At 42.4% G+C, this 72089-nt stretch overlaps 1 long non-coding RNA gene across 1 annotated transcript; it reads left to right on the top strand.

Moving 5' to 3' along the window:
• The first annotated feature begins 54353 nt into the window (after positions 1-54353).
• LOC120884250 (uncharacterized) lies at positions 54354-62182 on the top strand. The gene is made up of 3 exons (XR_005726590.2): positions 54354-54494; positions 57017-57128; positions 62027-62182. It is a non-coding gene; the product is annotated as an uncharacterized LOC120884250 (long non-coding RNA).
• The last annotated feature ends 9907 nt before the right edge of the window (positions 62183-72089 follow it).

Genomic DNA, 72089 nt, shown 5'->3' with positions numbered 1-72089 from the left:
ACACACATATCATGCTGCAATGTGAAATCTCCTCTCCCTGCACTAGAAGGACAAATGCTGCTAACCAGGCAGGTTCATGATCCACCCCCAAAAAAAGAAAATCTCAGTGTTACAAAGATAATCATTTGGCTTATGTGGGAAATTGCATTTTCTAAACAAAACCTTATGTGAACTGACAAACTTCAATCTAAGAGTCCATTTGGAATTCTGCAGCATCCTTGTGGTTTTCAAAGGACATTCTATGGAGATGGGAGGGGAGAAGCAAAGGTCTTTTATTCTTGGCTGTGAGTGGAGTACCAGGTCAGCAGAGAACATCATCCAAAGAGCCAGAGGTCAACATATCAAAATTTAATGAGAAGAAGTGCAAGTCCACTTATTCCGAAGTTTTAACTCTCCATGTCCAGAGTCTCTCCTGAATTCAAGGGACGCGTCCCCTCACTGCATAAGTCCTCGGTGCTGCTGCCCCGACCTGTGCCTGCTGCAGGGCCCTAGCTGCTCCTGCTGACCATCTCGTCCTTCAAGGTGAAGAAGTGGATCCTGGTGGTCAAAACCACACTGACCACTTACAGAGCCTTGAGTCAGACAGGTGGATGCCCTGCGTTGGCATCAAGAGAGCCATGTGCCCTGGATGGTGATCATGTGTGGCAAACGCTGGGCCAGGGATGAGAGCAGAGGAGGGTGAGGGAGAGAGATGACTGGAGTGCTGTGCAGTTTGTTCTCAGAGTGATGAGAACATTCTAGAACCGACTCTGGTGCTGGCGCCACCCCTGCGTGAGCACACTGAGAACCCCTGGCTGGTGCACGTTAAATAGGGGGTGGCAGCAGGCGGGAGTCCCATCTCACAGGAAGCGGGTTCAGTGGGTGGCCTTACCTGGTGCCCCCTGGCTGAGCCTCTCCTGCCCCACCTGAAAGAGTTTGACTTCAATAAAATTCACTGAAATATGTTTTGATTTAATTTTTGAGTAAAAAAAATACTTTTTGAAAATTGTTGTTCAGAACTGGGTTCCTTTTTTAATTTCACTTTTCAAGAATGCAAGAAAACTGCTCTTCTCAAACCTAATCCCTAACTTGCCCAAAACCTGGAGATCACCACTCAAAGGGACTTTCTATTCAGTATGTTTTTGGAATATATCAAGAACAATTATTTCATTTTATTTGTTTTGAAATTATATGAATTAATGTGCTTTGTCTGGACTTCTGTAATACTTTCACTCAATGTTTTGTATCTCATATTAAATAATTTTAACTGATGCATGCTATCACTTTATGGATAGGACACAATTTATTAATACAGACTTCTACCAGAAGGATAGGGAAAAAGATAATTGTGGCACATTCCCCAGTGAACAGAACATGTCTAAAAAGTATTGCAAATACCTCTTCTATTCGTGGAATTATTTTTCGTCTCTTACAGTGTCTTTTAAAGAGCAGAGACTTAAGTTCAGTGGAATGGAATGACAAGTAATATTCTAGGACTTCCTCTCTCTCCAATATTTGTAAAATGTGTATATTGTTTGAATTTTGAAGAATTTTTTATGTTTGTCTTTAATAAACACACTCTAATTTCAGTTACAGCATGATGTAAGAATTCAATTTAATTCCTTTCCCATGATAATGGCCTACTTTTTCAGGACCACGCTTTATGTCCAGTTATCTTGTGCTGTGATTTTCATACATTTGTGGATCTCTTTCTAAAGTTCTGTCTTATCCCTCATTGTCATAGCATTCTTCAAATTCAGTGTATCATGAGTAAAAGGGATTTATTTTTGTCTTTCCTGTGTTTCCTGTATCTTTGGAGTCATGCCTTGGAAAAGTGGTATAAAATGTTCAACTGTTATGCCTTTAAATAGTCCTCTGTTTATATATCCACTCTACCGTTCCTCTCTGGCTTCCGTCTAGCTATGTGGCAGGCTTGTCCTACGTAGGTCAACCTCTTCTCCTCCCTTCTTACCTCCTGTCTTTCTTACTGTCATTTCTGGACAATTTTTCCACATCTATCTTGAGTTGACTATTTTCATGCCATTTTTCTCTCCATACTCACCTTTGTTGCTTACTCATTAATTGTAGTTTTTATTTTTAAATTTCTTTAGCTGTTGCTTTGTTTTTATTTTATACTTGTAGGTGGAATCTTACAACCTTGATTCCCTCAGAGACGGTCATTTGCTGTTCCTGACTCTCACTCATGTGGCTTCTCACTGCGTTTTAGTGATTTGGGGTTGTGAAGTCATAGTTGCTTGACTTTTACCTGCAGGAATCCTGTTATTTAGTGCCCTTCACAAATCATGTTGTAACTCCGACATTTCTAAACTGGCTTTTCAAACTCATGATGGATCCTAAACACTGTCTGGCCAATGGGCAGTCCTGGGGTCTGTCTCCAGGGTCTTCTAGATCTTCCCTGGGAATCTTGCTCTTTTTTACCTACTACCACAGCTCCTCATTCTTCAATTGTGTCTGCTTTTGGTCTTGGAGATGGTATTAGCTTCCCATGGCTGTCATAACAAATCCCCACAAAACAAATAGCTAAAAATAGCAGGAAATCATTTTCTCACTGAAGTAGGAAATCATGGTGTTGGCAAAGCTATGATCGGTCAGCAGACTCTAGAGAAAAATGCTTCCATGCCTTCTCTACTTTTCAGTGTCTGCATCATTTCTGTGCCTGCATTGATCCAGACTCTGCCTTTGTCTGCACATGGCCTCTTCTATCCCTTGTCTTATGTCTCTTATAAGAACTCTTGTCATTAGACTTAAGGCCCACCCACGTGATCCAAGCTGATCCCACTGCAAGATTGCAGCTTCTTCAGACTGCAGAGACTCTCCAAATTAGACCATTGGTAGTTTTCAGGAGTTAGCCTCCAGGAATATCTTCTTGGGACCAGCATTCAATCTAATCCAGAGACGGCCTGTATTTTCTGTGAGATATGTTCACTCCTGGATCTGGTTACATGGTATCAAATGGCTTAAAGACTCCATTGATCATCTAAAGCGCTTTTTGACACTGCTTTCAGGAGTATGGGTTTTAGGTCAATATTTTTTGTACACTCAAACTGTCTCTGCTTTGGGATAAGACTAGATTCAGAAATAGATATGTATAGATACATAGAGCACTTTATTCATTCACCTATTCAATGAACAACTTGTCTTTTAATGCCTGTCCTCATTCTGGATGCTATTTCACCAGATGGGAACAAAATAGAATATCGTGCATTAATCAAATTTCCTTTTGAAGATGTCCAGTGAGGTTTAAGAGGTTTGATTATATCACTGATATTGTAAATTAGCTTTGAAACCGGAGATCTTCCCAGCAGTTACTCCTTCAGTGATCCTGTTGGATAGGAGTGATTGACACACAATGCAGGTTACCATGCATGTCCTTATCATGATACCCTTCAGAGTGAAACACCTTCATTTTGAGTATATTTGGACAGACAGCCAAGTCTGTACATTGTGGTATTAAAGTGTCACAAGTAAATTGGTTGACTTTTGAGCTTGACTTTGACCTTACTGGGCTGAGATTTCACTTGTGTAGAAAGAGAAACATAAAATGAGGTGATGAGTCAGAGCCCTGCTAGGTTTGAAGTTTTAGGACAGTTTACAAAACCAACACTGGGGAGGAAATGACATTTGCAGATTAGATGAAATCCAGACCGTATTCAGAAACGGGAAGCAGGACCCCTTCTCCACTCCTGGCCATGTACATGTGCCCCCTCTTCATCTCTGAATTTAGAGCTACCACCTGCTAATCTTGAAAGGAGCCTGCTGCACCTCCATGCAAGGCTGGATGCACAGGTATCATGCAGTTCCTCTGGGCTCAGGCGACACCCAGAGACCCTCACAACCCTGGATGGGGCTTACGGAGAGCCCTGGCTCCGGCTGATCTCTGGTTTACTATTTAGGGACAACCAACAGGCCAGAGAGCCACGCATGACAAGGCAAGGTGCAAGTGAACCTCATGGCTTGGTTCCCCTTCCAACACCTGCCGTCCTTGCTCAGAGGCCTGGTGGACACTGTACGGTCTGTGAGGCCAGGGACGAAGCTCTGAGGCCTGGCAGCTCCTCCCCTAATCAACTAACCCTAACTGAGCACCACCCTCCTGCCTCACTCCATCCCCCAGAGTAGAGTCTATAAACAAGCCACAGTGTCATCACCTTGACATTCAGATGCAGCGACTTGGTGGCAGCCACCCAATACCTTGCAAGCTGGATGTGCAGTGCAGTCCACGGGATCCTTTGGCCCGTGAGACCATTCAGTGAAAGGGGCTCAGGGTGGAATCCTGAGCCAGTGCAGGACCATGTGGGCACCAGGGGAGCCAGTAACCATGGTAACAGTAACATATCAGGTTCTCTTTGAAACAGAGTCACAAACTGAAACTCTTACATCGGCCTGTAGATTGGTAATGATATAAATACTTGTGACTATGATTCGTACCCTAAGTCACTGAGCGTGACTTGAAAATGAAATGTTTGCTAAAAATACCTGCCTGCCGGGACAGTTGCTCCTGAGGCAGTGATTGGGGCTTTCCGCTGATGGCAAGTTCTCTCTGGGAATGAGGAAACTGAACTTCTTGGTCTCTGATGTTTTGAGGTCAGGGTAACTACTTCTGGCGTGTCTTCTCTTGAACATGATTGGTTTGTACGTAAAAATTCTTGAAAGCCAATTTTGTTGTTGTTGTTGACTTTCTGGGTCCAGACTCACATTATTCACTTATTCAGGCATTTTATTAAATTTCAAATATACGTTGCACAGACAAATAAACACACACGCGCGTGCACGCACACACACACACACACACACACACTCGCCTTCATTATTGCAGGGAATGTGCTAGGCACTGTGGAACTCTGATCTCACCCTGTAAGAACTTACATTCTACTACACCAACAAGCATAAGGCTCTGGACAGGGATCATGATGAATTGCACAGGGTGAAATAATATGGAAAGTCAGTGCCATCAGAAATAGACCCTGGATAAATAATGGTTGGGTGAATGAAAGACAATTTGAAGGACAACCTTTTAGATATCAAAAAGATAGAGCAAAGAGTGTATTGTAGCTAATGGGGAGTAGGGTGGAGTGGAACACAAGAATCATCCCCTATTGAAACTGAGTGAGCATGTTACTTAAAATCATTATAGTTAACACAGGCATACAATGCATAATATATACCATACAAAAATGACTGTATAAAATTAACACACACTCAGATACATTGTACAGAGCAATATCTTTTTGCATAATGATACAGTATATGTTTATATAAATTATACAGTTACAAATATTAACATAAATAGGTGTAATGGATTAATACATAGGTTAATATAATGTGTAATGAATTGTGTCAGTATTATAAGAAGTGGTTTAAAAAAAATTATTTGTCCTCGAATACTCCCCATGTTGAAGGGGAGTCGAATGAGTGTGTCCACGGTGCCCCCTCCGCTGGCCAGACACTGCTCCAGGGCCTCTGTCCAGGGAACCACTGTATGGAAGGCCGACAGTTCAACTGTGGGTGAGGGATGGATATCAAAGCAGAAAGTCATAAGCAGCAGCAATTCCCGAGCTCAGAGGTGCAGGCCCTTCCCGACTGCCCTCCACCCCTGAGTGCTGGGTGCTCCTGACAGGCTCTGGAAGTTGGCAAAGGCTCTGATTGCACTCCTTCCTGGGAAGACAGAGGGGAGATTGAAGGGGCAGCCCCTCTGTGCTGGTCTCCAGGGCTTCACAATCACATCACAGGACACTACCACTCCATGCCGCACTCTGGCTGCAGATGACCTTTCATTGGACCAGGATCGAGCCTGGAAAAGATGCTGACCCAGGATATTCCCACAAGCACGTGGCCATGTCAACCTCTCTTTTTGAAAACCTTTAATAATTTTCTTTTTTTTAATCCTTGGCAGTCACCACGAAATAGGCAGATTTTTTTAAGAAATAAGTATAGATAGGATGGCGACCCAACCTATTTATGTTTATTCAAATTTTTAAAGTCTCAAGATTACAATTACCAAGTATTTATTCCAGAGGTGACTTTAAAAAGATAAATCCTCTTTTTGTCTTTGCTTTAGGCACAAATAAGATGATTTCAACTTAGAAAATAAAATAGCATTTCAGACTACAAATAGAAAATTCAGATCACATATTTGAGGCTTGAAGATGATTGTTATTCACTTAACTATTTTCACATGTGAAGGTAATTTTATTAATAACACCAAAATGATACTTTAAAATTATACTGACTTTCATAGAATAGATATATAAGCTTCCCATATGAGATGTTGAATAAATGTTTATTTTTATGTAATTGTACTTTTTATATCATCTAATGTTTCGATAGTTATGTGTCAAGTAATAATTTAAACAGAAATGTAGTTTCTCTATCTGGGCAGGGTGGTGCACACCTGTAGTCCCAGCTACTCAGGAGGCTGAGGTGAGGAGATCATTGGAACATTGCTGTTTAGAGCAAGTGTAAACAACATAGAGAGATGGTCCAAAAATAAAGAATATATATATATATATATATATATATATATATGGTTTCTCAAGTTATCTTTGCATGTATTTAAAAAGGAATTCAGAGAAAATTTAGAATAAAAGTCTCAAAAAGATTTCATTGCTCTTTTCAATTAAAATATAGGTCATTCTAAGTATCTTGTAAAATGTTTTACACAGGAGTGTTTTCCATGCACAGACATTTCAAAGATAAACACTGACTATTTGAAAAAGAGACTGCATGTACCCAGCTAGAGTGGAGGAGGAAATCTCAGATGCACTCCCAGAATGGCAGAGGATCCTTCCCTCAAGTGTTGACTTGCAGTTGGTCCTGAGGACCCAGAGACCCAAGGTGCAAACAGAGCTCGCTGTGTTGGTGATGTGTTTATGTCTAAAATCTCCCACTCTGCATTTAGACTTTTCCAGAAAAACATCAGAAGGTCCACGCCTCCAAGGCACTGAGAACCAGATGGTGGTCTCAGGAGAAGGTCCCGCACCCTTCACAGCCAGCACCTGAGTCAGGAGATTTAAATTGGATTTGTTCTTTCTTGGCTGCAAAGTGAAACAATAATTATATTTGTCTAATGTTTCATCATGTAAATTAAGACTACTTAAGTATCTAGTAGAGAGCCTTAGATAGGACTTCAATCTCCTTCCCTGGACAGGAGAGACAATTGGAAATGAGACAATTGGAAATGAGATCTCAGGGATCTAGAACCACTGCATCCCTCCCGGCAGTTCTGACCTGAGCAAAAGTCCTCCTTTGTGGACAGGAAAGCACAGCTCACATGCACACCTGTCTGTTGCTGAAAAAGAACATGTCGCACATTGACCGAGGCGACTCGGGAGCTGCATATGATGGTACAGGGGCTGATGTCATGGACTGCTTCTTTAGTTTGTATATTTCCCTGATAATTGCTGAAATTTTATGTAGGGTAAAACTGATGATTTCTTGTTGTTGGTTGAAAGGCTTTAAAGATAGTGTTTGCCAAAGCTTTGAGAGTGAGGGGATAAAAATCAGCTAAACCAACTGCTGTGGCAAAGAACCCCAGTCCTTGATTCAGGAGTCTGCTGCACACTCCCCCGGGAGGTACCTGGGGAGAGGACCCTGCTCCCCACAGTCAGAATCTCAGTGACTTGGTCCCCTTCTCCTTATTCGTCACTGGGCTGTCCTACTTAGCTGCAGGATGGGAGGGTAAAGCAGGAAGGTTCGCAAAGGTTTTCAGGAACCAAAAGTGGAAGAGGTATCTGAAAAGCCCACATGCACCTGCTGGACTCCTCTCAGCCTCCTGTATTTATGGGGGAGGCTGACTCCGCCCAGGAGAGGGGGAGTGGAAGATATGGACACATGGGTGTCTCGTCCATTTCATGATATCCAAAGGAACTGACCAGCACTTACTCTACTATTTTCATGATATTGTTCAGTTCTCAAATACAGTTTAGAATAGTTTAATGGAATAGAATAAGGAACTCAGAAGTAAAAGCAAATAAATACGTTCAGCTGACTTCTGACAACCGGGCCAACACACGTCAAGGGCAGACCTCAGCTTTCCAGGGAAAGGTGCAGGACCAGCGCACATCGTAGATGAAGATGAACCTCCATCTGCACCTCGCACGGTACAAAACATGGACTCAAAATTGATCACAGACTTAAATGTGAAACTATAAGTATTTTACAAGGAAAATATGAATAAATTTTCAGGACCAGAGGGTGGACAAAGAGTTTGCAGACTTGACATCAAAAGCATAATATATAAAATTAAAAAAAAAAAAGACAACCTGGACTTCATACAATGAAACTTTTGTTCCACAAAAGGCCCTGGTGAGAGGATGAAATGGTAAGCCAGAGATGTGGAGAAAATATTTACAAAGCACATATTCAGAAACATACCAGAGTACAGAATATATAAGCAATTCCCCCAAATGCAGCAGTGCAAAAAAAAAAAAAAAAAAAAAAAAAAGCAGAAAGAACTCACTAATGAGAAAACAGTCAAAGATGCAGGGGAGAAAGAGAGACAAAGTGGTACAATTTTCTTACACAGGGCAAGGGTCATGGCTAAGGCCCTTGTAATAAAAGACAGAAGAGAAGAGCACATTATGTATTTAATATAAATTCTGTGTGATGTAGAGCCCTCAGAATGCCCTGAAGTGCAGGAAGTCTGTGTCTTATGTTCAGATTGCTGCATGGGGGCGTGATGGCACCCAGGGTGGGACCCAGTGGTGACAACCTGGGAGGAACGTATCCAGGTCTCTGTGAGTGCTCCCCGGCTTCCCACACGGTGGTGCAGATGTGACCACTGGGTCAAAGGAAGACAGACTCTCTTTGATTGCTGTCTGACTGTGGGCCAAACTACAGTCATCACAAAATAAGTGCTCATTATCAAAGCCTTTACCTTACTAGAGAAAAATTAACATTTAATAAGTTCTTTAAATATGCCCATATTTTAACATCACTCATGTTTAGTCAATATTTAAGATTAACTGTCAAACATTCTGACTTTCACACCGCATTTATTACATCTTTAGACAGATGTTAAATTTTTGTCTTTAAATGTATCCTTTCTGAAACAGTCCTATGATTTTCTTCTGAATATTATTTACATTTTTTATGTTTCTACTAAAACTTCAGATTGAATATATAAAAACTAAGAAATCTTTTATCCAATTTCACACGTAATATTTGAGTAGTGCTGAAACGAAATTGACACGTCCTTAATCTTTAAATCTCATTGTAAGCTTTCTTTAAAATATATATGAGGCCCATTTAAGAAAATTATAAAATTGAAGGAAATTTTGTCATGGTTGTCTCACCTCCAGATAGGTGGCTTCTTTGCAAGTACAAAATATTGGTGTGAAATGTTGGCCTCTTATTCTCCTAATTTACCAATGGAATGTTCTCTCCATTTATCTTATAATTTCATAAAGCAGAACTCTGAAGCATCGTACCTATGGAAGTGATTTGGGGGCACCCATATTTACTGCAGAGTGGATTTGTCGCTTCCTATCCTTTTACCAAAAAAATGACACATTTCATTCTGATCAATTCCAAAAATAATTACATTTTTGTCACATCAGAAATAGTTACATTTGCTTTTCACTATCAAATTCAAATGCTATCAGAGAGTATTACCTTTAAAAGTCATAGAAGTTCCAGCTCCTGAACATCTTTAGCAGTACTTTCTTTGAAATAAGTTTCTTTTGAATCTTAGGATTACACTTGGATTGATTTTTTTATATTATTTCTTAATTTTTTTTTTTAATTTCTATCTGCTTCTTCATGTCCTTACAATGAAATTACTCATGGTCTATCTCCTTTTCTCTGAAATAAGGTGAGAAAGTACATTCCTGCACATTGTATGGATCTGCAGTAAATGCACCCAGGCACAAGGCAGTTCGCGCTCCACCGGGGCTTCCAGCAGCATCCAGGGCTGAAACAGAGGCATGGAACCTCTGTTTAAAAAGTCTACAGTAAGAATCTTTGGCAAGCTGAGCTCCTTCCTTTCTCACTGTTTCCTTCTCTTCTCTCTCCCTTCCTTGCTTCTGCTAGCAGCAGCCCGCCAATCAGACGACTCCTGGAGGGAAGGGCAAGGTCTGCACAAAGCCCAGGGCTAGCCTTGGGGAAAGCTCAGTCGTGGAGAATCAAAACTGGAGAGGAATGATGAAGAGAAACCTGCTGCGTAACAGCTGAGAAGCTCTTCTGTTTCCCGAATTAATCCTGCAAATGCAAACCCAATTCTATTAATTTATACTATTCAGTACCTTCGGTGCTTATCCTAGGACTTCCTTTGTGGGACTGTAACACCAAGGGCAGTTCTCTGGAACACACAGGGACAGTCAGGAAGAGCACTGTGGGGTCAGGAGGCCTGCGCTCCAGCGGGCTGCTGCTGCTCAATGGGGCTGCAGACAGGGGAGACCCTCTTACACTCTCTGTCTCTCTCTAAAGCAGGTGCACACAAACTTTTACCTTCTAAATGTCGGGAGGCTCTGCTCTGAGTTTCCACATCATTCCTCATTTAATATCAATTTTAACCCTATTAGGTAACTACTGTCATTATCACTGCTATGTAGATTGGGAAAGGTGCAAGGACATTAGGAGTGGCACCGGGACGTGGAGCATGGACCTGTTCGCCTAACTTCTTTTATTAACCTCTGTGCATTCTGCAGCTGCCCACGAGGCTCCACAGATTAAGGGGTCTGGTCCCCATTTCCAGTGCTCTGAGGAAATTCTGCTGAGGAGCTAAAAGTCACCCTCACCTCTGCCCTGTCCCCATGCCAGCCCGTTCGTAGACTTAGCACCCGTATCTACATAACGTGGTCTCCTCTTCCTCCTTTTCCTCTGCACCCTGGCTACTCCCCGGTTGTGTCTCCTTCATCTCCTTTGATGTGGGAAGACATGGGCACTTCACAGAGATGCCACTTGGGAGCTGTCCCTGCCCTCCAAACCTTGATTCTTTACTTTCTTCCATGAACATTCCCCTCTGGTCTGTGATGCCGGCCTTGATGTGATGTGGATGTGAAGGAATTTTGAATGATGGGGAAAGCGGGATTACATGTCAGATTCTGCACCTTTGGCAATCATCAGTTGTCGGACAACCAGAGTAAAATCTGAGAACTGTGAAGATTTGTAAAGGAATGTTGTACCTGACAGACTTGACTGTCCCTGAAAATTTTGCAACAAAGCAATGGAAGTCATTACCTATGCGTGGTCACAGGTTTGTGGGATTTTGTGCACGCCAGAGTGAAAAAGAAAATGCACAAGTTAGCCAGTATTGTACAGCACGTTAAATGTCAGTTAATTAAAACATTTTACCCAAACGTATTTGAGGTGGTAAAAAAAAAAAAAAAAAAAAAAAGGTCATGGATGAATTTGAATTATCTTTCTCTAGAAACCAATAGTTACAGGGTTTCTTTATGATGATAGGGTCATTCAAAAGAGTTCAATATTGACACAAAATTCATAAGATTGGAGAAAAAACTAAATTTCTCTTAGTTATGGATATAGTGTTCAACAATATATTTGAGACAAATAGAAAATTCCAAAACTTCAGGGACTAGCAATACAGAACATCACGACAAATATCTCAAAAGTGAGCATCTCTTGGTTTCCGTATCACATTTATTTTATTTGTGTCATGTATCCTTGATGCTACCTTACCATTGTAAAAAAGACACTGGCAACAAGCAAACAATACCCAAGCATGGGAGTTCAATTCAATTTTACTCTGAACTCATGGGTGGTTTTAAACAGAATAAGGACTCCAGATCTGCAGAATCTAAACCATTCAGGGGCCTCCATGGGAGGAGTTTGGGGTTGGAACACATTACTAATGTCTGGCCTACATTTTTACACAACTCTGAAATTTTCATGTAATTACCGATTTTTTATTTATTTTGCATAGAGGAGGCAGAAAGATGCTTAGTTTCTCCTCTACAATTATTGGCCATTCTGGATGCTTCGGTGCAAGGATCATGCAACTTTACCTTTGTGCCCTTTACCTCTATCATCACAATGCTCATAAAGTACGTATCTTTTAGTGAGCATCAAAAAGGAAGTGGTGGTGTTTTAACTTAGCTATTGCCACTATAACATTTTATGACACAAACTATAACAAACCCTGGTTTAGTAAGAATTCCCATTCTCATGCATCTACAAGGTGCTGACATTTGGTGCCCATGTTGCCCCAGCAACTCTGCTTCTCAGGGAAGTTCTGTGCGAAGCTGGGTGGTGTGACTGCAGGTTGTTCTTATTTTCTGGTCATCTGAGCTAACCAGGGCCTGTTTTGCTCATGGCAGCAGCAAAGGAGACAGAAGTACAAATATGTGTGGCCTCAAGGACTTGGACCCGCCTCCATCTCATTACTATGGGCAAAGTAAATCCCATGGATGAGCAGAGGGAAGGAATGGAGAAGCTCAAGGTGCTTGTAATTAGAGCAAATCAAGAACGTTGGTGCAGAGAGAGGAACCAGAGGGCTACTTAGCCAATCAGCCCAATGGATGGACTGTCCAGGTTTTACCACTGCCTTTGGGGACAGGGCTTGTATCTCCTATGCCCTGCCTTGAGGAAGAGGAACACTGGGTTCCATGACTCACGCCAGGGGAGAAATGGAGCGAAGGACAGGAGGACCAAGGAATTCAGAGCATCCTCCCTTCTGTGACCTTCCAATCCTCTGACATTCAGAGCACAGGGCTTGCCAACGTGCCACACTTTGAGGTCTTGTATTCTGCGACTTGACGGTGGCATGTACCAAAACTATTTTGAAACAACAAACCTCTTTGTTGTCTCTCAGCAAAAGGCTTTTTCATTTCCATACATGCTGGTCCTTGGCCTCTAGAAATTTATACCACCACTTGGGGCACTCCTGAGAGGTAGTGAAGAACCCCAGTCCCTGCATCGGAGTTATCTGAGCATTTTGTGGAAACTATTTACTTTGTACATACTATGAACAGAGAATCTGAACAATAATCTAATTCTCACTCTCAGAATTGAAGCAGAAAGATTTTATATCACAAGTAAGAGAACTCATGTCCAAAACTAGTTCTTATTATCCCAAGTCAGGTGGGTGGTCTGCGCTGGAACCCCAGAATGAAGCTTCGTGGCTACCTCTGTCTGGCTCCGCTGTCCTGTTCCTTCCTGTGCAGGGGCCAGCAGGAACATGTTGGGTATGCACGGAGTTCCAGTGTCCCTAGGCTCACCATCCATTAAGATGCTTACCCTAAGAGAGATATATGATGTCGATTTTGTTTCCTTTGTTTTGTTTTGTTTTGATGTTATTTTTGTGTCTCCTCAAAGTTCATTTTCTGAATTAAATAGCTTAATTTCATAGCAGAACCAGGAATAGATTGTCCATACTTTAGTTTAAAAACAAATAACAAAAGAAAACACTTCTTTACTTCTTCAGTGGAGAGATGTAATAATTCTACAATAACATTTTCAGAGTGTACCACATCCTCTTAAACCTTCCTTTATAAATTAGTTGACAAAATGTAGTACCCTTCTTCTAGTTTGTTCTTGGAGAGCTCTGGTTGGAAAATCCACCACATGAAAATGACCAACCCAGGTTGCTCAGGTGACCACCAACATCACAGCCCAGGGAACTCAGGAATTTTGTCAAATAGGGGAATTGTGCCCCAGCTGATTCCAGAGACAAACCAGAACCCTGGCATCGCCAAGAAGGGGGGCATTCCCCTGCCTGCTCGGGAATTCAGGCTCTACAGTTGAAGTTTTGTGTCAGTGTGTCTGAAATGGAGTGGAAGCGGCTGCCTAGACTTCTGGGCTTCCGTTTGGCATTTAATAAGTTGGATTTCAGTCACCGTTCTTATATAAACTAAAAAGCCACGTCGGCCACATGACCCCTAGAAAGTGTTCCCAGGTGCTAGTGTGTTTATGAAAGATGGGTCTCTGGGGAACTAAATGCTACCTTTCTCAGCCATGAACCTTAAACATTTGCAAAACTTCTTACCATTTACAGACATGGAGGAAAAATATTTGGAGATCTGAAGGTTAGCTTGTCCCTAAGTTGACACTAATTATAGGACATGATTCCCTCTCTACACTGTTAAATCAAACTTTTATAGTTTAGTGATAAGAAAAAGAAAATGCAAACACAACTACCCACGGAAAGGAGGATCTGCGTTCCTGTGCTGGGGAGAGTAATTTGGAAAAGTAAGATTCTTGGCATTACGCTTTCCACTTTTATCTTCTTCTTTTTAAATCTCTGGGCAGATTGTCAAGATACATTACTGGCCATACAGGGCTCTTTTCAGATGCTGTGTGCTTTGTACTATTGAGGACACTAACATAAAGTAGCAAAGCTTCCCGCCTTGGAAATAAGACAGATGAGAGAGGAGGCGCCGCCATTATCAAGCTTCCTTCCCCCCCCCTCGCCCTGGGTAGGTAACACCACAGGGCAGGGGTGGGTAAATGTGAGAGCAGGAAGCACCCAATGGAAAACCGCGACTGGAATTAGCTGGGATGAAGGGTCCCAAAAGTGATGACCAACACTGAGCCCCAGGCCCAGGGGACAGGACCCAGTGTGCTCCCGATGGCCAGGGCCTGCGCCTCCACGGGTACTCTCTAGTGAGGCCTGGGCCTGCTCAGCCTCACCACCACCGTCCCCCAGAGCAGCAGCAAGGTTCCAGTCCGCCAGCCGGCCCAGGGTCGGGAGGCCCTGTCACATCGGCAGACAAGGCGCAGAGGGAGGTGTGTTGGCCACATCCTGCTCTGCCTTCTCCACACCAACTAGTACATTCCTAGTCTTGTTATTTCAGGGGCTCGTGACAATTCGCCCCAAGATAGCACCGCAGGAAGCAGAATCTGCCAGGGTGACTTATCCACTATTTTAAAGAACAAACTTTTCATTTCCCTTAAACTGTCTAAAATAAAGACACCTTTTCACTTTTAAAAAGGAAATTTCCATCTGCAATGGAATTGTCATTAGCGAGGGGTCACACACCAGCAGGACTGCTGCAAGTCAAAAAGAGAGGGTCCCATCTGCACAGTAAGGTGACACCTGTCCCCCCTCCCCGCCAAGCCCAGCCTGCCCCACCACCCCCTCCTTACTCCAGATGCCCTGGCCAGGACAGCCCCCGCCCTAGCTAGGACTCTGTGAGCTTCATGCAGTGTACCCTGCTTGCGTACATTACCGGAATCATTTTTCTTCCCTTCGTCTGACTTAATGTCAAGCCACTCAGAGCCCAGCTGGAGAACCTCAGAGGGTGGAGGGAGCAAGTTTCCCTCCCCAGGTCCTCCCCTTTCTCAGCACAGAGATCACCTGTTGCTTTTGTTAATTCACTCATGTTGACACCAAGCTAGCCACAGCAGGGACCAGCACAGCAAGCGGCACGGGGATCTTGGAAACGAGGCTCTGAAGAGTCTCCCGTCAGGAGCAGGTTGTTCTAAAGGAGCCCCATGCTTCCCCCTCTTTCCCAGGTGTGCCCTGCAAAGCAGAGGGCTCCTGAGCATCCCTCTCCTGAAGCCCCGGATCAGGATGGGACAAGTGTCTGAGAGCTGTCGCTGAAAGCCCCACTGCACCCTCAGGGGGCAGAGCCTGGGCCTCCCTGCGCCTCCCTGCCAGCCTGCCCACAGGAAGTGTGAACAGTGCTCCAACAGCTTTCGTTCTGAAAGTGAGAGAACAGATAATTTGTTATATTTTGCCCTGTTTAGGCTGCCCAATTCCCCACTAATTTTAAACTACAGAATGAATTCTGTTAAAATCCAGAGTGGCAGCATACGAAGGCTGTCCTGGTGGCTCACATGGAATGGTCTCACAGCCACTGGTGGACAGGAGTGGTCCTTGTTGCTCGTCACATATTAACTTGGAGACTCAGACTCGGAGCTGTGCCTCCCTCCCTTGCCATCTTCCAAACCACCTGGAGACTCATGTGCCTCCTAATATGCAGGAACACAGTTAAGTTTACTGTGGGCTTTCTTAAAATTTAAATCCGGAATTCTGGGACTACAGTAAATACAGATTCCTTAATAGGGCATGATCAAAAAAAATGTTGTCTCACAAAATATGCATTTAAAAATACGCACCCAGAGCCCAGTGCAGTGGCACACGCCTGTAATCCCAGCAACTTGGGAGATAAGATAGAGGGACAGCAAGTTCAAAACCAGCCTCAGCAATCTGGTGAGTTCTTGCTTCAATCATGATCACCGGCACGTAGGCCAGCCCCACCACGCACAGCCAAGCAGTCAAAGTGTCTCGGTTATGTGGAAGATAGGAACTGGATTCTTCAAAATGCTGCTTTGATAGCAAAGATCCTCAAGTTAGGCATCTAGGGTCTAAGTAAACACATGCACATTTCCAAAAACCAGCAGTGTGTTTCCTTTCTTCTCCCATGACAGTCAGACCAAGAATAAAGACCATGGTAAGCACATAGTGTAGTCAGATATTCACCCCTTCCTTTCAGCAGACCAGAGTGATGTCCAAGCACCAGCATGGTGCTGAGGACACTGCATGAGGAGGGGCAGGTCCAGACCTGTACTTGGAAAGCTCTGAGGGACGGGAAAAACAGAAACAGAGATCAGCAGTTAAATATAAGACGCTAAGCATCACCTGGAGGGTCAGGAAGCCTGAGTCACCCTGTAGCAGAAGGATTATAAATCCCAGGCAGTGCTTTCTGAGCTGACTCCATGGAAGAGCTTTGGAGGATGCAGAGCCTCTCCTAGAGGTCTGCGGGGCAGGCGAGGGAGGAAGAGGGTCTCAGCTGAAGGTCCAGTATGTGCCACAGTCTGACAACACCTGGCAGGCCTGCTGCTGTGCGTGCCCCAGGAGCAGCACGAGGCACCTGTGGAAATGAGGAGCAGGCAAAGGGGTGGGAAGGTGAGCAGAGCAGGACCGGAGAGGCTCAGGCACTGTGCTCCCTGGATGGCCACTTCATGGTGCTCACATCATGGAAGATGACTCTAGGCGGGAAAAGTGGGCCAGAGCCTACGTGAGATGATCACAGAGGGGCTGAGTGGGGAAGAGGCGACAGGGGCTCCTTGGAGCAAGAGCGACTCAGAATGGATGGGAAGTCAGACACGAGGCACAGGTAGAGCAAGAAAGATTTCTCCATGGGTTTCTCCTTTGAATGAACGAGTGACCAGTGACCACCCAGTCACCCAAACTCCAAGATCGTGTTGGGGAGGAAAAGCTCTGGAAAGGGAGACAGACAGAGCTCCAGTGTACGTCTGCTGTCGGCCTACGTCCTCAGCACAGCTCAGAGTTTAAAAGACAAGGGGAGGCAGAGGGCAGAGAGAGGCGGTCCTTGTGCATGTGTCACGTGGTCATGTGATCACTCGCTCACGTGGGGAAAGAAGTCCCAGCTGTGCCTGTGTCTCTCGGAGCCTTTGCAACCCTTCCGGAGCCTCTGCTCAGGGAAACCCAGGCAGTTCATCAGATAGAGGCTCTGGCACAGACACCAGAATAAAAGTTCTGTCTGTGCTACCTTTTCCAGTTTGAAAATCTCTTTTGACTTTAGCACATCCAGTGTTTCTCAGCTGGAAAACCAGCCTGCCCGGCTGCTTTGTGAAGGACCCCCTGATTCCTCCTGCCCTCTCCTCCCTGCCCACTGTCCCCCACACGATGGCCTTCCAGAGCTCCCTTCTGCAAGTTCATGTCAGGGGTCATGCTGGGCACGCTCTCACAGACGTGCATGTTTTATTTGGTCCTCTAGATCGTCATTCTGTGATATTTTGGGGTTAAATGTCCTCGGTTACCAGGCTGTGAAGTTTGTGCACATAGATCCATAATTAATGTTATACAATAAGTATTCTATGATAACACGAATACTCCATAAACCATCCACTTTTCCTTCATTTTCGGTGTATCCTTCTCCGAGTCCATCAATAGGTCAAAGCTTCTTGGGTGGTTGCGGGGTGCAGTTCCAGGAACAGACTCAAAGGCCAGAGTGAAAGAAAACCAAGGAGGAGGGAGAGTCAATGTGAGACGGGAGGGTCTGGGTGGCTGCCACCAGGTGTGACAGATGGCTGATGCTGTAGTTTTGTTTACCAGGAAGCCATTTGAGTTTAAGTTTGGAGCTGTGAGTCCAGAGGAAGGAGGGGAAAGAATTAAGCGTTGACTGGTCTCTGTAGGGAGGTAAAAGTGGCCCCCTGTCCTCTCCCGGCTTCTTTGACTGGACTACTAATCCAGGAGAGAGCCCTGCGCAGCCACTTACATACTCATAGGAGTCCTGCCACCACCCCAGGCTGGGAGGAGGGCTGCACCAAGGGCTGAGGCTCAGATAGCAGCCCCCGCTACGGGAGGAGGAGGTCTGAGCTCCTGGGGGAGACAGGCTGCAGAAGGGGAGCAAAGGCTCAGACAGGAGTCTCAGGTGTGGAGTGTGGCCCTGAGAAGCTCCTTCCTGGGCAGACACCTTCCCTGGGGAGAATGTCCTTCATGGGCACCGGGCACTTCCTTTACAGAGCTACTGCTGTATCTGTGGTTCTCTGAATAATAGTGATAGTCATTTGCCAAAAAGAAACATTTGGGGTGGTACACCCCGAGCCCTGAGTTTTAGTGTGGACACCACAGGTTCACACTAAAAACCAGTAACTCCCCACCCTCTACATGTGTCCTCTGGAGCTGCTGAGGCTCCAGAACCTGCCACAGTGTGGCCCGTTGGCCTGATGAGACTTGGGGTTGTGGAAACTCACAGGTCAGAGAAACTGCACCCCTGTCCCGAGAACTTCTGTTGGAATGGAAACGAGAATGCCCAGCTAGGAAGGGACCAGAGAAGAGCAGGCCACAGGAGAAGGGGAACCCCCGATGCACCACGGAGGGCTCAGCAGGGGCTTTTGCAGAGTCCAGGAAACTCCCTAAGATGTTTGACAATGTGGACCCCAACTCCATCAGGTTTCCACAGAGCGGAACGTTCTAGGTGCCTTATCTGCTGCACAAAAATCCAAGATGAAAAAGAAACCGACACATGTCGGGAAAGCCCGCTCTTGGGAGGGGCCTGGACAGGACCTCTGGAAGGGATCCCAGACCGAAGCCTCGTTGAAACAGAGCTGGTGGCTCCAGGTGGGTACTGTCCCAAGGACATCCCTGTGGGACAGGAAGTGGAGGGAGGACAGTTATGTTGATAGCCCTGACCTGGGAAGGCTTAGAATAACATGTGAGTTTGTGTTTTTGTTAACAAAAATGTTTAAAAAGTAGAAAAAAAGTAAAAATTTAAAAAAATAAAGTTTACAGAAAAAAAATATAAAGATGATATTTTTGTATTGCGTATAATGTGTTTGTGTGTTAACCTAAGTATTATTATGAAAGAGTCAAAAACACAGAAAGACAGGGACCACGCATCCAGTCTGGAACATGAAACAAGAACTTACTGCGTGTCGACCTGCTGTAGACGGTGATCTATGCAGACTCAGGGGGCGGGGTGCCGGGGCAAAGGGGGTGGACTTGCTCAGTGCATGTTGTATGTGAGCATTAATATCACACTTAACCCCACTTAGCATGTGTTACTAATATATGTTGATAACATTTTTAAAAGTATCAAAATTAAAGACAAGAAGTTTATGAAGTTAAACAGTCCCAGTAGCTTAGGTTGCTTTACTATATAAGAAAGAACAGTTTTTGGAATTCGGTGCAGCCCAAAGGTAGAATCCCTGGTTCGCAGCATCTGAAGCAGGCCCAGCCTCCCTCGCTGACCCCAGAGGCACCTCCTCTATACCAGCTGCGCTCGGGGCAGTGGGAGGGACGCTTGGACACTCAGACATTCGCCACCCTTTACCATTGCCCCTACATCAGTTCAGTGCCCTGCTGCACATGTTGGCCCTCAGGAGTGACAGGCCAAACCAGGGAGGCCTGCGTGAAGACCCCCCAGACTGAACTCGGCAGCACTTGTGAGGATGCTGATGTGAGCACAAAGCAGCTTGTTTCTGTATCCTCAGGCTTGTGGCAAGACTACCATCCGGGTCTGTGTGGGGATGCTCTGGGAAGTCCACCTGCTGGCGGGTTTCTATGAACACACCTCCAGCATTAAGCACTGCATCACTGACTATTTTTAAGTTTGTTCCAAAAGCAAAAATTTAGCATGTTAAGCATCAGAAAGGATCTATCAGGCCACTCTGGGGACCGTCAGTTTTCATCTAAATCAAATGACTCTTCTTGTCAATTATTTCATCTCATTTCCAATTCAAAGTGTGTATTGGAGGCAGCGACGCATACAGGAAAAGTCACAGAATTGTCCCCAATGTGCTGGCTCAATTAGCAACGGTGCAACCTCACAGGCACAGAGAAAGTCACCACTTCATAGCAGTGTGCATCCAACTAAATGTCAGGAAAGTTCCACAGCCATTTTTTTATGGAAGAAAAGAAAAAACTCTTGAAAATTCATTCCGTTAAAGGTAAAAGAGCAGAGATCATGCGAATACCACAGCAGATTCTAAAGTTTAACTTCAAAGAAGAAAATCAGCTGTTTTTGAAGCAAGTAAAATGTACAAATATTTTCTTTTAGAGGGAAAAAATATACTAAAACAGTAGTCTTACTAAATTAAGAAGATGATGTGTCACAAATGTATTTGAAATGAATTGTGGTTGAAATGGTTCATAATGTCATCCCAAAACATTTGAAAATAAAATAAAATTAAAAATTTTAAAAAACCCCATAGATTTCAAATTCCACCACCATATGTAATCTAAGAAAGTATTTGGGACAATGCTGACATCAAATTCAACCTCGGCTTATTTCCTGTTTCCTGTGATTGGTCTTATTTTACAAACATCTGTACTTTTTAAACACCTACTTTATAAATCAGCTTTTGTATCCTAGAGCAATGTTGGAAACATTTTAGTTTTTATTTTAACTTTTTAAAATTAAAATAAAAATAAGTAAATAAGTTTTATTTCATAACTTTTTATGGATAAGTTCTCTATATTTTGGTTATTGTTTATGGACAATCAAAAACAGTTCAGAGATAAAGCTCCAACCTCATCTTCATATGCTTTTTCAAGATTTTAAGTTATTAAAATCAGTCTAGCAAACAGCATCAAGGCCCAAACCACCTAGAATATTAGATTTTGATATTCTGTAATTGCTCTGTGGTATATCTTAATTTGTTTGATGAAGCTTCTAATTTTAGTTGTATATATTTATATCCTGCACTGCAGTTGAATGAAAATGAAAATGCAAAATCTATGGTACTTATAGTGTTTAAACTTGATGGAACATTAGAAAGAATTATAGGTAGACCTAACTTTTTAGATGTCTTCTATGTTATAAAAGTATTTCTTCAGCAGCTCAGGAGGCTGAGGCAGGAGGATTGTAAGTTCAAAGCCAACCTCAGCAAAAGTGAGGTGTAAAGGGACTCAGTAAGACCCTGTGTCTGAATAAAATACAAAACAGAGCTGGGGATGTGGCTCAGTGGTCCAGTGCCCCTGAGTTCAATCCCCAGTGCCAAAAGGAAAAAAAAAATTCTTTGTGGAAGTTATCATGAATATACACAAAAGAGGACATATAGCCCAAAATATTATTTCTTAAATAATTTCAGATTTTCCTATTGAGACATGGGAAAAGACTGAGATGTGCTTAGGGTGGGGCACTTGCTAGAGTGAGGGAGGCCCTGCTCAATCCCCAGCATCCCTCCCCAACACAACGAGAAGGAAGCCCAGAGTAACCTGCTCAGAGCTTGAAAGGCCCCCGCATGCACTGTAGATGGTCCTCTCTTGTTGACTAATGCAACACTGTCAACTCAAAGCATCCATTTTCATATTAATTCAACATAAAATGTAACTTGAAGATTAAAGACAATTTCATAAATTAAAAAAACTCCTGAAAATGACAGTGTCAGATAACAGTAAGAACCTCAAAGTATTTAAATATGTAACAAGATAAATTATTCTGATTATGCTCCTATAATGGTGAAATAACCAATATAAACAAATCATTCTATTATTTTATTTGAAATGTATGTACATGTGTCATTTGGGTGCTAATAAAGAATTTGTTTCTTGGAGTTATTCTGTATGTCTACCAATACAATAAAATGACCATAATTTTGATTCTTGCTTAGTATATCATTTCACTTTCAAAACCTTTAATAAGTTGTTTTAAATTTTCTAGAAAAACTGAAAAAGTAGTATAGAGAGTTCCACATTCTGTATAGCTAACTCCCTCTGTTCTGACCCCCTACATTCCTGGTGTATTTCTCTTGCACACCACACTGTGAGAACGTCCAAAGCTCTGCCCACCATGGAGTAGAGATCATGCTCCCACAGTGAAAGAACAAGTTTAAATCATTTGGTGTTGAGGGCCATAGCCGAGTCGGGATGACACATGGCATTTTTGCCAGAACAGAGTGGTTGAGAGGTGACACCAGCAAGCCATTGAGATGATAATGGTTATGTTAAGCTGTATATATTAGACCCCTGCTGTCCGCCTCGGCCTGCTACTTTGGAGTTCTCGCGGGGATTCCTGGAGAGTTCCCATTGGTTGGGGAAGTGCCGGAGGAGGGATTTCTGGTTGCTGGTTCCTGGAGGAGCCGGGAGGCATTCCGGAGAGTTCCCGGGGAGCGTGTGTGGAGTGTGCTGGTGGAGTTCAGAAATAAAGTTTGTTCCTGTGCCCAGCCAGACTGCGGCAATTTGGAATTCTTTTATGAGGGGAAGTTGTCAATTTTTCACCATTTGTTTATTGCACTGTGGACTCATTAGGTGTTTATTTTATTATTTGGATTAAAATCCAATAATTTTTCATTTATTTTCTTGGTCCCAGATTCTGACTTTGAAGGTGATATCTGTTATCAGCTTTCTGTCGCTGTGACCTAAACCCCTGACGAGAATCACTTAAAGGAGCAAAGATTTATTTTGGTTCATGGTTTCAGAGGTTCGGTCCTTGCTCTAGTCTGTTTTGTCTTTTGGGGCTGGAGGTGAGCAGAGCTTTGTGGCCAAAAGACATGGAGGAGAAGCCCTGCTCCCTTGCTCATGGTGGATGGGGAAGGACCACAAGGCAGATGTACCCTTCCAAGGCAGCCTCAGTGAGCCCCTCCTCCAGCCATGCCCACCTGCCCACATTACGCACAGTCCATTCATGGTGGGATGAAGTGATGAGAGTCCAGCTCTCACAATCCAACTGTCCTGCACTGACTGTAGCTGGGGCAGGGGGCGGGGACCTGATACCTAAACCATAAGGAGTCACTGTGTAAGTCCCTGTGTCCTTGATATAGTCACCAATCATCATGAAGCTTTTATCTTTCTGATTGAAGGAATTATGCAATTATAATGGCATGTGATTTATATCAGTGCATTTTTAGGGAGTACTGAACATCCACTATAACTTCACCAAAAATGAGAAAAAAGATAATCAAGTTGCTTATTATTAATTACATTTTTCTTTATGTTGGTTTTACTAAACGGCGTTCTTTATTTTACATTTCTTATGGTCCCTATTCCTTCCAGAACACAGGTTTTCCTTCCTCTTCCGCCAGAAGTCTTCTTTCACCAGGCTGCACAACTCCACGTCTGCTGACTCCTGAAGTGATTCTCTTCTCCCGTCATTGCTTGGCCATGTCTCTTTCTTGTTGCTGTTGTTGTTGTTGTTTTCATTCTCAGTCTCCTCAAGGATGTTAAGACCCAGAACACCCTCACCCTACAGGAACGTCCTTACGCTCTTTGAAGACCATCCCCATAGCATTAAGCTGCCCTTGTCCCATCTCTGTTGCCAGAAGGTCAACTTTGGTGGTTCTTGAGTGCCTATGAATTTTCTTCATTTGAATCTGACCTTACATGTTCAAAATAGCAGTATTTGATAATTTCCAGTGAATTATCATGCATTAGCAGATTATGGCTGAGCTACATTTCCTTACATCACCAAACCAGAGTGGGTGTCACAGGATCTTAGTCTGATGGTGTCAGAGTTGTTTCTGGTTTCCAACTACTGGTTTCTTGACATATTCCTGATGAACAAACCACCAAAAATCAAATTGCTAAAACAGCACAGGTGTGCCATCTCACAGTTTTGAAGGTGAGATGGCCAACGTAGCCTCTTTGTGGTACGACTACAATGTTGGTGTCCTGCATTTGTTTCTGAAGAGGATGCGGGGCCTGGCTTCCTGGCTTGGCCAGCGTCTGGTTCCTTGGGGAGTCTTTCCCCGTCTTCAGACGCAGCCCCCAGGCAAGGTTTGCTCATCCTCCTGCAGTCACATGCCCCTCCCATCCTGAGCTCAGGAAAAGTCCTTTGAAGAGCTCACAGGACAGACAGACAAGCCCCCCTCCTCACCTCAGTCCTTCTCAGTTTCATCTCCAAAGTCACCTTTCCCATGGGAACTGGCTGTTCCCGCCGCCAGGTTCAGGTCTTTCTTTCCTGAGAAGGGCAGGCCTGGTAGAAGCACGCAGGCCAATGGGCCTCAGGTCCACCTGGGATTCACTCTAGAGCACGGCCAGACTGCTCTTGCACCCCCTTCAGAAACCACAGGAGAGGCCCACGCACTCCATGGCTTCACAAATCGTTAGTGGAGTCCATCTTCATATTAAACCTTAGCCTTTCCAGAGGGTGTTGAAGTCATCTTATTGCAGCTTTCATTGTTTCTGTTTAGCCATCATAAGGTTGAGCATTTTGTTCTTTTATTGATTAACTTGATTGCTTTTGTATTTGTATTGATTGGTTGGAGTTCTACATGTATTTTGAATGGAAACTCTACATAACACAAGTGCATTATGATTATTTTCTTCCTGTTCAAGGTTTACCTTTTCATTTCTTAATAGTGTTTGCCCATTAGCATAATTCTCAATTTTGTCCAGATCCTATACTTCAGTTTTTCTCCCCCATGGCTAATATTTTTCACTATGACAAGAAATCTTTGCTCTGATTGCTGAAAACACTTTTCTAGGTTTTGATCCAGTTGTGGCTTTTTAGTGTAGGTCAGTGATCCACCTTACATTATAGTGGTTACTTTTGCTCTGGAGCTGGGCAGAGGTGGGAGACCTTCTTTCCCCTGGGATTATAGAAGAGCTGTTCTGGCCTGAGTTGATCCCTAGACTCTCTGGTCACCTCTCCTGACACATGTTGGTCCTCATGCCGATGCTACACTCTTGATTATTAGAGCTTTAGACTATGTTTTCCAATAATGCATAATCTTAAGTCTAAGTACTTCATACAATCTTAAGTATTAAGTCTTAAAATATATTCACTTTTTAAAATTTGCTTTGGCAATTTTATATTCTCTAAATTTGAAAGCTGATTAGTCAGTTTCCAAAAAATAACCCTATTTAGATTTTGTTCAAAATAACATTGAATGAACAGATAAATCTGGAGAAAATTAATATTCACTGATGTTGAGATTTCTGATTGATGAGAAGAGTTTATGTCACCAAATGGTAAGGTTTATAAAATTTCTCTTAGCCAAGTTCAGAGTTTACAGTTTAGGTCTCCCTTGTTTTTATTAGTTTCCTTTTTGTGATGATATTTTAAATTAATTTCTTCATGTTTTAATGTGAACTTTTGAATTTTTTACCTTTAACTTCTAATAAATAAAAATACAATCAATTTTATTTATGGACCTTTAGTAATCTTAGTAAGCTTGCTTAAAGGTCTAGGGTTTGTGTTATAAATGTGATAAGATTGTCACAAAGAACCATGCTTTGGTGACGATAGGTAACTTGATTCCTTCGCTCCAAGAACCTCATTTTAGTGCAGGATTCCCTGGCTCTGAACTCCAGGACAGCGTCAAATGGACGTAGCTAGCCAAGCCCTCTGTGTCCTTCCCGAGGCCTCAACATCTCACCATCACTTGCTGAACAATTTTTAGAAATGCTTTGTTGTATTTGGGCCTTCCTCTTGAACATAGTTTGATGAGGTTACATTTTTGTCATTGGCTAGAGACTGTTTCCAAACGTCTGTTAAAGTCTCACATTGGCCAGCTGTGGTGTCCCAAGCCTGTGATCCCTGTGACCCTGGAGGCGGAAGCAGGAAGATTGAAATTTCAAGGCCAGCCGCAACAAGTTAGTGAGACACCGTGTCAAAATAAAAAATAACAAAACAGGGGGATGAGGATGTGGCTCAGTAGTTAAGTGACCCTGGTTCAATTTCTAGTTCAAAATATATATATTGTTTTCATACAATGTCTATTCTCATAGTAAATTACATTTATTTCTTTTTAAGTTTTGAGCTGTCTTCCTTCCGATGAGACCCACTTGATCATGAACCACTAGCAGCTTCATAAACTGCAGATTCCAATTTTCTGCCGTTTTCTGAGTGCTTCTGTGATGATGTTCACAAGTGTTAGTCAGCGGTTTTCTTTCTTGAGAGTCCCCGTCTTGTTTCTGGTTAGTTTGTTTTGCCAGTAGAGTGGCATTCTGTCTGGTCAGATGACGGGAGAAGCCTTCCCTCTTCACAGTCTTGGAACAAGTTGGTGGCAGCGACGATGGCTCTTCTCTGAGTGATTGAGGGAAGTTGCCAGAGCAGCCATCTGTGCTTCTTGTTTTCTCCGTCAGGAGTTTTCAAAACAGGAATTCTGTTTATTTAACAGACTGAGACGACTGGAGGCAACGGCTTCTTCCAGACTGAGCTTTGGTATCCTGTGCCTTTCGGGGACAGCCTTGGTGTCTTACGCTCCTCGTGTGGCCCCCTGGGTCCCACGCCTCAGTGCCATGCCCCTGCGAAATGACTATCAAACACATACTGCTGCTAGCTAGAGAAAGACCAAATTTCAAAATTCAAAGAACACTTTCTTTTGAATGTATATCATTTTCGCATCATTATAAAGTCAGACATAATCATTCAGAGAAGTGGTCTGCATAACCCAGGTACAAGTCACTTCAGATGCCTGGTGGAAGGACCGTAACCTTGAAACTCTGTTCCAGCCTATAACCTCTAGCTCACTTTCAACCTGCAGGGTGTGGTGGGAAGTCAGCTCCCAGGGAGGACACAGAAGTAAACTCCCACCTGGCCGCTGGGCTCTCCTGGTGCATAGACCTATTAACATAAATGGCTTAACTCTACTGTCTTGCTAATTCTTTTTTCCAGAATGTTCTTTTCTAAGTCTTCTTTTTCTCTTGACCTGACTTTTGTTATAATAAATTCTCTTTCCTCCTTCCTTCAGAGTTAAGTAATTAATATAGTTAACTAATTAATATAGTTAACTAATTAATATAATTAACTAATTAGATATATTTGGGTTTCTGTTCCATTTTGCTACACTTTTTATAGTGGCAGCTCTATAATTTGTAATATATCTATTTAATCAATCAGAGTTTATCTTTAAACACATTATATCTTTTCTAATATATTGTAAGGACCTTTAAAAAGCATATTTACATTTTTCCAGTCTCATCCTTTGTATTTTTATTGCCAAACATTCACTCATTTTTACATGTGCCTTAAACTCCCAAATACGCATTCATACTCACTTGTACTTAAGGACTTCAGATTCGGGAAGGATGTCTCTGGTCTAGCCCTGTCTGGAATGTTCAGGATGCTCTTTTTAGTTACAACTTCCTGTCTGTTCAACTTCCTTTCTGGCTGAAGAATATTCTTTTGTCACCTTGTGGTACTGCTGATGGTAATTAACTGTTTCCGTTTACTTTGGCTGAAGTATGTTCATTTTTATTTCCTTTCTGAAATACAGTTTTGCTAAGCACTGGGTTTGAAGTTCACAGCTCTGGGCTTCTGGAACTATCAACCCACTGACCTGCTGTTTGCCTGGTTTCTGATGAGCCATGGATGTGAGTTCGTTAGTTCTGGAAACCTAATGTCTCCTCCCTCTTCTCGTTGTTTTAGATTTTCATCTTTATTGCTATTCTTCAGAAACTTTACTGCAATGGTTCTTTGTACAATTATCTTAGGTTTCTTGGGCTTGGAGACTATTGAAGACTTGGATCTTCAGAGAATACTATTTATCACCTAAGGAAAAATTTCACCCATCATTTCTAAAATATTATTTTTCTAGATTTTAATTCTTCCTTCTTTCCTTTGAGGACCCAAATTGCACATACTAGTTGATATTTTCCCATGGGCCAATTATACTGTCTTCATTTTTAATTTTTTTTTCCTGTTGAGTGTTTTATTCTTGAGAGGTTCTGTTGCCATTTCTTCAAATTCACTCATATTTTAGTTTGAGTTTCTGAACTGCTGCTAATTGCATCCAATATTTTTTAATTTTAAATATTAAATTTTCATCTCTATAATTTCTATTTGAATTTTTTGACTTTATCATTGTTTTTCCTCTCCAGACAGTTTTCTTCTACGTTCCTGACTATCTGAAACTTATTTATAATAAGTGTCCTGATTGTCATATCTACTGATGTCATCATCTCTGACTCTTTTTATTTCTGGCTTATCTCCTGGAAGGCAAGCTTACATTTCCATTTTTTCTTATCTTGCGATAGTGACATGGTGATCTTACATTGCTGAAGTCTGAGCTGTGTTCCACTCTTTCCCAGGGCTGAACTTTGTTCTGAGGTTACGCTGAGTTGCTCACAAATAGTTTGACCCAATCAATGCCTGTTTTGAAGCTTCATTTGTGCAAAATCAGAGCATCTTTTGTTGTAGAGATAGTGGCCCAGTACTGTCTTGGGAGGCATCCATTCAACTCTTTGTGTGATGTCCTTACATTCTGTCTCTAGGAATGCAACTGTACCCACTTCTCTGTGGGATCTGAAGTTCTTGTGTCTCCTTCTTTCTGTGATCTGATATCACTGAATTTCCCCTTCATTCATGCAGAATTCAGAATTCAGCCAGGGACATTTCTTACGGTCTGTCCAAATGTCTCATCTCTGGGGTCCCACCTCACACAGTCTAACCATCTCAGCCTCTGTGAGCTGAGATCTCTGCCTAATTGCTCTTGAGATTAAGGGCCAAATGTTTTTTGATTTCCTTCTATGTTCTCTCTTTGGGTACAGTCTCGTGGTCTTACACTGAGTCTGTTACAAGAATTTCTTCCTTGTGCCCTTTCTCTTAAGACTCGAAATTATTTTTTGCCTATTGTCCAATTTATGAAAATAGCTACTATCATCTGTCTCATTTTCTAGTGTAGGAGAATAATTTCCATAGCACTTGATTGCTCATAAAAGTAGAAATCCATGGTTCTGTATTTTGACTTAGCATATAACATAAACCCCAATTACATACTACTATTTTTTTAAATTCAATGCACACTTAAGAGTTTATAAAACATTTTTATGGACATTTTTTTAAAAAATTAATTGACAAAGTTATAAAACTTACTTTTTGTGACTAAAATGTATCGTTGGGAATTTTACTAGCTGTTTATGATAATAAATGGTCTAAAAATTCATCAGTGAGCAATAGTTTGTTGTCCTGTTTATGTAGTTTTGCACTTTGGTACCAACTGAATGAAAAGCAAACCTGAGAATGCACACACACTTTCACTGTTTCTCACTTCTGCTGAGGGCCATTGCCAAGTAGGAATGACGCATTGAAATTTCCTTGCCAGCGTACCCCATGTTAAATGGACTTGCCTTGGAATTTCGCTGTTGACATTGCATGTAAGGTGACCTTGCTCAAGGACCAGGGTGGATCCGGGTTTAGAGCTGATCAGGTTTTAGGGAGTACCCTGTCCTTGGGTTTAGGGCATTCCGGGTTTAAGACAATATGGGTTTTAGGGAAGTTGGAGGTTGAAGATTATTGCTGCTGGGAATAGGGTGTTCCTGCTGCTTGAGTTCCCGTTGAGTTCTCGTGAGATTCAAAAAGTATTTGGAAAGAAGCTTCGTGGAGTAGGTGAATTGGGCGGCGGGAGAACGGAGATTTCCCCTGAACGTGTGTGGAGGCCGGTGTGAGTTCGGGAATAAAGAATTGCTGTTTGAATCTACAAAGTTGTGAGTGGCTTGTGATCTTGTGCCCAGCCAGACTGCGGCACACTTTCGTTTCATTAGTCCTCTTAAGATTACTTAGGTCTGTGCATCTAACTTCAAGTGGTAATTTTATTTGGGAGCACTCTTGACCCTCAGAAGGTCTCCACCCCAGGCGAACACCCCCATGGACCTTGCTTTACCTTTCCAGAACTAAGTGCCTAGAGCTGCACTAGCCTTGGCCAGTGCCCCTAACCCTTCTGGACATTTTACTATATATTCATTCAAAATTTAACTTGATATTATCTTAAGTCTATCTGACATTCTGGCAGCTCATTTTTTCTTCCTCTGTTTCATGCATTTGAAGCTTCCGGCACAGTAATTTATAGCTTACACCTTACATGTGTTCACAATTACCTTGTATAAAATACCAATTTATTTATGCATTCTCCATGGAAAGACACTGGATTATTTCTTATTTTTATATTGAAATCCACATTGCAATGAACTTCCTTATGCATTTCTCCTCACATAGCTCACTGAGAGTTACTCTTAATAACATAATTTACACTAGAATATCCTGGCTATAGGATGTAATCATCTTCAAATTTACTCAGAATTGCCAAATTTCTCTTCAAAATGCCAGTCATTATTCAAGTTTGCACTGACAGAGCACAAATTTCCTGTGGCTCTGAATTCCTGCCAGCATGTTCCAGGGGCTGTTATTCTAAAGTTATGTGCGAGTGTACCCAGGGCTTGGAGAATGGAGCCGTCACCTCCTAGGTCTGCGTGTTTTCAAGGAGACTGAATAAGCCAAAGTAATGAGCACCTGGAACAAGACAGGAGAAACCGGAGTGAAGAGGAGGATTTCAAGGACTAACAACCTTCAATCCACAGTTCTGCAGCCACAGTGAGAGACGGGAGTTGCTTTAAAGAGTGGAAATATAAGCTGACACCAAATTCTGTGACTAAGGAGTTCAGGTGGGTGGGGGCCACCAATCCCCGAGGTATGGGGCAGTTCTGTCCAGTGCTCATAATGGAAGTGTTTTGTTGAATAAGTTCACACAGGTTAAGTGTCCCTTCGCCTAAATGCATGGGACCAGAAGTCTTGCAAATTTCAGATTTCTCAGGTTTTGGAATATTTGCATAGACAAAATGAATTGTCTTGGGAAGGAGACCCAAATGTAAACATGAAATCTATTTATGCTTCACCTCCAGTCTATACATATTTCAAAGGCAATTTTATGAAGAATTTTTAATGCACCAGAATTTGGGGTTTTTTTTTTAAGAGAGAGAGAGAGAGAGGATTTTTTAATATTTATTTTTTAGTTTTCGGTGGACACAACATCTTTATTTTATTTCTATGTGGTGCTGAGGATGGAACCCAGTGCCCCGTGCATGCCAGTTGAGCATGCTACCGCTTGCGCCACATCCCCAGCCCGACATTAGCATTTTGAGTGAGGTCAAGTGTGGGTTTTGTTCTTGTGACATCCCTGTCAGTGCTCACAAAGTTCTGGATTTTGGAGCATTTCGTCTTGACATTTTCAGATTAGGGGTGCCTCACCTGGATTATGCATGAACACCTGAGACTGTGCATGTTCAAGTGCTACAGGGGTCAGCTTCCTTCCAGATAGCACGAGTGTTCTAGGCACACTGAAATTTCTAGAACTGATCTACCTGTTCCAAAGACCCTTCCTCATTTTGGCTAGGAAGGAATACTTTAGAAAGGAAACAAAAAGAAATATCTATCAGGCTGTGATAATTGAGATGTGGGCCAACCCACAGATAGTACTTGAAACTTGAGACCTTGGTGTCAGGAGTTTCCCCTTCCAGGGATGTGATTCATTGGGGAAAATAAATAGAACAGCGAAATCGCTACACTAATTATGTGAGTTCTCACTATAATTACCATGAAATTATAAGTTATAGTAATTTTCAGTACTCCACCAGGGAAAATGAAGTTACTTTGAATTATAATGGCAAATTAGATGGTATCTTACAAAAACATGAAACAGCATAAGCAATTTGGGTCACTGTAATATGTGGTGTCCTGAAATGCATCCACTTCATTATCCGATTAAATAAAACCATACCGTCATGCTTGTAGTGAAGCTTCCTGCCTCCCGAAATATAATAGATGGCAGGACTCTGAGAATGACAGAAGTCATGTTAAGTTAAGAGAACACCTTGTCACTCAGGAGAATTCCACACCGGGGAAGGGGCAAAGGAGATGAGTCTGCTCACTTTCCTGCTGGCACAGAGGTACTAATTCGTATGTGTCTTGCTTCTTTGAGATGACTCTCGGTGGGCGTAAGCACTCCCCTCCTCTCTTCTGCTGCCAGAAGCAGCACCAGGTGGCGGTGGAGACCTAGTGGTTGGCAGAGCCCCAACATGGAAAGAACTCGGGATACCAATCACCATGTGAATGAGCACCACCTGCAGCAAGGATCCCAAACCTCGTGCTGCACTCGTACTTGGACAAAAAGTCAGTTTCTGTTATCATGGAAACCTAATTTTGAGTTTTGTTATCTAGCATTTCCTTAGCGAATACACGGAGTTCCATTTGGACAAGGAAATCATGCTGATTAGTAGACATAATGTACATAATAGAGGGCTCATTGCTTACGAGTTGGCACTAGATGACTTGTGATTTGAAAAGAGTGTACTTTGCACAGGACCAACTTAGTTCTATAGAAATCAGAAGCTCAGTGACACCACAAGTATATAAATACCTGTGTGTATGTATATGTATAAATTTATATATATATTTATAATATATATTATATATTAAATATATAATATCTATCTATATTTACATATACATATATGTAATTTTTGGTTTTTCAGTGAAAGGTATGGAACCCAGCACCTCACACAAGCTGGGCAAGCACTCTACCATTGAACTATAATCCCAGACCTTCAGCAAATATATGTATGTATGTGTGTGTGTGTGTACATATATGTCAGCAACCATATTTTAATGTATCTTAGTTTGCCTCTAAGCCAACAACAAGACATTTAGTTGCTATTGGTGCATGAAAGAAGTCAAACTGTGTTATACTTTGCTCCTGAAAGGAAATGTTACATAGTACAAAGACTCTTGTAAGTGGGAGAAAAAACTCAGGTTCAGCCTCTGGCTTTGACACCTTCAATCATGCACATCCTAAATGGCTATTCAATTTCATCCTCACTTCTTCCATTTGTGGAATACTAGGTAAAGATAGATGTCCTTATCATCTAAAATATAAGATATATGTAGGGATTAGTACCTGTGCTCTATTTCACATGGTGTTAATGTATATGCTCCATTTTTCAATATTATTACAAGTAATGTAATCTAATTTAGAGCCACATGACCATTATATAAATGAACTTAAATATTTACACATACTGGTAGATATTATAAAACCTACAGAACATAAGGGTTCATATTATAGAAACCTTGCATTGCATTCCACTTTGCCATGTCAAGCTAATGTGCTAGATCCATATTAGACACTCAATCCAAGAATATATTATAAGTACAAATTTATATTCCACTCATTCCTCTCCTTATTCTTCTTGAGTTTTCTTTAAAACAATGGGTACGTTTCATTATGTTTGTGTGTTTGTTTCTGGAGCACCACCATTACATACCACATGCTCATAGTCACAAGGTAACCTGCTGAAGACCCGGAGAGTCCCATGCTCCTGACCACAGGCCCAGGTTCCTCTACTAGTCAAAGGCTTGTTCTAGGTCTCCTGTACTCCTGGGTCAGCTGGCCATGTGTGTGTCTCCCTTTGTGTGACCTGAGCAGTTCTGCGGTTTAGTTAACAGCCGCCAAGAGCTCATTTCTGGGGGTTCATGCATAAAGGATCTGAGGATCATGATTATACCTAATAAAAGAAGTTAGCTTGAAACCCTGTGAATCTATAGCAACAAAGTCCTGGAAACCTTCACCTACATCTCCACCAACACTCTCCACCCAGATGAGTATGACGGCATTTGCATACATGCACACTCACACACCATATGCATGCTTAAATGTGCGCATAATCTAGTTACATACATAGGATTGTGTGCGTGTCATCTATATACACGTATACATATATGTATACAATTGCAGGGCTTTATATAGACAGCAACCTTTTTACATTGTGCTTTTTATTTCACACAAATATAAAATCTGGTGACCATGAAACCTATACAGATCTTCACAGACCTTTCATCCTGAAGATGATGCAGAGCAAATCCTGAATTCATCTAGAATCTCTGAGGGTGAAGCTGGGTCTTTCTTGGGGTCATAGAGTAATTCTGGATTTATGAATTCAGTTTCTCTTTCTGTCTAGTTTTCTACCTATTACAACAATTTTTCAGAGTCAGCCTGAGGGCTGGAGAGTAAAACAGACATGAAACAAAATTTGGAGTTAGTTTTCCCTAATATACTATCACCATTAAAGGTGCACCACTTCTGCAGCTTCATGACTACTGCCACCCAGATGCATCTGTGTTTCTACTCCAGCATCATGACTCCATAGACATTTTGAAATTTTTTAAATTAAAATTTTAAAATTAAATTTTTCTCTTGTATTCCAAACAGAGCAGAGGTAAACTATAGGCCAAATCTTCTAAGGCAAACAAGGTCTGATATGCTGTCCCCTTTAAAATTAAGATCACAGTAATTGCTGTGCAAAGTATAGAACAAGTTAGATTGCAAAAATAAGAAGATTTTAAGACAAAGTAAGTGATTGCCTATATTATTATTGTTGGTATATATGTACTTATTCTGATAGTTATAAAATGAAATATAAATAAATATAAATAAAACTATGTGTAGGAAAGCATTTGTGATTTTAAGAGCAAAAGTGGTTTTATTTGTAACAGCAGGAAGAAACTCTCCAACAAAAGGAACCACATTTCTACATTTAGCATGGTGCATCTGAACGTTGGAAGCTGCACATTAAAGTCTTGCATTTTGAAACCAACCGTAGATCTTCCTGTGTGACAAAGCCCTCTCTGTGATGCCTGATTTCCCCTCAGGGCACCATGCCCCTCCCCTCCACATGCTTGCACTTTCTTTGATGGAGAATATCCCCTCCGTAGCACTGCCTTGGAGATTTAGAAGTTTGCATCCTGAGCAATTGTTTGTCAAAAGTATTCAAAGTGCATTTTAAGATGCTGAAGTGTGTACTGGATGGCCAAGGAGTCCCAGGTCAGTCGCACTGGTCCTCATTGGATGCAGTGGGTAGTAAGTGTGCCCTGCAGGGACACTGAGCCCTGTGGGTCGGCCAGGTTAGAGCAAGATGTGCTTAATGGCCACATAATCCCTTTAAAGCTCCTTCCTTTGGATGATCAGGCCTGTTTGCATTCTAATCGCCCTGCTGGGTGGCTAGGCCCCCCCACCCCTTTCTCTAGGGGATTTCAGATGCAAACCTGGGCACCAAGCTAGGGAAACCTTTTCATTTCTTGGAAAAAGTCGTCTGGTGGGTACAGAGAACTCTGAGGAGGCTATGACACTGTTCTCCCTGGACCCGGCCAGCGGAGAGGCCCAACTGGTCGCTGTCAATTCCTGTCTGGACCTCTCCCTCCCCATCAGGAAAATCAGGATTTGAATGAGATGACCCTAAGGCCCTTCTTCAGCCTTAAAATCAAAGTAACTTCTCTTGTCCTCAAAGCTATTGGAGAATTAGAATCTTGATATTCTCCACTCCACCTAGAAAACATTCTGTACGTTATAGTGAGAATATAAATAAATGACATTCTATTAAACTGTTGTATTATTAAATAACTATAAGACAAAATTTGTATTGTATATATAACTTCAGTGAGTTAAAAAAAACTAGAATCAATTTATTATATTGTATAATCTTTCTCTAGCAACAGCTTTAGGAAAAAAACTGACATCTTCTAAAAAGTGGTAAGTAGAAGTTACACTAAATATACATACATGAAAGAATGTCACTAACAAAGTATAGTATTGTTTTGAAAGAAGTTAAAGATGGTACATGTATTGCTAAATTTTCAAGAAAGTGCCACAGTTGAAAACTAAAGTTACACAAAAAAGACCATGAATAAAATAGAACCGACAAGAACAACAGAGTATGTGAGAATTCTGTAATGATAAAAACCTCTCTCTCTCTCTCTTTCTCTCTCTCTCTCTCTCTCTCTCTCTCTCTCTCTCTCTCTCTCTCTCACACACACACACACACACACACACACATACACACACACACACACACACACACACACACACACACACACACACGGTAAAAGTCACTCCATGAGAATGCTAAAATTAGTTATTGGGAAAAACATGAAACTAGGCTCTAGCCAGAGATCATCCACAGCATTTAATTGCACGAATGTTTTAAAAGACAAAAACCTGAAGCCACAGGAAGCAGGAGCAATTAAGGAATATTCAGAATTCCCAAGGACAGGATTGGGAGGTTTGTAAATTTTCAACCCACTGTCACTCATCACCTTGAGAAGTCACCCAAGTGGTGAGTGGCGGAAATCCAGCCGTGCTGCGAGGGGTGGCAGTGCCTCCTTTGCTACCCCTCAGTGCTGTGTGGGACCAGCCCCAGCACTCATTCCCCTGCGGGTGAGGATTGTGTCCTTTCCAGATTTTGCTCTTATGGATGGAGTTGTTATAACACTTCTCAACAAGTTGTGTGTGTGTGTGTGATTTCTTTCTCTTCTGTAAATATCTAAGACTTAAGTTTCTAGAGAGCAGGTGAGTTATGCATTTAATTTATGAGAAGCTGCCAGGCCTTTCCTCAAAGGGGTGTAGCCATATGCACCACCTACAACAGACAAATGCCCCACTTGCTCCGCATCCTGGTGGACTTCCTGTGCTGTAAAGCATCATTCCTTTAGGCATTTCGATAGTGTACATTTCCTTGTGGTTGGACATTCATTTTACTGATTAGTAATGACCTGGGACATTTGCTGTTTGTTTTGGTACTGGGAGTTCTTTACCTCTGAGCTGCAGCCCTACTCTTTATTTTTAATTATTACAAACAGATACGATAAATGGTGGTATAAGGGTGTATTAAGAATCGTATGCAAAAAAAATAAGAGAGCTCATGTATTATGGCATAATTTGGCATGAACATATTTTATACACAGAATTACAAAAAATTGTGCTGTGAATGGATAATCATGAATGTAATGCACTCCTCTATTGTTATGTATATAAGAAATAAATTTAAAAAGAAATAAAAAAAATTTTAAATATTGTTATTTTGAGACACTGTTTTGCTAAGTCGCTGAGAATGACCTAAACTTGCAATCATCCTGCCTTAGCCTCTAAATTGCTGGAATTATAGGCATGCCACCCCACCCCCAGGTGTTTGGGGCACTTTTCGGGTGTTTAGTGGGCATGTATACAGTTTCTTTTTGGAAAGTTTCACTTTTGTATGGAGTTATGCATATTTTCAAATACTGTGTTATACACACACACACACACACACACACACACACATATACAGTTGTTGTTGTTGTTGTTAAATTGCTAAATTGTCATTTTAGGAGATGTAACCACAAAGTAACAAGAACTACTTGCATTCTGTGCTCCTCCTTGTGAAAAATATTTCAGTATGCAACACACAAAGCATGCTTATTCACGTTCCTTCTGCTTCTTAGACCTTATTTAATCCCATATCTTTCCCATGGTCAAATTCCAGGAGTTAGCTACAAATACTAGTGTTTGACCAATGCCGTCTCCTCAAGGAACTGCATTTAAATATTTTTTGGAGTGTATGTTAGTTGAATGAGAAAAACATAAAACACAATTCCAGAGATCCCTTGCCTGGACATACTTCAAGAACTTTAAGAGAAAGGCCCTGCTCACGCAGGAGTGTCAATCACCTCTGCAGTCAGGAAGCCCAGTGCCATGGGTGGTTTCAATAGATGCTGCAGTGCAGCCAGAAAAATCCCCAGTTCAGATGCCTGTGCTCTTACTGAGCTGGTGAAGTGAGGGAAGATGGATTCTTCCATCAGCTCACCAAGGGATTGCTTATTTTATCCAGATTTACAGTGTCTGCAGAGCAAGAGTGCTGTCACTCACAGTGACTCTGGCCATTATTTATTCATCAGTCTGGTAGAAGGTATGATTCTCAATACACTGGACAGCTGCCGCTCTGCCTGCCCATCAGTCATTCTCTCTTTTTCTGTGAACCTTGCTGATTTTCCTCTGAAAGCTACCTTCTCCCACTTTCAGCCTGTGTGGTTTCAAGCGTTTGATCCCTTCCCTGCAGTTTGAGAAGGAAACTTCTGACCCTTACATTTGATTCAGAGTCTGACCCTACATAGGTGAGGGTCACCTGGAGCCGTGGGACAGGTATTGCGAAGACCCCTTTTCTGCTGGGTGGCTAGCTGGAACAAGGCAAGCCTGCTGCTGCTGAGGGCAACGTGGAGGGATCTGCCAAAGCCATCCAGACCAGGGAGAGCACAGAGACGAGAAAGATGGCCTTGATCTTCAGGCCATCTCTTTCCTGCTCATTACTTCTAAACCAGTGTGACTAAGGTTTCTGTATCTTATGACCCAAAGTGTTCTGAGCCGTAAAGAATCAGTCCTTCCATTGATGGAGACAGGAAGGGATAACAGAGACAAGTAAGAGGGTTCAGAGAGCAGAGACTGCCTGGCCCTGCTGCCTGATGTCACTGTCACACTGATTCTGGGCATATGCAGGCAGGGGAATAGGTTCAGAGTGCCAGGTTCTTGAGGCTACAAGCAACCTTTCCCTGAGCACTTCTGTGTGACAGTTGAGATGTGAAGTGTCCCACAAAAGGTCAAGTAGAAGACGAGGCAGGAATTCTCAAAGGTGAAATGATTCGATTGTGAGCCTTGAAATCTCCACAGAGCCTTCTGCCATGAGGTCCTTCCTCACCTCAGGCTCAGAGCTGTGAGTTGAGGACCACGGACTGAATCTCAGAACTGTGAGACCCGAGAGAACTTTTCCTCCTCTACACTGTTCTCATCGGGCTTTTTGGTCACAGTGGTGAAAAGTCTGGCTCAGAGATTCACAGTGACTTCCCTTGAGAGGTGGGTGAGCATGTGGGGGACTCTACTGGTCAGGTTTTGACATCCACTTCACAGCACTAGTAAATGAGATGTCCTAGCTTTAAACAGACCAAAGATTACGTAGAGGAAATTTACTTTGAACTCCTCAAGTCACACCTAGTAATAGGAAGCAGAGTCAGATTTTAAAACCTAGCCTGCCTGACCTGTCCATATGCTGTCCACTGACTCGCGATGTTAGTGAGACTCGTTATTTTACCAACTCAGTTACGTCCTGAGGCTAGAGATCTTTAATCAAATGACCTCATCCACCAACAGCCACTGTGCCCAACATCCTCACTACTGCACTTTCCTTTGAATTCAGATTTCCTTAATTGCTGTTTTTAGGAATAGTACTTTAAATATGTCTAAATATATTGTACTGCATGTATTTTTCAAGTTGAAGGGCAGTTTTGCTGGTGTTAAATTATTTAGCTTTTTACATAGCTCTACATTTTTTGCAGAGTTCTTTAGTTCACAAAGACCAATCGGGATACTTGAATGTGACCCTCACCAGGATGCTGTGTGAGGACCCCACATACATAAGATGACAGAGCTGGAAAACCAACACAAGCCGAGAGTGGCAGCGCTGTGCCCACGAGAGGCAGACGTGTGAGGGGGTCATACAGCTCTGCGGTATTAGTGTGATTTGCTCTTATCTGCAGTCCATGATGAAAAAAAAATGGATCTTCTAGAATAACAGCAGTGACTAGGTAACATGACTAAGCAGGTTCTGCTATTGAACAGATTCCTCTGGAAAAACCAAGAGTGAAAGGAAGGTTCATATATTCACGAGGATTGCAAAAGTAACTTTACACCCTGGAGTCCACATGCTGTAAGACTAAAGTACTAGATGAACTGTTAAGAGAAGGCCAAGGTGGTTGAAGAAGTCCTAGACGAACACTCGGTTTAGTTAATTCGTGTTAGGAGTTGAATATGGCACTTAGGCTGCTGGACTGTGGTCAGTGGCTTCTGAGGAAATGTGCATCGGGCTTGTGAGAGCCAGGTGCTCCCTCCAGAATGCGTCCATCAGGACCAGGCATGGCACACCCACTGCAGCTTAGTCTGCCATTAAGGGAGCTGGTAGAAAGGTCTCCATAAAGTGGATTTTAAAAAATATGCTTGCATCAGAATCACCTGGTATGTTGTTAAAAAGCACATTGCCAAGCTTCAGGGGGAAGGTCAGAGAACCTAGACGAGGACCTAAGAATGCACATTTTCCACAAATTCTTGAACAATACTGAAGCTTCTGATGTAGGAAGGAAGTATAGAGGGAAGTCAGTCTTAATGCGAGGAGCTGGCCGACCAGCCATTCGACACAGTGCACATGAGGAGTGTCCAGAGAATCCAGGTGCTGTATCCCCACTATGAAGCTCAGCTTTGGTAACCTGCTGGTCACCAGTACATAACAACCTGTCACCAGGATTGAATTGTGCTTTGTTGATCTAAGAAGTCTTGATGTACATGAACTCTTTTCAAGATTCCAAAATGAGCTGAGCATACACCATACCTGCTATTTAAATTCACTTTTTTAACTTCAGAAATATGAAATTTACTCAAAAATTTTAAGGATAAAATACAATTTTTAAAGCTATTAACTAATAGAATTGTTTAGTGGGCCAAAGGTACTCATCTGAGGATAAACTCACAGGGACAATGTTCACATCCATAACATCAGGCTGGCCTTCTGCTACATCCTGCTAATGAGACTCAGCTTGCACATCATTGTCATTTGGAAACCACATTTCTTCATTAGTCTGCTCTCAAAACATCAAGCATGTTCACAGCTGCCCACCCTAAGTAGCAGAGCTGATTCCCCTAACATACTCTTTTGCTCCACCGTGGGACAAAATCTAAATGTACACATGAACCTAGTCTACAAGCATGAAGCTATTTCTCAACCATGAGAGAACTGAGAAACATGTGCTTTTAGACTCTGCATTGAAAAGAGAATACAGAGAATGTGGGAACTGCTCTACCTTTAGGGAAATGTTCCAAGCATGTGAAATATAGTCTTTTCAGCAGGCATTCTGGCTTATTCCTGTGTAACAAATGATCCAAAAGCTCAACGTCTTAAGACAACACCTTATCATCAGTCATCATTCTGCAGATGGGTGGACTGCAGTGAGCGATCAGGTTCTTGATTTGCAGTAAGCTGTAGTTGGAGCAGTGCAGCCTAAAGGCTAGATCAGGGTGGAGGTCCAGGCAGGCTCACTCAGGAATGCCAGTTGGGTCACGTAGGGCCTGTGACCCAGGTACTCACACATTCCCTCACCTTAAGACATCCATTGCTCATAGCACAATGACTGAATCTAACATTACAAAAAGAAAAGAGTGGGTGTGAGGAGGAATACAAGGAAGTCTTTAACTCTGAAAAGGGCTTTACCTGGATTTGAACAGTGTCACAGACACTATATTCTGTTGATCACAGATGGGCCTATGTTGAAGACAGAGTGGCAATATCACATTACAAACAGCATACAAAATGGGAGTTGATTTTGCAGCCATCTTTGGAATATACAATCTTCCAAAATAGGGAACAGTTAACTCAAAAAACAGAAACCTATAACACATATACACATGCACACACACACACATATAGTCACACATTTTGCCCTTTAATTAAAAGTGTTTCTGTCTCAACCTTAAATACTATGGTGATTTTCATTCCTACCAACTTACCTGAACCAGATGCCAGAAGTCAGCTCATTCACTGTGATAGAATTAGGAAAGGTGTTTGACAAAATTCAGCTCCCTTTCAGGATAAAAACTCTCAATGAGCTTAAAGGGAATTCACTTTGACACAGGAAAAACCATACATGACACATCAAGAGCTAACATTGTCCTCTGTGGGGAGACTGTGAAAGCCTTTTCCCTAAGACCAGGGACAAGACAAGGAGACTTACTCTCACCAGTTATTTTAGTCAGAGTAATTACACAGTAGAAAGAAATAAAAGGTAGCTAAATGGAACAGGAAGAAATGAATTATCCCTTCTAAAAATAGAAAACCTTAAAGACTCCACTAAAAAGCTATAAGAACTGATATATGAATCCAGCAAAGTTGTAAGATACAAAATCAATATATAAAATCAGTTAGTGTTTCTCAACCCTAACAATAAACTATCCAAAAAGTAACTTAAGAAAATAATGCCATTTACAATAGAAACACCAAACACAAACATATGCATTATTGTAAATTTAACTAAGGAATTAAAATAATTGTAAACTGAAAACTATGAAATATATATGAAAGAAATTGATAAAAGCACAAACAAATTCAAGGATATACTATGTTCATAGAAAAAAAATAATTTTGCTGAAATGTCCATACTACAAAACATTTTTTTCAGAAATGCAACAAACCATTTTTAAATTCATATGGAATCACAAATGATCCCAATATCAAAAACAATCTTGAGCAGAAAGAACAAAACAGGCGACTTTGATATCATTGTACCTGACTTCAAATTATACTACAAAATCATAATGACCGAAACAGCATCTAACAGGCCTGAAAACAGACCCATTGGTCAGTGGAATAAGTTAGCACATACATACAACCATGCAACTTTAGTCAATTGGTGCAACGAACACCTAATTGAGAAGGGACAGTCTATTTAATAAATAGAGTTAGGAAAAGTAGCTACCCACATACAGAGGAATGAAATTAGACCTTCATTTTACACCATAAACAAAAGTCAACTCAAAATTGATTACAGACTTACACAAAAAACTTGAAACTACAAAACTACTAAAATAAAACATAAAGGGAAATTTTTCATGATATTTGTGTGGACAAGAATCATTTTGGAAGTGTTACCCAAATCTTAGGAACAAAAGTAAACTATAACAAATGACGTTCCATCCAAGCAAAAAGTTCTTTTATAGCAAAAGAAACAACAAAGTGAAGAGACAGTCTATATAATGGAAAAAAAAAATTTGCTAATAATATATCTAATAAGGAGTTAATTTCAAAAATTATTACAAACCCCAAACATCAACAGCAAGACAGGATATAAAACCTTTCACTGGGCTTGATGGCACATGCCTATAATCCCAGCGACTCAGGAGGCTGAGGCAGGAAAATTGCAAGCAATTTAGAGAGGCCTGCCTCAAAATAAAAAATAAAAAGGGAGAGGGACGTGGCTCAGTGGTCAATCACTCCTGAGTTCAATCTCTGGTACCAAAAGAAAAAGAAAAGAAAGAAGAGAAAAGAAATAAAACCTTTCAAACTTTTCACAATGGGCTCCTGTTCCACACAAACCCTACAAGTGAGCACATACAGGTGACCAAAAGGCACGTGAGAGGTTTCTCAGGATCACAGATCCTTGGGGAAATGCAAATTAAAACCACAATGGGATGCCGCACCACTGTTAGGATGGCTTTTATGAAAAGTTGAAAGATAGCAAGTGTTGACAAACACGCAGAGAACAGATGTCCTGCTGGTGGAAAGGTGAATCCGCATTACTGCTGTGGAAGACGGCGTAGAACTTCCTCAGAAAGCTGAAATCTGAAGTGAAACTATATGATCTAGTAATCCCATTTCTGTTAAAACACCCAAAGAAACCTGAATCAGTCAGTCCAGGGGATATCTGTACTCTCATGTTCACATACTGCAGCATTATGCACAATAGACAAGAGGTATAATTGACCATAGTCTATAGCCACCATAGAACAGTAAAAAAATTGTGGTGTATATACTTCAGGGAATATTATTAGACCTCTATAAAGAATGAGATCCTGTTGTTTGTGACCGCAAGATGGACCTTAAAGGACATTGGTAAATCAAATAAGGAAGGTGCAGAAAGACAAACGCCCAATGAAATCACTTATATGTGGATTGTAAAAAAAAAAAAAAAAAAGGTTGAATTCACAGAAGTGGAGGGTAGGATAGTGAGCAGAGCCTGGGCCTGAGGGAGGGAGGCATGAAGCCTGGCTCATCAAGGAGGCCAAAGTTGCTCCTGAAGGGGAGAGGGAGTTTTGACCTCTGTGGCCCAGCAAGGTGACTAAGGTGGCTGATAATGTATCGTACATTGCAGAATATGTAGGAGAGTGAATTTCACGTGTCTTCCACAGAAAGCACTAAGTGGGTGATGGATATGCTGGTCGCTGGGTTTCTCCATCCACACTATCTACCCACGTGGAAGCATGGCATCTGCTCCATAAATGTAATGCGGTTCCACTTTTTCAATTAAAAGTGCTTCTGTTTCCTTCAGGAGACTGCGAAGAGTTTGGGGTGGGGCCTCAGATGCGGAACTTCCCTCTTCACAGGGAAGGCAGGAGCCCTGGCCGTGGTTTCCATGGTGACGCTGGCTCACTGCAGGGCTGGCTTTCGCTCGGTCTTAAGGCAATTCTCTGGAAATGGTTGTTACTAGCATGATGCCGACTGGACTGTCCCCCACCGTCTCTGCCATGGGGAACTCAGGCCTTCCAGATGGACATCCTCGAGACGGGACAGGCTGTCCTCCTGGATGCATTCTACATTCGAGTTTGTCTTTGAAAGCTAAAGGTTCCGTTCACTCTGCATCTGTGATCTCAAAAGTCAGGCTATTTTTAACTTAGAAAGAAAATGGTGTACAATGTCACCAACATGGCATCCCTGGAGACCTTCCACAACCAGAGACCGGGGACCCTCGTGACTCCCCCTGCATCCCACACACCAGCGGCACGTGGGTGCCCTCAGCGGTGGGCCTGCTGAGCGGCTCCGGGAGCACAGCTCTCCTGCGGCAGGGCTGGGAGAAGTCCAGTCGCCAGCTTCCCCGGTGACCACACAGGGCTTCCGTGGACACCCAGAAGGTCCTCTCCAGGACTCACCCTCACCCAAGAGCTCCGGTGGTCTGGGGAACTGCTTCCCAATCCCAGCAGTGCCAAGTCCTTTCCCTGGAGGTTTATCCAATCCTTCCGTCCAATCAGGGAAACGAGCCCTGTGAGTGCTGCCACAGGAAGGCACCGTGGGGCTTGAAGTACTTAGGGAGCAGAGGGCGAGGCCTTTAGCCTCCCACCTCTTACAATTTGCTTCCACATTGTGTGAATACAAGACGCCACGAGTTTTAATTTTACAATTTGAAAACACGAGTGTGAACTAATGAGAAAGCAGGGTGGCGTCAGGACCTGGGTGTCCACTCCCACGCTGCTGTGCTCTCCTAGTGGAAGGACAGCGTGGACACAGCCTGGCTCTTGAATTCCAGGGAGCTGAGACGGCTCTGCCCGGCCGGGAAGTGGTGATCAGCAGAAGGCAGAAGCGGGCCTGTCACGCTGGGCCTTGGAGGCATGTCCAGCTGCTCTCCAAACTCCAGGCCACCTTGTTCACAGCCCGTCGTTCCTTTCCGACTTCCAGATGGTTGGGGGCTCTCCTGCCTGGTTGCCCCCAGCCCTCCCAACACGGGGGAAGCTTCCAGGCCTGACGACTCGGGGTCACTGTCATCTTCTGTCAATATTACTTTTTTCTTGCGATCATGTCCTTTCTATTTATATTTCTTTGTTGAGTTTTAGCTTTAAAAATCATTGGTATATGTTCAGGATGTTGAAGGAGTAACAGATGCAATGGAATTAATTCTCTATTTTAACCCTCGGTGGGGTCTTACCCTTCTCATCCTTGAACACAATTTAGTTTCCAATTGAGACTGAATAACCACTTAAATAAGATCTCTGGTTAAAAAAATCATCAAATCAAGAAATTTTATTAATATAATTAATTTAAATCTACTGAGTCAATGCATGTAAATCCTGAGACTAATTTGATTGCTCCAAATGACGCATTTATTATGAAAATACAAAGTTTCCAAAGTCTAAATATATATGACATGGATCATGCATTTGTTACTGAAGATCAAGTAAGGATGGTCCCTCACAGGAAAAGACAGGCTATTTCAGACATCCCTGAAGGAAGCCTGGGCTGTGTTCCCAGAGCCGATGCTGACGGCCTGGAGGTGATCACACACCTGGGGGCATTGGCAGGCTCCTGCTCAGGATGTCTGGGGAGACATGGCGGAATGCTGGGCGCTGTGGAGTCATGCCAGATGCAATGGCGAATGGAGAGAACCGACACCCTCATGGTAAGGGAATCCAAAGGACTCTGTCCACACCTCCTGATGCGTGATGCTGGCCGGAGTGCGCTCTCTGTGCCTCCAGGCCTGGGTAGCTCACCTGCAGATCACCTAGAGTTCTGCCGTGAAGACTGAGGGGTAAACTGAACCCAGCCTGGTCTCAGGGAAATCACCCAGGGCAGGTCCGCTTGGCCTGAGAACTGAGAGGCAGCAGGACTTCATTGGATGTGGATCACACTGTGCTCTTGGCCAACTTTCCTTTGTCAAAGAAGGTTTGTTAGGACCACTGCCACCACCCCACCTCCTAACCCCCCAGAGGTCACCAGCTTGAGCCCTCTGCCCTGCAGGACACCTGGCATGCCCAACCCCCCGTTTCGTCAGTCACGAGAACCTTCAGGACCACATTCCACAATCAGCTCCTCTCACTCTTAGTGTCCAAGGTCAGGCCCTCGACCTTGATGGGTTCTACTTGAGCACCCCTACAGAGGCAGCGGGACCCCTGTCTCCAGCCCTGCTCTCTATACAACCCTGGAAAATCTACCTAAAATTTGCATCTGACAGCATCGTTGTCAAAGTGGAATTAAATAAACCATCAAAATATGTAACAGTGCAACCATGTCACTTAGCATGTCATGACAGGACCTCAAGGAGCTGGCCACACCCCACCCATCCATAAATGACTGTACTTGGACCCGAGGACACCACGCAGGACGTTGTCCTTCAGGCTGTGACTGTAGGGAAGGCCAACCCCTCTGCTGTTGCTCTGTGCAAAGCCTGCTGGCCAGCTCTCTGAGGACTCGGGGGAAGTCACCTCAGGTCCTCAGTTCCAGGCAGGGCTCACCTTGTCAGTGCTGCTGCTGATCCTGGGGCATCTGTCCAACAGTGCACCTGATCACACTTCATCGTGTCCTGGGGAGTCTGTTTCTGCGACCAGCTTGGAGGTCCCCAGCAGGAAGGGGGCCCAGTCTGTGTGTGTGTGTGTGTGTGTGTGTGTGTGTGTGTGTGTGTGTGTGTCCGTTGTCCCTGGCAGAAGTCATCAATAAATACTTGTTGAGTAAATAATTATTTCCTCTTCTTGATCATTTGAAATAAAAGTCACATTCTTAATTGGATGTTCAGTATTTTTTGTAAATGTTCTAGCAAACAATTCAGGGTACTTTGGGTTTATTTCCATTCATTTGCTAAAGTTCTGAGGTTTATACCCACATGAATAAAAATAAATGAAATTTAAAAACAAAAGAAATAAAAAGAGGAATCCACAGTGCCATGGTGTTGTAAGTACTTGCTCATTTTTTACTCCATGTACAGTATCATCTCTGCAGAAAGAGCTCATCGCCCCAGGGAAGTGAAGGCAGGGAACGTACGTAAACTCTGAACTGGTGAATCTTTCTTCAACACAGCAAAAGCAACTTCTACCCAAAGCAATATAGTACAGACACACGATTCTAGAAGAATAGATATTTTTTAAATTCCAAAGTGATTATCATTTGGCAGGATGGTGACTCCCAGGCTCCTGGGTTCTTGGAGGCCGTTTCCTGGCTCTGAGGCAGATGGAATGTGTTCAGGAAAGAAGCACAGTGCTTTCAGTTGAGGAGTCAACAAGGTCACTTTTGCCAATGTGCAACCCAGCTGCCTGGTGCCCGCAGCATGATGTCAGCGTGTCTTCCCTCCCAGGCTGGCAGGGCTGCGTGAGCATGGCTGTAAGCCTCGTCGCAAGAGCCACTGGCAAGGTTATGAACGCAACGGTCAAACCATGAGCAATGATCTAAATAAGAAGCCCTAGTTACCATGCACAGGTGTTTGACAGAGAAGTGTCTATTAAAATTCTTGTTAAATTGTGCTCACTGATTTTCTCCCATAATACATGTTCCCAAACATCACGTGTGCACAGGAAGGGTCGAGGGCCTGGTCTCTCTGGCACAGCAGGTGTGTCTTCAGCTCGTCACTGAGTCTCCAAGGAGGAAACAAAACGGAGAAGAGAAAGTTTGGCAAGAGATGAGCAATAACCCGACTTTAATTGTGTCCCCCTGTTCCTAAGCATTCAGCTGGGGCATTCAGCTTATTAAGTATTCATGAAAGCACTGCACGGTCGTGTGAACTCACCAGCACAATTGGTTCAGACCACACAATACCTGGCCAGTGACAGGAGACACTCCAAATTTAAGAAGCACCAGGACATGCAAAACTGAGGCACAGTATTTTTGTGATAATCGAGTTTCATTTAGTTTTATCCATTAAAGAAATGAATAATAAAACAGCAGCTTCCAGTTGCCGTATCGGGAATAGCAGAGCTGTGGCAGGGTCACAAGTCCACACACCGATTCAGTCATGGCCTACATCACCAGTTTTAGACACGTGACTTGAAAACTTGGCTCCTTCACTTTAGGAAGCAAGAATCTCTTTATAGCTAAAGAATGAGGCGTGTTCAATCACAAGATTGGGGAAAAAACAACAGCTTTTCCATGTTTTATATCTCCAGGGCAACAAATTGTCTTCGGGAACAATTTTAATCTATGCCACTCTGAGCGTTTATCAGACGGGTGCCTTTTCTAGAGCCAACGTTAAGAAAAGCTTCCCTAACCAAGCTCTTGTTTTGACCCATAGAACTCGGCTCAGCCAAAGGGAAATGTCCGGGGGCCTCTGGTGGCCTCGGAACCCTTGCAGTGCCTGGCGATTTCACACCCTAGGATGAGTGTGGAGGGCTCCTCAGGAGGGCTCAGCAGCTGCTGTCCTCACAACACGGTGCAGAGCCAGGGCTGCGTGCACCAGTCATTCCCAGGAGCTGCCTGCAGAGTGGCGGGCTAAGCAGCCCCTGGGAGGCTGTGCTGTCCTGTGTAGTGAGGATTGTGGCCACCGCATCACTGATCTCCGCGTACGTGATAAAATCAGACATGAGGAGTCAGGATTTCCTAAGGGAAATCTGGATGGGCCTGCTTCTGGACTTGTGTCTGTCCTGTTGCTAACACTTCCTCCCGCTGTCTCCCGCTGCCTTCCACCTTAACTGGTTAATAATGTACACAGAAATAATTAGTGGGCTCGACAGAGAAGTTCTGCTCGCTGCTAGACAGAAGGTTTGAGAAAAATCCCAGATTTTGTGAGAATCGTTTGGAGGGTGGTCTTGCCTGGATCTGCGGAAGGTCCAGAAGTACTAATCTTGTTCCGGACTCAAGGTCCTGCACAACGCCTGGCAAACACCGACTGTCACTTAGGTGTGGAAAGAGGAGTATAATGGAAAGGTAATTTTAGCTCGTGTCTTCTCACTCTAAGGAGCTCTGTAATAGGAAAACAAAGACTTCTATTTTTGAAATAAAGCTAAATTTTACCCAGTCTTTCATCACTGTTAGTAAGTTAGCAGCACCCAGAAATGCTGCAAAAAGAGTAATGCTGGCAGATATCTCCTGAAACGGTTATTTTATTTTGCTTTATATATTTCTGTTGTGTATTTTCCAAGTAGAATGTTAACTTGGGAATCTGAGAGCCCTGGGATCCATCAAGAGTGAATTCATGATAATAGACTTGGGGCCGCCCTGAATGATCCCATATAGAGGGTCATCATGAATAAGTGATCACCCACTTTGGCTGACTGGTAAAGAGGGCAAAATTGAGAGTGGTACCCGAGCCTCCTCTGAGAGCTTGGGAATAGAGAGAACCAGGAAGGGTACAGTATATCTGGCCAGGATGAGCATGGGTATACAAAATCTCTTTTTATTTCATCTGGAAATCCCTGAGAACCTCATGGGATGTGGAGTTACGGGCACCCGGGGCTGGTGACCCAAGGAACAGAGGGGTTTGTGTTTTCATAGGTGGAGTCTTGCTTGCTTAAAATCTTTAGGGTTCTCTGACATTGTGTATGCTTTTATCACTTTTTTTTAGTATTTTATATTTTGTGTCTTTTTCTTTCCTCTATCTTAGCCCAGCATCTAGCAGTGACTGACACATAACAGGCACTTGACAGATATTTGCTCTGTGATTAATAAGTGTGGTTAATGAGAGAAGCAGATCTGATGTTGTCAAAAGAGTGTTTCTGGGAAAATTTTGACTATATGGGTAAATCTACAACGTATTGCTTACATTCTTCATTGGCTTCTGGTGTCAGCCTAGTCCTGCCAAGAGCAAAGAAGTCACCTTTCAGCTTTAACTATGAAAGCAGGCTTTAAAAACCTCTGAAGAGGGACTGCCACTATATAAAACTTAAGAGAAAAGAACTCTCCTTCCCAACTTTAAATATCAAGAGAGAAGTGGATGAACTGATCATAAAATTTTACTATCACCCACAGCACTAGTGAGATGAAAAATTGGGTAAAAAAAAAATAAAAGAACAAAAGAAACAAGATGAGCTTTCTCACACTTTCAGGAGGTTTGGGGAATCCTTGCTGAGCTGGGCAGGAACGGAGAGATGTGAAGAGGAACGAGAGAAGAAGACAAAATGGACATGGGGGTGGGATCTGAGCCCCCCAAAGCTTGGTCTTGGTAGAAAGGGCCCAGTGGATTATATGGGGTTAGAAACTTCGGGTCGATTGTGTGTATTGGAAGTCAAGAGGGTCTTGCTGTCACTTGATGTTGGGAATTCTCAGAGGAGACCACTCACTACAGGATGAAAGTGGCAATGTGATGTGTAAGATGGAGAAACCTACAGCCCAACCCCAGCATTCCATGTCTCTATCCAGCATGCATGAGAAGACCCCGTAACGCTCCCCCGGCCCTCGGAGGAGACACAGAAGGAAGGCAGCCAGGAATTGGGAGTTAGTGTGTGCCGAGGAAGTCGAGCATAAAGTAGACAACCCAGTGCCAAGGAGAAGAAGATGCCCCGGACGGAGCCTGATACCCAGACACGTCCCTGCACCGGCTCTGTGGGGAGAACAGACCACGAGTCCCTCCAGCCCGGGACCCTCCAGCAGTGGGTCAGTGAGGACTGGGAGTAATGTTTAAAGGACCCTCAGAAGAGATACCTTGGTGGGGTCCAACAAGGACCATGAGGCAAAAAGGATCCAGAGCTCAGGTCTAGACCAGCCGCAGGGAACTGATTTCCGAATTCCAATCAGAGAAGTGAGGTTATGAAATTGGGAAGAGAGAGAGAAGGAATCCAAATTCTGAATCTCGATGCTTGCTAAATAACCCTTCCTACTATAAGAATTAATTGATAGAATTATCCTAAAAATAAATAAGTCTGGGAGCATGGTAACATTTCACGCTGTCTCACTTTGTCCCTCCAGGAGTGAGTCATCTTTTGGGCAGCATGTCCATGCTGTGCACTTCCCACCTGTTCCTCACTTGACAGCCATCTTGGTTATCAGACCAACTGTCATGGTGCCACGGTGCTGTGTAGACCACAATGTTCTCTGTCCCTGTGCCTTTGAATAGTTGTGATTCGATACTTTGTTATTGTTACCTGATGTGGAAGGGACTCAACAAATGTACGGATGGGTGTCACTGTGATGTTTCTGGAAGGGTTTGTCATAGCTTTTTTCAGGTCCTGAGGATACTACCATCAAGACACGATTCTAATTTCTAGCCGAGACCATCTGCTACATACAAGAGAAAAATCATTCTTCATTTTAATTAAGTTAAAATGAATTCTTTTGAGAAAATTCCTGTTAGTGAGATCTGTTTGGAAAGTCTGGTGTTTAGACTCCAGAATATTTCAGCTTCTACTATGGACAAGTAGTAAATATTTGCCCATTTCCTTTCTCAGAAATTTCACCTAAGTGTCAATTAGACAGGAACTTAGTGGATGACCTTACATAAGGAGAGAATTCATGGCCAACTTTTATAATCCTGATAACTCCAAATCTACAGACTGGCCACAAGAATGGACTTTATCCATATATGAAAACTGAACACTTGAGATTATTTAAACTTCTAACCAACCCTTATGAAAGAAATGCTAACAAACCTCATATTTAAGATAGTTGGAAGAGATTTGCCTACCCTTTATGAAACCTGGGTGATGTTTGCCTTTTATTGTACATACGAAGAAAGGTCTGCAAATGCTGCTAGTAATTAGGACACTTGAAGCAGTTGAGGGAATTGGAAGAAGAGTGAATTGTTTTCCAAAAGAAGCATGTACCCCCCCCCATGAATCTGCAAGTGGAAGTTTATGAAGGTAAACCCACTGTATACAATTACTTTTTACCAACCTTAAAATAGCATTGTCAAGACAAATTTCATATTGATTAAATTATGGTTGCTTATTGAATGTTTTGTTTAAAATGTCTAACCGGTGGACAGGACAAGCTCCTCGAAGATATCTATCTGCTTTAGCTCCATATGCCTTTTTCTCAATTCTGAAAAAAAAACTGAATTAAATTAAATTAGGCATTGTTCTAGACACTGAAGATACTGTCCTGGTTCAAACAGAATTTTAAAAATGACTGAAAAGAGACTAGAACTACGTCATTTCAAGGAACTCCTCCTACAGGGAAGGAAGTTGAGACCTCACGACATAGAGACTTGAGCAATATCCCTGGTGAATAGTCACTGAGAAAAGACCAAACCGGGAGGCGCTCGCATCTAATGTGTGCTTTCTCTTTGAGGAGTTAGTGGCTCCTGAGGCAAATCCATTCCTATTGGCTACCTGGAGCGCTATGTCAAATCAGATCTCCCTGCCATGAAAACGCGGCTATTGGCTTTGTTTTAATGTGAGCCATTTGATGATAGGTTTCTATTAGGTAAAGTTTTAGCTGACATTAAAACAGTATGGTGTAAATTGCTTATTTGAAAACTTTACCAATCATACATATGCTTCTCAATTGGGTAAGGACTACTGCTTTTGACAACATAGATTTGGAAAACAGTGGAGTGCCATACAATATTAACTGGGTGTTCATTGGGAATTTCTTCTTATCTCTCCTTTCCACTTAGTCAAATTTACAGTATGCTTATAAAATAAAACACATTTATGCATTTTAAATTTTTATTAAAATCTCCTTATAAATGATGCATCCCAACACTGATGAAGAGTCAAAAGCCTTTTGAATTTACTTTGAGCTCCATGTAATAAACTTCATCATGATTAGATACAAGGTATGTGGAATTTATAAGCCACGTTTTATAAACATGTCCTAAAAGTAGCATCAACTCCTGTGTATACCATGTACACACTGTGCCTCCATTCTTCATTATGTTGACTAATTACAAAGGAGTTAATAGTGTCAATATACTTTAGAATACAAATCAAGGAGAAGCATTGTGTTTGCTCATTTCCCTTTTTCTTGGCTTTTGAATAGTATCAAATTCTGAAAAAAAAATAAGTGCTATTTTTCCCATTGGGATGTTTTTCCCCAAAATTTATACTCCTAGGGGTTGTGACTTTAACCCTAAGATTAGTGAAACTTGTAGATCAGACCATCCATTTTGCTCAAGAGGATGGGGAGAGTTTGAGTTCTCAGGAACAAGAGCACAGCAGACTTACCAAGAGGATGATGGCCATGTTTGTCCACTAGGAAGGACTGCCTTGAAGGTCAAGGCACTGGTGGACCTGGGTTTTCTGCCTTTACCTTGGCGACAGGCAGGGTGGTGTGTTCCAGCTCTCTGAGCTCCGGACAGCTGTGCCTGCTGGTGGTACCGCTCAGCAACAGCTGGGCCAGCAGCTCCTTCCCAGGTTCTTGTTTCACAAAGCTGAAGAATTAAATCCATGGACAATGGGCACTGTGTGTGATGGCATGAGATTAATTCAGGTAAAAAGAAAAGAAACAGGGTTATCTCAGAGTAAGGCGGGGGGTGGGGGTAGGGGGTCCTGATAGCAGGTCCCAAGGAAGTGTCCTAGTCTAGTTACGTGGCTGCTGAAAGAGGCGTCCCTCAATATCCACGCTAATCAGGCATCAGAAACCTCCAAGGATACTGGCCCTGACTCCTATGATTCTATGATAAGTAGGCATCTGGAAAATGACTTGGTAGGGGAAATGCTGATTGGTTTTGCTCTTTTAGCTGTTGAGTTTGAAATTCTCTGTAGCTCTGATTTAGTCCAACCTTCCTTCCCTTTTTCAACTTCCCAAGGGTTTGGGTGGGTTTGGAATGTTTCTACAGAGCATCCATCTGGGGCCCATGGCCCTGAGTGCGGCCTGCGGCTCACTGTCTGACTCTCTTCCCTGTCCACGAGGACCAGGATTCAGTGGCTTGCTGAGCGCTCACCGTCATCATGTCTGCCTAGAAATGACCACCACATGTCAAAGGTGTCTGAGACTCAGACTGCGTTTTGTCACTTCAACGGGAATTTTCTCACGATCAGTACAGATCAGGGCTTCCCAGGCCTCCAGAACAAGGTTATCGTCTCCTTGTCTCCAGAAACTACAGAAAAGGAATGTGCCTTCACAGAGGAGAGCCTGGGAACTGGAGGTCTCAAGGTCGTTTCGTAAGTCACCACTCAAGGGCTGATCAGGAAAAGAAGGAGAGACCCATTTTGTCAATTAGGAAAGGTGAAAAGAAGGAACGCCCGGAAGGAGTCTCGGGTCTGCCTCTTGTCTTCACACGTGCAACAAACACCCCAGGATACAAAGGTGGCCATGGCAGCCAGAGTAAACAGTGGAGCCACACGGCAGCACAGCAGCCCTGGGTAGCCAGAACCATCCTACAGCTCACAATGGAAAGGGAGATGGAAGGAATCTGGAGAAACAGGCCCCAAGAGTGCTTCATAAACAGAAAAAAGTAAAGACCCAGACGAGTTGAGGATCTATCATCTCATGGAGGAAAAAGCTCGTGAAGGTAGAGGGGACGGGAGGTGGAGTTGGAGGTGAGGTGACAGCCCATGTTCAAAGCCCTCTCACCAGAAAAAAATTCACTGAATGATGACCATTGTGTGATGTCTGTACCCAGTGCTTATATCTTTTGAGAACAAGTTTGTAAAGAGTCATCAGACTCTGTGAAGGAAAGAAAAAATGAACACATTTTGGGTTTTATTTGTCCATTGTATTTATACATGATAGTGGAATACATTCTGACACATTCATGAATGTATATAACCTAATTTGCTCTATTTTAATCCTCGCTATTTCCCCAGATCCCATTTCTGTACTTCCCTGGTCTTCCCTCTATTTACTTATTGCTTTTTAATTGGTGCATTTTAATTATACATAGCGGTGGAATTCATTGTATATATGTATCCATAAGATGATTTGGTTAATTTCATTCCATCTTTCCTCTCATAACACATTGATAGTTACTTTCTAGGAATCTTCAAACATGGAGTTACACGTTTGTTTTTATGGTATTACATAGTATATATAATTTTACAAAACATCAGTTACTTGTACAATAGCTTTAGTAGATTTCTTAATAAACAATTTTTTACTATATAACAGTGTTCATTGTTTTCAATATTTCTCTATGCATAATAAGAATCTTTGATGAACATTACTGTGAGCAAATGTCTGTTTCCTTATTTAATTCTATCCTTGTGACCAATGGCTTCAATATTTCCTCCAAGAAAAAGAATTTTAAAATGTGGTAAGAAAGCATTTAAGTTAATGTGCCCACGTCTTTCCTGACTCCTGTTGGTAACTAATAGCAACCTGTATTTCTTCCTGTATTAAGGGTTAAGTTCTCCTTTGAAGGATAAGATCAGATAGAAGTGTATAGAAAGCCTTCATCTCATTAGCACAATATGTCAAACATCAGAGATTCTTAGCCTGTGTTCTTGACTTTTATCTTCTTTAGTGAGGAATTAGGATTTTCTCATTCCTATGTTGAAAATCACATTTAAAAAGACAGAAACTTGCTAACTTCAAAAGACACTAAGAACATCAGTTTTAAGCTAGTGTAAATTTATTTTAAACCATACATAAGAAAATTGGAAGTCACATTAACTTAGTATGTTTTCCTAATAAAACCAATTGCCATTCAATAGTATGTTCATTCCGATGTCCTCACTCAATGTTTAAAGTAACCCTAGGACCAAGCCCATTTTTAAAAGAGGAAAGTGAGGCTTGAGAAATTAGACAACTTAGCCCAGGTATCAGAATTGGAAATTGGCAAAGTCACTCCTGAAATTATGTTCTTTCTTGCCCCAATGCCCACCCAGTTAGCTCCATTAATCCCGCAGGAGGGTGAACTTCCTGGTGGGGGGTTTTACATTTTGAGGATGGCTATAGAAAATCATTCCAGTTGAGTAAGCTTTCTTGTTATCTTTCCAAGGGGAAAGGCAGCATTGAAACATTTTTCCTGTCTTTGTGAACTTATGAATCTCTAAACCTCCTCATCTGTAGTTTACCAGGCAGGGCGCTCACAGGAGAGATGTCGGAACTGATGGTGAGGGACGTGTGCGGTTCAGTAAGAAGAAAGGTTAGCTTCCTCCCAACCTCTGCCAACAGAGAGAGGAGCCGTCCTAGATGATCATGTCTCCTCCCTCTCCCCGGCTTGTGTCCAGGAACCCAACAGCAGCTAGTGAGCGTGAATGCTGCCAGGTGAATCACTAACGCGTGTTTAGACTTTGTTAAACTTGGTGATTCTAATGAAGCAGACTAGCTCACGGTGCTCACTGAAACAGGCCTTAGCTTGCTCCCATTTCCCCATCACTGAGGGAACTTAGGATTCCCTGCATCCAACTTCAGACCCACTCCCAGCTTTGGAAACTGTAACTCTGCCCTTGAAAGCACTGTTCCAGGTCCTGCATTGCTCAAATGATGACCCACGGGGGGGGGGGGGACACTTTGTTCTGGGCCAGAGGTCTTGTATCCACGTTTACTGTGTCTTTCTCAGGGGTCCATTTATTTATTTGGTACTGGGGATTTAACCCAGGGGAGCTTTACCACTGAGCTATATCCTCCATCCATTTTTATTTTTTATTTTGAAAAAGGGTGTAACTCAGTGGCTCAGGGCCTTGCTAAGTTGCTGAGGCTGGCCTTGAACTTGAGACCCTCCTGTCTCAGCCTCCTGAATCTCTGGGATTACAGGTATGGGCCACAGCACCCAGCTCAGGAGTACCTTCTGATGCTAGTGTAGTTCTCTGCAGGTAATACGACAAGCATTCTGTTTCTTGGCAACTCATGCAGTCAACTGTGATTTGGGTTAATTGTTTGGGTTCCAGTGTGGACACTGAGGGTGGAGATTTCAAGAGAGTCTGATTCTCTGTAGGCCTTACTGCCCTTGACACAGATAAGGGTTGGGCAGTGTCTCAGGCCCCAGTACCTCAGAAGGTGACTCTATCCATGGAGGATTTTCAAAGACGTGACTAAGCTATAATGCAGGCTTCGAGCGGATGCACTCCCATCTTACTCTTGTCCTCGTAGGAAGAGGAGATGTGGCATGAACATGTGAAGACACAGGGAGAAGACGGCTGCCGGCAAGCCCAGGACAAAGGACCTCAGAGCGAACCTAGGACACGTTTCCTGACGCAGCACGGTGAGGAGTAACTCCCTATCGCTCCTGTAGCCGGTGCCTCATTCGGTGTGGAAGCCCACGCTGACCACCTCAGGCACCAGCCCTTCCCTCTGGCCAGAAGCAGGGCAGGCTTTGGAACTGTGTGCTACAGTGACTTCCGCAAGGGCAGCCTCTCTCGTCTGCCAGGGGACGGTGTGTTCCCTGTCAGGAGATTTTATGATGTCACCCTCAATTCTCTGGAGATGGGAGTAATGGGGCAGATTCTGAGGATCACAGTTCCTGCAAGGCAGAGGCCTCTGTGCGGTCTCCACACACAGGAGGGGGGCTGAGCACCAGCCCTGACCAGGTGGGAGTGGGCCCTTCTGCGGCCTCACAAGTTCAGGGCTGGGGACCGTCCGGGCTCTCAGCTTCAATCCCAGCCACCCCACCCTGTCCCTCAGGACCCTGTTCCTTCATCTGATAAGTCATCACGCACCAGAGGTCTAGGGCCTTGCACCTCAGTCCTGGGCCTGAGCCTTCCAGTTGCAGGAAACTAGTTCTGTTTATGTCCAAATGACTGTCACTCTTCCTTAATTGGTTATTAATCACTCTTTCCCTTCTACATTGCATCCAAAGAATTAGCAAAAATCACCTTATTCCTTTGATTACAATCCCCAGGAAGCTCTCAGGCAGGGGGATATGGCACCCCACTCATGCTCACCCACCAGGGCCAATTTTGACACTACCTGACTACCCAGTGCCAGGAGCAGCTTTTCTGCTACCCATGGGGACCAGAAAACCAGCAAGAGATAGGACAAATCTCTCAAAGCTCATGATAAGGTCCCCTTTGTCAGACGTTGCCTAGCACACACTGTCTGAGAGGCGATTCCTGGGAAATCAGCCTCAGAGCCAGGACGCACTGTGATGCAGGTCAGGGGTTAACGAGCAAGATTGTCGAGAGAGGAGCCTGGCATTAAAGACCCGGTCAACCTCCAGGGATTCGAGGGTTTACATGGCTCCTGACACTGTCCCAGAACAGAGGCACCTTCTCCACCCTGGATAGTGCCACGGCTGCAGGTTTCCTGCAGGGAGAAGCCATACCTCAGGGGAAAATGCACTCTTTGGATGAGGGAGGTTGCAGGTGAAAGGCTTGACAATTTCCTTGTGGGACCAGCTGTGAGGCTTTGGCCACCAGCGCTGTCCAGGCTGTGGGATGGCCGTCTTCTACACAGAACAAGGAACCAGGCACACCCCATACCAGCCGTGGCTCTGGAAACCCAAGAAAACCAGCAGAGAGACAGCTTCAGCTTACAGAGGCATGGAAGTGAGACAAGGTCACATCTGCTCTCTTCCCCATGGGAAAGGTGGCAGAACCCTCGGGTCCTAGTACCAAAAGAAATCTCAGTGCTTCCTCCTGCACGTCATCCAGTCTCCACGCAGGAACAAACATGGCCCCACAAGGACACCAGGGACAGCGTTCTGCTGTGGTGCTCTCAATCCTGCCACTATTGATGTTGTGAAAACATTTTTAAAATTTGGAACACAGAAAACCGTCACCATTAACATTCCAGAATTACTGTCTTGTCTTCATTTTGATTAATTCTTCATCTACCCACTCAGTAACTGAGGCCTTTCCCATTGCTGTTATCATAGTCAATTTTGCCTCTCTCGACTTTTTCTTTTGACATTCAACTTCATAGAAATATAATTGAGGTATAATAATGTGCATCAATTCAGAGTGTAGAATTTGGTGAATCTAAGTGTGATGCACACCCAGGAAACCACCACCACAGACAAGATATTCTGACAACACCATTCCCTGAGACATTCCCTGGCCCTTTTGTAACCCAGGCCTGTCTCTTCCCAACCCCAGGATGCCAAAGATCCCCTGTACGTCACTATCAGTTTGTGTCTTCTAATATTTCACGTAAATGAAATCAATCTTTACGCATTCTTTCCACTGGCTCCCTTTACCAAGCAAACGGATTTTGAGATTCCTATGGGTTGTGACATGCACTAGCTTGCCTTCTTTCTATGACAATGAAGAAGAGTCGGTTATGTGGACATACCACGTGCTGATACCCATTCACTGGTTGATGCACAGTGCATTTGTTCCAAGTTTTGGACACTTGTGAATAAATATTTGTATACAAATATTATAGAAATGTAAGTTTTTAGTTTCTTAGGTAAATACACAGAAGTGATTTGCTGGGACTAATGGCAAGTGCATCGTCAATGTTTTAAATAGCCATCAAGCTACCTTCTGGAGCCCTGGGAGTGGGGTAGACTCTCTTCTGTAGCACAGAAGAGTTCCTCATTCCATGTCCCCATCAGGAGCCGATATTGCTGGTCTTCTTAGTGCCTGCTGCTGTGGTGGATGGGTGGGGGTTTCTTTTGGTGGTTTTACTCTGTATTTCTTACTGACGTTGTAAGCATATTTGCAGTGCCAGTTAGCCATTCATATGTCTTTTCTATATGTCTGTCAGCTCAAATGTTTGTTCAGATATTTGAACTAGTTGCTTTCAAACTATCGAGTTGTAAGAATTTTACATATATCCCTTTTTCAGATATACTTACTAGGACAATGTGTCCTTTTCTGTGGTTTGAATTTCACTTTCTTGATGGTACTTTTTTCTAAATCAAGGTTGAGAGCTGACCGGCATGATCCTGGGTCCTTGGGTCCCATGCCTAAGAGCGAGGCACTTACTATGGTGCAGAGGCAGAGGAAGAGGAGCCAGGCAGAGTCATAACTAGAGCAGGTGTACTGTGAGCCCAGGCAAAGGGAAAATGAGCCCCAGACAGTGTCAGCTAGGGGCTAGATCGCCCCTAAATGGTTGGGCCTAGGGCTTGTGTTAGGATGAGGGTGGGGATTCGCAGTGGTGGGAAACTGTGGAGTGAGAGTGACGGGTAGCCATGTTCTTCGATCAGCACTTGCAAAGCTACCATCCATTTAGGGAAGTCAAAAGCCTTCACTGTGACAACTGAGGCATGTGCCTGTGTGCTTGCGTTGCTTCATCCTTTATGGCTTTGTGCCATGGAAGGAAGGTCATGCACTGGTCGCCTGACCCTTGGAGCAGCTTGTGAGTACGTGTGTGACCTTGGGAATCTAGTGTGTGCCCTTAACATAGGAAAGGGAGTTAGATATCCCTTGTAGAATGTGAGTGGGGCCTCCAGGTGGCTCTGCCCAGCTCCCCAAGATGGACTTCTTTCACAACCCCACCCTACAGGGCTAGGAGGAATCTGGGTCCTTCTGGCGAAGTATGATGGGTCTTTCCTCTGGGTCTGCTCCTCTTCAGGAGCCCTTTTGCAGCTACCCCTTCTCCTTGACTCCTTCATGACCCATTGCTGTTCATTTCTACCTAATTACCTGTGCTAACACTGTTGAGGAACAAATGTGTCTAATTTTGATGAAGTTGAAATTATTTATTTTTTCTATAAACAGACTTTCAAAAAAATCACGTCCAAAAATAATTATTATCAAAGTCAAAGTTGCAAACTTTTTGTCCCATTTTTCTGCTAGAGTGGTTATAATTTTAACTTTTCCATTTAAGTCCAGAGTCCTTTGCGTTAATTTGTTCTCTCAGCATTTCATTGAGAATATGTTCCCTTCCCCAAGAACTCACCAGGCTACCTGACCAAAAACCAGTTGTCCAACTTTGTGGATCATTTGTTTACTCAGTCATTTGCTCTGCTGGTCTGTGTCTATCTACCTCCATACACCACTTTCTGGCTTGCAGAAATTCTAGAAATCTTGAACTCAGGGTACTCAAGTCCTTTCATTTGGCTTTTGTTTTGTATGAAATGCTTGGCTATTTGAGGTCATTTGCATCCCCATGCCAACTTGGGAGTCAGCAAAACAATTTCCACGGAAGCCTGCTTGCATGTCATGACTGCCTTAGGTCTGGTGATGAGTTTGCAGACTGATGACATCTTGTTAATGTTATAGTTTCCATTTGTGTGCAAAACCTCTCCGCATTTCTACATATTCTGTCCATCTCAATGGAGATGTCTTGCACTTCTTCTATTAAATGTATTGCTTTAGAATGTGTTATCTTTTTTGATGCTAGTGTAAATGAAATTATTCATTAATTTTGTTTTTTAATCATTTGCTGTTACTCGTTTTCTGGTTTAATCTTTGGAACTTTATAAATTTATTTCTTAATTCTAGTAGATATTTTGAAATGGCTTAGGATGAATGACAAAAATAACTTCAATATCTTCCAATAAAGACCTTTACCTCAGATATACCTGATCTTACTGTGCAAATCAATTCTTATTTTGAAGCTTACATTGCATTTAGAATTTAGCCACAGTGTGTGGGTCATGTCAGAAACTTCACAGAAAGATTTGAAAATTAATACCTATCTCTGATCATGTACTTAGCAAGAATTCGCAAGTTCTTTTACAAGTGTCTGGCCATCCACCAGCTCACCACTGGTTTGTACATTTCCTCTCCCATCCCCCAATGTTATCCCATGTCTAAGTGATTGAAGAAATTTTAAACATAGCCGTTTACCACTATGCCACTCCAATATGCTTGTGTGTCCCTATCATTTCAACAAGCCAATGTGGAAAGCAACCAGAGGCACTTAGCAGACAAGAGGAAGTGAGAAGAGCTGAGGGTTCTGTTATGTGCATGCACACACGCATGCTAGTACAAACATGAACCTTGACTCAGGGCACAGGAATGGAAGCACTAAATCATCAACAAAAACGTCTGAACAAGGATTCAGCAGACTTGCTTCCTTTGTGTGTGTGTGTGTTTTGTGTGTGTTTCTCACATTTTCTTTAATAGAGCATTAGTACGTGTCAGACATGGAAACTGAACATTTTCTAATAAGAGAAAACATGAGAACATTTTCAACCATTGATTTTTAAACATGTTATAACTATTTTATAAATCTGGAAAATAAACTTCTGTGTCTTATCTGTGTTTGCAGGAAGCATCACTTGTCATTTATATGCCTATTGGACTATCTTTAAAATTATCACAGACTCATCTACAGAAAATTGAGATTATTTATGTGGAAGATGTTTCAGACAGTAAGTAAATTGTGGTGCATTTTTTAGCAGTGTGTATGCAAACAAAGATTTTGACTGAGAATATTGTATTTTGAAATTACAAACTTGAAATAAAGTAAAAAATTACATCTAATTGAATTTCTTTAGTTAGTATAATCTAAAAATTTTTTAAATGTTTGTGGTCGTCTCCACTTAAACATAATATTGCCAACTTTTAATAAGATTATTTCCTTAGTGTCTAAGGGGCATGTTTACTGTTTTGTTAAAGTATGAATACTTGCATAGATTTATAGTATTCAATTCTCTGAAAACAAATTAATTCTAAAATAATCCCCTTCACATGTTATCCTATCATGCACAAACCTCCTAATGTTTTCACTATTAGAATTGCATCCCAGGGGAGTGATGCATTTGAGGTCTGAGACAAATTTTTGAAGGCATGAAACTACCGGCCTTGTCTTCTGATGAGATTGAGTTCACCATGTGGGATGGAGAAATGGGGACCTCCAATCGTGAGTCCACTGAACTCTGCTTCATGGACTGTGCATTTGAGCAAGCAACACCCTGGAGGGGTGGCACTGACAGGTCTTAGTTTTTCCCACGCCAGCCCAGCTCACTGTGAGCAACCCGTGCAGCAGTGAGGGCATACATACGGCTTAATGAAAGGTCACCTAAAAAATCAATCCTCTGGCGCCTTGAGTACTGCAACCTTGTATCCACTGTTTGACTAAGTGCCACCAAACATAGAGTGTATTCATTGTTGTTGGGTCTAAATAAATTCATGTTGAAACCACCATTTGAGGGACCCAAAGGGAATGTGAGGGCTGGACACACCGAGATGCTGATGGATCATCCGAGGATGAAATGAGCCAGAGATGGAAAGAGGTGTCCCTGCCAGGACCTAGTGACTGCGCTAAGTGTGGGCCCCGTCCCAGGGCAGACCTGGGTGGATCTGCCCACCTCCCCTGGGTGGCTTAACCTCAGGTCGGAGGTCTGTCCCTCAGTGTGGAGGCCCTGGGTCCAGGGAAGTCTGCACAGTGGATCTCTCAGTTGGTTCTTGCCTGATTCGTTCCTCGGCTGAAGTTTCTAGGACCTCAACATGACAGGGAAGAGTTCGGAAGCAACCTGAGCACCTGGAACCAACCCAGGGAAGGAAAACTGCATATCATGAACCAAGAGTCTTGCCACCACCACACACAATCCTCACTTCCTCTTAGGAAGAATCGAATCCAAGTTCTTACCAATACATTCCCCTCCTGATGCTCCAACCACATCCGACCCGTAAATACCCGTGGGAAACTGATCACTTACAGACAGGGACCAAGTGTACAGGCACTACCTGGCTTTGTCCTTCCAGTTATTGGAGCAACACCACCTCCTCATTTCTGTTTGTTCTAAATAGGCTCAAACTCAAGGAACACATGGCACAGAACACCATACTCATTTGTGAAATAGACAATCATCAGAATTTCCTTGGGGATGAAAATCAGTGACACTGAGTGAATTCACAGAAGAGACTGTGCAGAGTCATCCAGACCTGGGAACGAGTTTCAGCACTGTTACTGGGGCTCAGCAAGCCCTGCTCTATTCCTTCTTCAAGGCAGCTTCAAGTGAACCCAAGCTGGTGCTGGCATCAGGCACAGGATAAGAGAGGAACAGAAACTCAATGTGTTAAAAAAAAAAAAAAACTATGACTCTTTATGTTAGGGTCACGCTGCAGCAAGCAGCAGGTAGAGCCTATAAAACCTGGTTCTAGCACATCACTGAATAGACCTAATGGTGGGATTTCTCAAATTAACTCTGAGAGATCAATTCAAGGAAGATCAATTCAAGTGAGAATATAACTTAGTGCATTATGAAGCTGGGGTTAAAGAGATGACCTACCCTGAATCATACCTTTGATTTATGAAGTTCCATCTCACTTAAACGTGAAGACAGCAAGTAAAGGTGGGAAGATAACTAGAGGTAGGAAATGAGGGCCTGAGAGATGGCCAACCTCTGGGTCCCATAAAGACGGGGCCAGGTTGCACACCACGGTTCCTCATGCTCTTGGTAAACTCCGACCCAATGCGTCTGTCTTTAGCTTCCTTACCTTAGAGAGTCACCCTGGCCACGTGCTCCGGGACTCAGGCTCAGGGGAAGCCACTGGTTGCTTCTGGCAGCCATTACTAAAGAGTGACAGGCAACCTTTGTGCTCTAGAGACGAAAGCTGATTAGGTAGTGAGTACAAAGAACCTTGTGAAGCCAAAGGAAGAGAGGGTTCAGAATGGAAGACGTTGTTCATAAGGGGCTCAGGGGTAGAGCACTTGCCTGGCTTGAGTGAGGCACTGGGTTCGATCCTCATCACCACATAAAAATAAATTAATTAATTAAAGGTATGATTCCATCTATAACTAAAAAAGGAGTGAACCAGGTGAAAACAACCCCCCATCTCAGGAGCTAACAAAGACAAGTTCATTGCTGGTTCACTTTTACCTGTGCTGAGACCAAGGCTGACGGAGGCAGCCTCTGAACCTAGGCTTGCCAGAGCAGGTGAAGGTGGCGTGAGGGTGGGCACAGAGAGACTCAGGCCCCTGGCTCCAGCACAGCCTCCGTGAGCCTCCCTGGGTCCTCTCCACCGCATTCCCAACTTCCTCTCAGCATCGCAGAGCTTGGCCTGGCCCAGGAGGGAGGCTGGTGTGGGCAGCAGAGGGAAGGGGCTGGCTAGTAAACTGTCTTGGTCCAGAGAGGCAAAAAGTCACGTTTATATTTACTTTGGCTTGAAAATTTCAAGATATTTTTACTGAAAATAGATTCAGATACTTAAATTTTTGGTGCATGAATTTGGAGATGTGGTTTTTCCAGCAAGTGCTCAGTGTGGGCTCACCAACTCTAAGTTTCTGAAGTTCTGTAGCAGTGGAGAATATGTTTATTGGAACTATTGAAAGCAACATCTTAGGCACTGAAAAATTCATCTTCTGAAGGCAGTTTTTTCTCCTTAGATGTCTTCTCCGAGAGCAAGCTCAGCTGTCATCACCCTTAACGAATCCCACAGAGTTTTACACTTCCTAACTGAACAGACGCAGAGGACCACCACCAGGGCAATGAGTGATCCCAACTTAGAGGGTGATAAATAATGGAAGCTGCTCTCCTCTGACGACTCCAGCATTGGGCAATCCCACGACGTGCATACGGAACAGCTTGCTGAATGATCAACTCCTAAAGCATCTAAAATTATTTTCCTAAATTGGAATCGTGTTGTTTGAGAATCTAGGATTTTAAGTAAAGCTGTGGTTTGTGGTTTTGTAATTGAAGGGCAGCTGATTACCTCACATGGACATGGTCTCAAGACCTCCTGTTCTATGTGTATAAATCCAGAAGAAAATAAGATTAGAATAACAACCCAAAAATCCAGTGCACACAAAGCAATATGTCATATGTTCTGTCCTTGCTTTTAACCCTCAGTTTACTCATCCTCAACATATGAACGCTGACCACTCACATAGAAATAAAGATGCAAACTAATTTCATCAGTTATTGAGCTGAGTGTTTATGTGCCATAGGTTTAAAAGAATCTAAACATACTCCAAGAGGAGTATGTTTAGACATTTGCGTGTTGAGTTTTTCACAGCAGGTGTTTGTGTCTGTTTTTTGAGTTGGCCACAGCACAGCTGGAGCATCCCATGGCAGGAAGGAGGGAAGGCAAGGGGCCCAAGTTGCAAGCTCCCTTTCTTTATTCTAATGACATTAATGGGCCTTGGGAGAAGGCTCCATGACTGAGGTGATCTGTACTTCTTTATCCCAGGCTTAGCTCTCAGGGTGTGCATCTTGTTAGTCATAATATCAGCTTCAGGGTGACATGCACAAGTGCCATGGGATAACAACCACTTCTTTTAAGGAGTGTTATCAGACATGGTGTTTTATCAGTGTTATCAGTCTCGGGGGTTTTATCAATGCAGTTTGGCTCCTAAAGGGATATTGTCAAATATTATTGTGACTTCTTCCAATAGGTTTCCAAAGAGTACATTGACCTTCCCCTGCAGGGCATTTTAATATCTCACTTAAAACTTTGCTTCCAATGGAGGCCTTTGAGGCACGTATCTGTCAGAGTGCGTCAAGATGGTGTGAGAGGAAATGAAAGGAGGGTGTGCTGTGTGGAATGTGAATTGTGACACATGTTCCTGCAAGGGTGTTGTCCCCAACCAAACTCTCCTCTGTCAGAAAGTTGACTTGATGCTCCCGCTGCAGCAGGCTCAGCAACATCTCACATGGCCACTGGGCTTAGAACCTGAACCAATAACTCAATTCCAGCAGAAAATGCAGCAGACTGTGACACTCGGAAAGAAATGCATCAATTAACCAGGAAAACAGCTCCTGAACCAGTGACTGGTCCACTGTCACATTCATCTAAAATCCCACTGGTCATTGAACACATCACAGAGACAGGAATGTTAACAAGTGTGTATATAAATAAAGTACCTAGAGCTATTTAAACTGCCTCACACCTGACTTCAGTTTAGGATTCTTCTAGGAGAACCCCTGACACAGGGTGTCCAGATCACAGCCAGAGTTTTTATGTGCAGAGTACAGATGTCTGGGTTTTCTCCCCAGCATGCATGGAGCTTAGAAGCCATCATCCCCACCCAAACCAGAAGTGAGTAGTGGAAGGTCATAAACCCATCTTATACCTGCAGAGAAGCAAGGCCACAGAGCAAGCCCCTCCTAACTGGAGGGCAGGGTACATACAGAGAACCAGAGTTCAGTGGAACTGAATGCCAGGAGCAGAAATGTTGCCCCCGGATAGAGTTGTGCAGATAGCAGCATTTTAAATACAAAGGCATAAATAGAATGCATGAGAAAGATGCATTATTCCAACACTAATTTAAGTGCTGCAGCAGCTGTATTACTATCAGACACAATAAATTCACAGTACTACCAATATGCCAATGTCTGGAACAAGAGTCCCTAGGTAGAGACACACAATATACCACTTGAGACTTGAAGGGTGAGCTTCTTGAGAAATTAGACACTTGAGGAAAATCTATTCAGAAATATTTAGAAATTCATGTGTGTGCCTACGCATGACACATACTTAAATGTTTTTAAAAGTACTCAAAAAGTTTAAGAATGCACAGTGAATCCTTCTACTTGATATGTGACTATTGATCTGATAAAAACTGCAAAACTAGAGAGGTAGTTGTCACTGCCTCCTACCTCCAAGATCCCCCTTCTTATATTTTGTTTCTGGTTTTATTGTTGTGTGTGTGTGTGTGTGTGTGTGTGTGTGTGTTTGAGTCCTTTGTCTGTTTTAGCTCTAGGACTCAAGGAAATCTCTATCAGTCTTTAGCCGAATGTGAGCTAAAAGGACAGATTGTACTAAGCACATAAAACAAGAAATTTTCATCATAAAAAGTTTTGGGGAAAATATCAAAACAAATGAATTGAAGTCTTTACAAATAAGAAGAAATCAGACTAATGTAGGAAAGGAGAAAACCCTGACTTGCAGAGTTTCAACATTATAATAATTCTGATTAAAAAAAAACACACAAACTAGTTGAAAAAAGATAAAGGAAAATATAGCTGCTTTAAAGAAACGAAATACATTGCTATATACCATCCCCAGACAGTTCATATATCAAACATTCTATAAAAGACTATGAAATATTTGTTTTATTGTGTTTAAAGGAATAACTAAAAATAGAGACAAAAAATAAAGAAAATTGGGAAATGTATATAGATATGAATAAAAATATAAGCAAATAGAAATCATAACATAAAACATACTAATTCTGGATCTGAAAGTTACAAATAGTAAAATGAAAAATTAATTAAATATATTCAAAAGAAGATTTGAGTAGGAAGATGAAAGCATCAATACTTATCATGATAGGATAATTAAAATTATTGGAACTGAAGAGCAAAGGAAAAAGAAAACTAATGATAGTCTAAAGGAGATCATCTAGAAGCCCAACATACATATTATGATGAAAGGCATGAATCTACAAACCCAATAAGCAGTTTAGATATAAGGAAATCACACCACGTGCAACCATGCAGTAGAAAGACAGAGGAAAAAAAACAACAGAGAGCAACAAAGTGATTCACCATGACAAGGGAATCTCAGTAAGATCATCAGTGGATTTCTTAGCAAAAACCTGGGAGGCCAGAATCCAGCAAACTGATATACACAAGGTGCAGGGGAAAAAAAAAGAAAAGAAAGAAAGAAAGATGAAAGAAAGAAAGAAAGAAAGAAAGAAAGAAAGAAAGAAAGAAAGAAAGAAAGAAAGAAACTATCAACTAAGAATTCTGTCAAAGCAATTATTTTTCAAAGTGAAGGAAAAATTAAAACCTCCAAAAAAAAACTGAAGCACTGGATATCTATTGGTAATAGACCCACGCTAACAAAAAAGCTAAAGAGAATCATTATTTAAAGCTATTTAAACTGCCTCACATCTGACTTCAGATTAGGATTCTTCTAGGAGAACCCTTGGCACAGGATGTCCTGATTACAGGCAAAGTTTTTATGTATGGAGTACAGATATCTGGGTTTTCTCCCCAGTATGCATGGAGCTTAGAAGCCATCATCCCCACCCACACCAGAAATGAATGATGGAAGGTCATCAACCCTTCTTGGACCTGCAGAGAAGTAAGGCCACAGAGCAAACCCCTCCGAACTGGAGGAAAAACCACGGGAGTTAACTCAAAGTGATTGAATATACGGCAATCTCAGTTAAAGATAACTATATAGGCAAATGTGAAAACTCCTATTGTTATAATCTTGGTTTTAAGGTTACTTTTTATTATCTATGGGACTTAAATGAGTATTCAAAAGTAATTCTAAAATGAGGTTGGGCATCCAATGTATAAATCTGTGTTATTTGAATGACATAAAAAGGGTAAGATGGACTGCTGTAGGAGTAGAGTTTTGTAAGTAATTAAAATTCAGTTGGCATTAGTAGTGAGTTAGTAGTGAGTCAAATATCAAATTTTAGAATGTTATGACCTACAATAATCATAAGGTAAACACATATGGAATGTAGACAAAACAAAATGGGAGGGGAAGGAAAATACATGGCTGTACTAATCAGCTAAACACAAAGGAAGGTAGGAAGGTAGGAAATGAAGGACTGTAAGGCACAGAGAATGCAAGTATATGAGGTCACATGAGTTCTTCTTGTGAGTTACTTTAAATTAAATGTACGAACTTTTCATTGATTGACAGCGTAGACAAGGACACACAGTCCAAGGGCAGACATCAGTGGAAGAGTAGGAATGTCCCAGTAAATGACTAAAATGACCAACATGAAAATAGATTTTAAGGCAGCAACCATTACAAAAGATGAATAAGGACGAAGCATAGTGATAAGGGTCAACTCATTAAAAATATAGAGCTGTTGGGAATATACATGCAAAAAAATTAGAGCCCCAAAGTATGTGAAAAAAAATTAGCAAATATAAAGGAAGAACTGAACAATCTTACAATAATAATTTGACACTTTAATATATTGATTTCAACAATGAGTAGAACAACCACACACAGGCTGAATAAGGAAATGAAGAACTTCAACAGAACCATAGTCCAACTGGACTGACTGACAACGTGAGCACTGCCCAGCTCAGCCCAATACCCATGTTTCTCCAGTGACCATGGACATTCCCCACATGTGAGGTCAGAAAATAGGTCTCAATAAATATAAACTTATATGGAAGAAATTAAACAATACAAAATGTCTTTTTCAAGCATAGGAATGAAACTGAAGAAAAAAGGGAAGTTGGAAAATCCACATGTGGAATTGGAATAGCACGTCCAATTTAACCAACGTGTACTTAAAAAGAAATCACAAAAGAAATTAGGTAATACTTTGAAAGACATTAAAATGAAAATATAATATACCAAAACTTGTGGGATGTGGAGAAACTATGCTAACAGGAAGCCTAAATTTGTGAACATATATATTCAAAAAGATCTATATCAAAGGACCCATTTATCTTTGTATCTTAGGAAACAAGAGATAGAAGACAAACCTAAACACAAATCCAGCAGAAGGAAGGAAACCATAAGGATTAAAAGTCTAGCAGAATCAGAAATCAGGCTTTGTAGGATTCTGAGAAGCACCATTTAGCTGTTGTAGTTTTCAGACTCCATGATATAGCTCCAAAAAGGAATCATAAAATGATTTTATGGCAGCTCTGCCTTTGGGGTTCTAGATATTTATAAGGTGTACCTAGTGTGCAAAGAGTGACATAATATTAGATAAATATTTAACCCAATACATCACCCTGACTCTATCACTTATACAGAGTGAGGTGAGGTGACAACAGTTTAAAGACAATGACACTCAAGGAAAATGGAATATGTTGTTTGCTGTTTGTCTTCATAATAGCTGCCATTCTGACTGGAGGGAGATGAAACCTTAGAGTGGTTTTGATTTCCCTTTCTCTAATTGCTAGAGATGATGAACATTTTTTCATACATTTTTTTTTACTGATTGTATATCCTCTTCTGAGAAATATCTGTTCAGGTCCTTGGCCCATTTATTGATTGGGTTGTTTTTATTTTTATTTATTTATTTATTTTTTGGTGCTTAGTTTTTTGAGTTCTTTACATACGCTAGAGATTAGTGCTCTATCTGATGTGTGAGGGGTAAAAATTTGCTCCCAGGATGTAGGCTCTCTGTTCACCTCACAGATTGTTTGCTTTGCTGAGAAGAAACTTTTTAGTTTGATTCCATCCCATTTATTGATTCTTGATTTTAATTCTTGGGCTATAGGAATCTTATTAAGAAAGTTGGGGCCTAATCCCACATGATGGAGATTAGGGCCTACTTTTTCTTCTATTAGATACAGGGTCTCAGGTTTAATTCCTAGATTCTTGATCCATTTTGAGTTAAGTTTTGTGCATGGTGAGAGATAGGGATTTAATTTCATTTGTTGCCTATAAATTTCCAGTTTTCCCAGCACCATTTGTTGAAGAGGCTATCTTTTCTCCAATGCATGCTTTTGGCACCTTCATCTAATATAAGATTATTGTAATTTTGTGGATTTGTCTACCAGTCTGTTGTGGTGCCAATACCATGCTGTTTTTGTTACTATTGCTCTGTAGTATACTTTAAGGTCTGGTATAGTGAGACACCTGCTTTGCTCTTCCTGCTAAGGATTGCTTTAGTTGTTCTGGGTCTCTTATTTTTCCAGATCAATTTCATGATTGCTTTATCTATTTCTATGAGGAATGTCATTGGGATTTTGATTGGAATCGCATTAACCCTGTATAGTGCTTTTGGAAGTATGGTCATTTTGGTAATATTAATTAGCCTATCCAAGAGCAAGGTAGGTCTTTCCATTTTCTAAGGTCTTCTTTGATTTCTTTCTTTAGGGTTCTGTAATTTTCATTATCTAGAACTTTCACCTCTTTCTTTAATTCCCAAGTTTTGTTATTGTTGTTGTTTTGTTGTTGTTGTTGTTGTCTTGTTTTTTGTTTGTTTGTTTGAGGCTATTGAAAATGCAGTAGTTTTCCTCATTTCCCTTTCTGAGAATTTGTCACTGATGTACAGAAATGCTTTTGATTTATGGGTGCTGATTTTATATCCTACTACTTTGCTGAAAGTTTATAGCAGCACAATTTACAATACTAAACTGTGGAACCAACCTAGATACCCTTCAACACATGAATGGATTAAAAAAAATGTGGCATATATACACAATGGAATGTTACTCAGCAATAAAAGAGAATACAATCATGGCATTTGCAGATAAATGGATGGAGTTAGAAAAGATAATGCTAAGTGAAGTTAACCAATCCCAAAGAACCAAATGGCAAATACTTTCTTTGATATAATGGGGGGTGACTCATTGTGGGATGGGGAGCGGGAGCATGGGAGGAATAGATGAACTCTAGATAGGGCAGAAGGGTGGGAGAGGAAGGTAGAGGCATGGGATCATAAATGATGGTGGAATGTGATGATCATTTTTATCCAAAGTACAGATATGAAGACACAAATTGGT

Source organism: Ictidomys tridecemlineatus, chromosome 14 (assembly GCF_052094955.1).
Source record: "Ictidomys tridecemlineatus isolate mIctTri1 chromosome 14, mIctTri1.hap1, whole genome shotgun sequence".
In the NCBI taxonomy this organism is placed as follows: Eukaryota; Metazoa; Chordata; class Mammalia; order Rodentia; family Sciuridae; genus Ictidomys; species Ictidomys tridecemlineatus.
This window is presented reverse-complemented; position numbering and strand designations above follow the sequence as displayed.